Source organism: Scyliorhinus canicula, chromosome 13, assembly GCF_902713615.1.
Source record: "Scyliorhinus canicula chromosome 13, sScyCan1.1, whole genome shotgun sequence".
Lineage (NCBI taxonomy): Eukaryota > Metazoa > Chordata > Chondrichthyes > Carcharhiniformes > Scyliorhinidae > Scyliorhinus > Scyliorhinus canicula.
This window is the reverse complement of record NC_052158.1, coordinates 5,691,691-5,763,089: the sequence shown is the minus strand read 5'-3', so window position 1 is coordinate 5,763,089 and position 71,399 is coordinate 5,691,691. Positions and strand designations below refer to the sequence as shown.

General features: G+C 51.3%; 1 protein-coding gene across 1 annotated transcript; it reads left to right on the top strand.

Moving 5' to 3' along the window:
* The first annotated feature begins 13,632 nt into the window (after positions 1-13,632).
* Positions 13,633-44,333, top strand: LOC119975832 (zinc-binding protein A33-like). Its single transcript, XM_038815711.1, has 6 exons — positions 13,633-14,209; positions 14,301-14,396; positions 14,487-14,720; positions 20,195-20,217; positions 20,315-20,430; positions 43,246-44,333. The coding sequence occupies exons 1-6, from the start codon at positions 13,799-13,801 to the stop codon at positions 43,800-43,802; spliced, it is 1,437 nt and encodes a 478-aa protein (XP_038671639.1). The 5' UTR covers positions 13,633-13,798; the 3' UTR covers positions 43,803-44,333.
* Positions 44,334-71,399: the final 27,066 nt, after the last annotated feature.

Sequence of the window (71,399 nt, the reverse complement as noted above, 5' to 3'; positions counted from 1 at the left end):
CTGACTGTAACACGTATTTTCTTAATGTGGTCGACGAGTATATTCTCGATTCCCCTTCGCCGTCCCATGCTCCGATATGACGTCTGCCACCGTCATCAAAGCCCTCAACACCATCTTCGCTCTGGTCGGTTTCCCCGCCTACGTCCATAGCGACCGGGGATCCTCATTTATGAGCAACGAGCTGCGCCAGTACCCGCTCAACTGGCGCACTGCCTCGAGCAGGACAACCAGCTACAACCCCAGGGGAAATGGGCAGGTGGAGAGGGAGAATGTGACGGTCTGGAAGGCTGTCCAGCTGGCCCTACAGTCCAGAAATCTCCCGGCCTTCCGCTGGCAGGAGGTCCTCCCTGACGCCCTTCACTCCATTTGGTCGCTCCTGTGCACTGCAACTAACGAAACCCCCCCATGAACGTCTCTTTGCCATCTCCAGGAAGTCCACCTCCACGGTTTTGCTCCCAACGTGGCTGGCAGCTCCAGGACCCATTCTCCTCCGCAAGAACATGCGGCTCCACAAGGCGGACCCATTGGTTGAGAGGGTACAGCTACTCCATGCAAACTCGCAGTACACCTGCGTAGCGTGCCCCGATGGCCGCCAAGAAACAGTCTCCCTCAGGGACCTGGCACCAGCTGGGTCCCCACAACCCCCCCCCGCCCTGGCGCCACCCTCCCTCCCCCCAGTGCACCCACCGCAGTCCCCTCTCCAGGACAATCTGTCCTCCCCTTGCTCACACCTGGGGACGAAGAGGATTTCAACACACACCCGGAGTCACTGAAGACCAAGCCGACGCCTGGGTCGCCACTAGCACTGCGGCGCTCTCAACGACAGATCAAGGCACCCGATTGTCTAAATTAGTAACCTTCTCTGTAATTGTAAAACCAATCTGTATGTATATAGTTTTCCATCACCCCCACTGGACTCATTTCTAACAGGGGGTGAATGTGGTAGTCACCACTGTTGTATTATATTGCATATATTGGTATTACGGTAAGGCTCCTGTACTGCAGGCTCAGGGGTAGATCCCTGCCTGCTGGCTCCGCCCAGTAGGCAGAGTATAAATGTGTGGGCTCTCCGAGCTGCAGTCATTTCGGCAGCAGCTGTAGGAGGCCACACATCTCTGCTTAATAAAACTTTGATTACTCTCTTGTCGTAATTGATAGTGCATCAGGGGAGATGGTGGGTATTCCGAGGGGGGGGGGAATGGAAGGTATTCGGGGGGGTGGAGAGAGAGAGCGATGGAGGCTGTTCCTGGGGGGGGGGGTTGCAGAATGGAGGGTATTCCTGGGTGGCGGGTGCAGAATGGAGGGTATTTCTGGGGGGGGGAATGGAGGGTAGATCTCAGAGGGGGGAGGGTTACAGCTGGATTCCTGGGGGACAGATTCATGGGAGCGTGTTTTGGGGGAGAAGTTCGCTGCGGGGTAAGTTGCTGAGGGAGGGGAATTTGTCGGCGAGGGCAGAGAAAACAGGAAAAAGAGAAAAGGTGGAAAGAGAAAGCACAGAAAAAAGAAGGAAAAGAAAGAGAGCGAAAGTGATTGAAACCCTGTAACTGCCTCCCTAACAACATGGTGGGAGAATCCACACCAATACAGACAGCAGAGGGTGCAGAGTCCAGTCCATCAGCCTTGTCAATCTCTCTGCAGTGTGGCTGTGGATTCAGGGCCCTGTCACTCTCCGCCTGCTCCTTGATAACCATGAGGCTCTGTCCACTCCCTGCTCTCCCTGGACATGTGCCAGACCAGTTTGACACTCAGCTCTGGGACACACAAGAGTTTCAGCTGACGATCTCCAGGCTGACCCAACACAGCAGCTCCTCAGAGAAATTCTCAACTTGCTGCCTTGAAGCTGTGTCCACATCGGAAGGAGGAACATTTATTCTCTGTGTGTGTGAGTGGGAAAGAAATGGTGGGGCAAGGGTGAGAGAGAGGAGGGAGGGGTGGGAGAGAGGAGGGAGGGGTGAGAGAGAGGAGGGAGGGGTGAGAGAGGAGGGAGGTGTGAGAAAGGAGGGGGGTGAGAGAGAGGAGGGAGGGGTGAAGGAGAGGGAGGGGTGAGAGAGAGGAGGGAGGGGTGAGAGAGAGGAGGGAGGGGTGAAAGAGAGGAGGGAGGGGTGAGAGAGAGGAGGGAGGGAGAAGCCTCTCTATCTGAATCCACCTAGTGGGTCCACCCCTCTCACCCCAAATAAACCTTCCTGCAGTGAAATTTCCCTGGGGAAAAGGCAGCAGGCAGTCAGATGGAAGTTTCAGAGAAAGTTTCACTCAAATAGACAGTAATTGACATCTTGGGTGGGATTTTCCGGCATCGTTCCGCTCTCGCTCGAGCTAAACAAGGACGGTGAACAGCGGGAGAGGCAGAAAACGAGAACCGCGCCAGGCACCAAACTATTTACGATGCAACCGGCCGCTCCCGTAGGGAAAATTGGGATCTCCCATTTCAGGACAATTAATGGGAGCCAGCCCATATCCAGCGGCCTCCCGTCATTCAGCGGCCTCCCCAGCAAGTGGTCACGCTGGCACCGGGCGGAAGGGCTTCTGTGGGGAGCCGAGGGGCTGAGTGGCCATCTTTGCTCACAGGGAAAGGGTCTGGGGGGTGCTGGGATTGCCCCCTGTGGTCAGTGGGGAGAGGGGGACCCTCGGCTGGGGGTGGGGAACCCTCCGCTGCCATGGGGGGGGGGGACAACTGGTGGGCAACCGCTCACAGCACCACCATGCCAACCCCTGGATCCCAACCCCATTCAGGGGGCAACCCTTGTCCCTGCCCGTCTGCCCCACCGACCACCCATAACCCCCACTTCCCAACAATAACCCCCACCGACCACCCATAACCCCCACCGCCCACCCATAACCCCCACCGCCCACCCATAACCCCCACCGCCCACCCATAACCCCCACCGCCCACCCATAACCCACACCGCCCACCCATAACCCCCACCACCCACCCATAACCCCCACCGACCACCCATAACCCCCCGCCGCCCACCCATAACCCCCACCGACCACCCATAACCCCCACCGACCACCCATAACCCCCACCGCCCACCCATAACCCCCACCGACCACCCATAACCCCCACCGCCCACCCAAAACCCCCACCGACCACCCATAACCCCCACCGCCCACCCATAACCCCCACCGATTGCCGAAGCCTCTGGCCGTGCAGCTGAAGACTATCGCTAATAGGAAATTGGTAATCGTGGCTAAATGAGCATTTCACACAACCCAAAGTGGATTCCCGTGGGTGGGCGGGCATGTAGCATGTGGGAGTCATTGCCGAGCATCCCAATCACACCCTGATGCCTGGCCACTGTGCCTGAGCACTGCGGGAGGCAACACCACACACACAGCAGCCAACACCCGAGGGATGGGACACAGCTCCGGGGACATGACCACGGCCGGAGGGGGGGTGAGTGCCTCGGGGAGGGGAGATGCCTGGAGAGAGGGGCTAAGGGTTCGGAGGTCAGCCCGCATAGTGGAAGAAAGTGACAGAAGCGTCAGAATGGTAGTGCACAAAGATGTTGAATGTGTTTTACAATTCCCCACCCTCTTGATGGTGCCACCCCGTACCTACCAACCCTCCCTCCCTCCCCCTTCCCCAGTGCCCTCACTGATCCTCAACAGGCTTGGCCCTCCCAGCTCTACCACTCCGCCTTGGTGTTTCCCAAAGATGCACATCTGTGTTGGAGGCAGCCAGCTGCTGATCTCATCCTGTGGCCTTCATTGCCCATGGCGGGAGAGCTGGTGGCCTCCATCCCCTCTCCATGGGAAAGGTCTGGGTTGGCACCCAGCACCCCCTCCTCCCCATCGGTGCCCCTCGGGCCCTGGGGTTCACCTTGGGATGGAGTGGCAGCTGGTACCAGCCCCAGCTGCCCCTGCATCGTCTGGCTCTGCCAGCCCTGGCGGTTCCCCATGGTCCGCACGGTCATGTTGATGCCCTCAGTGGTACAGCACTTCAGCAATGCCCACCTGTGACTGGGACAAGCTCTGCAGTGTCTCGGCCATTCCCATTGAGAGCGGGACATGTCCCGCAGAACCTCATCAAGGTCAGCCTGGTACTGTGACATCACCCATCGAATGGGACATTCTGCTGAGACCCTCAGCCATGGCCGTCACTGACTGCACAACGCCTTGGACACCTTCACTGATGGTGCCAACGTCGTGCACCAGGCTCTCCACTGCGGCCGCCACCCTGCCAGTGTTGGCCTCGGTGCCACGCATTGCCGGTGAAAGCTCCTGTGCCCGTAGCCTCTGGGACTCCTCCTTTTGGCTATGGATCTGCTGGAGTGATGCTGACATCTCCCTCTGAATGTCCCGGCTGCTCCCTATCGTCTCAATCAGCTCCGGGTAACTCTGTTCCAGAGGCTCAGCATCAGGCTGGGACCCAGCAGGGTCAGGGATCCAGCAGCCCTCTGACTGCTGTCTTGCCTGAGGGTTCCTGCCTCCACCTGATCTACATCAGCAGCTGTGTAGCACTCACCAGATTGTGCCCCAGAAGCCTGACCACTAACATTTCCCACCGAGGTGGGTGTATCTGTGCTGGTAGAGGGTGGGGGGTGACAGCTGTGCCGCCACCATAACGGTTACGTCCTCGGAGCTCTCCTCCGAGGTGGTCTCCTGGGAGTCAGGAGAGGGTGCCGCCCGGGATGGGCCGGCACCGTCGGCTGGAGGACCTGCGGGACAATGGACATGTGGTCAGTGGGGGGGATGGGTCAGTCGGTATGGCAATAACAACTCACGTTTGACAGGTTCCCCAGGTGGGGCCCGGTGCTTCCTCACCTCTGTCGCATCCTCCAACCTCCGCGTGGGTGACCAATCTGTCCTCGGCCACCCCAGTCACCTCCACGGCCCGCTCCTCGAAGGAGGTGAGGATTCTTAAGTCTGGCCCCCCACCGCCAGTCTGGGCCGTCTCCCGCCGATTGTGGCAGAGCTTTTCCTGAGGAGACACAGAGAGGGCATTGTTAGCCACATGTTTGATTCACAGTGGTGGGAGGGGGGATGTGAAGGGTTGGAGTGGCGGGGTTGAAGGGGGAGGGGGTAGAGAGGTTGGGGGTCACATGGGGAGTTAGGGGGGTGGATGCTCCCTTGGGGTGTGGGGGGTGTTGGTGTCCAGTCACTCGTGCTGCCCAGAGTCGGTCATTGACCTTTTTCCTGCGGTGGAGGCTGGTTTACCTCGCTCAGCTAAAATCGCTGGCTTTTAAAGCAGACCAAGCAGGCCAGCAGCACGGTTCGATTCCCGTACCAGCCTCCCCGAACAGGCGCCGGAATGTGGCGACTAGGGGCTTTTCACAGTAACTTCATTGAAGCGCACTCGTGACAATAAGCGATTTTCATTTCATTTCATTTCATTCCTCCTGGTCACATTCCCGGAGCTCACAGCCACTGCCACCTCATCCCAGGCGGCACTGGCTGCCCTATGGCTCATCCTCCAGGACCCTCGGGAGAACAGGACATCCCTCCTGGCCTCCACTGCGTCTCGCAGCCTCCCCAGATCTGTGCCCCCGAATCTTGGGGCGGGTCTCCTGGGCTCCATTGTTGTGAGCTGGCTGGGGTTAGCTGAGCAAGTGCAGTCTAAATGCTGCTCGACCTTGTTAGCGGGCGGGGCTGGCAAGTGCAGTGCCAGCGAATCAGTTGGCGAGCCGTTATTTGCAGCAACAAGCCCGTGAGGCCTCGTTAAGTGGACCAATTAACGTTGAATTGCGTTCCCGGTCCTCGCTGGGCTGAACGCCGGGAAGCTCGCGGCAATTCCCGCTCACTACCACACTTGGAAATCTTTCCGGAGAATCCTGCCCCTTGTAACTGATCAGCCGGTTGGAGTGACAAATCCATCCAGAAATTTTGGGCGGGATTCTCCGACCTCCCGTCGGGTCAGAGAATCACCAGGGGCTGGCATGAATCCCGCCCCGCCGTCTCCCGAAGTCTCCGGCATCAGCGATTCGGCGGGGATGGGAATCGCGCCGCGCCTGTCGGTGGGCCCCCCCCGGTGATTCTCCAGCCCATGATGGGCCGAAGTCCCGCCCCTGTCATGCCGGTCCCGCCGGCGGGAATCAAACCACTTACCTTACCGGCAGGACCAGGCGGCGCGGGCAGGCTCCGGGCTCCTGGGGGCGATCTGGCCCCGGGGGGTGCCCCCACGGTGGCCTGGCCAGCGATCGGGGCTCACCGATCGGCAGGCGGGCCTGTGCCGTGGGGGTACTCTTGTCCTTCAGCGTTCGCCATAGTCTTCACCATGGCGGAGGCAGAAGTGACCCCCTCCCCTGCGCATGCGCGGGGATGACGTCAGCAGCCGCTGACGCTCCGGCGCATGCGGGACTTCGGCACCGGCTGGCGTGGCACCAAAAGCCGTTCCCGTCGACCGGCGGGGCACCAACCACTCCGGTGCGGACCTTGCCCCTCAAGGTTAGAGTTTGGCCCCTCGAGGTGCGGAAACTTCCGCACCTTTGGGGCAGCCCGACACCGGGGTGGTTCACGCCACTCCATCCCGCCGGGACCCCCCGCCCCGCCGAGTAGGGGAGAATCCCGGACCTTGTTCTTTTCTGTTTAAAGCTGCTGTTATTTACACACACACACTGTTACAAACTGCTGCTCTGGGGGTGGTTTTTGTGTGTTTGTCTTTAATGTTTCTTGATTGAGAAAACTTCTATTTATCAGGGGATGCACACAGCAGCAGGAAAGGGATTTCCTCTCTGGCATTAACCCTTTCCTCTCTGACATTAACCCTTTCCTCTCTGGTATTAACCCTTTCCTCTCTGGTATTAACCCTTTCCTCTCTGGGATTGAGCCTTTCCTATCTGGCATTAACCCTTTCCTCTCTGGCATTAACCCTTTCCTCTCTGGCATTAAGCCTTTCCCTTTGGGTTTCAATGACTGGATCAGAAAAATCAAACTGGGTTGGGTGAGAAACTTGTCGGGGTTCCTGTGTGTGTCTGTGTGTGATTCTGGATATACAATGCCAGTGCAGATTCTGTCTTCACCAGCCCACGGTTTAAAAATACTGATGTCCTTTTTCTTGTTTTTCACTGAGTGTCATTAATCAATCCTAATCCTGACTGGAACAGAATCTCTGAGGAAAGGAGAGACTCCCCATATCCAATTATGGAATCAAAGCCCAGTCTTTTCCCAAAACTTTGTCAAAGAGCCCCCCAGGCTGGAAACGTTAGCTCCCTTCTCTCCCCACAGATACTCTCAGACCTGCTGAGATTGACCAGCACTTTCTGTTTTTGTTTCAGATTCCAGCCTCCGCAGACATTTGCTTTTTTTCCCCAGTCTGGTGAATACTTTGAAACCTTTCCCCTGTAGCCCCTTCGGTGCTGAACAGGACTTGAACTGTGTGTTGGATCCGAAGGCAGATCGGTCTCACCCCAAGTCGGGGGCTAAATCAGGAATGACGAAGGAACTGACCACCTTCATGGATCAGATCGGGCAGAGAGGGGTGGGGGGGTTGTGGTGGGGGGGGGGGGGGGGGGGAGATAGACGCCTGAGGGAGAAGGGATTCTCCTTCTTTCACATCCATAAAGCCTATTCCGGGATAGACTTCTTTGTGGGAGGAAAGTCGATGCTTCCACAATAGTAATCTCAGACCACACACTACACTACGTGGATGTGAGGTTGGTAATCTCAGACCACACACTACACTAAGTGGATGTGACGTTGGAGACAGGCCGGGCCTGCACCCCCCCCCCCCCCCCCCCCATGGAGCCTGGACACGTCCCTCCTTGCTGAAAAGGCTTTTTCAAAATACATTTCGAGGATCCAATTTTTTTTTTTCCAATTAAGAGGCAATTTAACATGGCCAATTCACCTAACCAGCACATCAGTGGGTGAAACCCACGCAGACACGGGGAGAATGTGCAAACTCCACACGGGCAGTGACCCAGGGCCGGGATTCGAACCCAGGTCCTCAGCGCCGTAGTCCCAGTGCTAACCACTGCACTCGCAGCCATGGAGCACTGGGAGTGGACCATCTCCGTCTGGGACTGCACCACATCACCCATTGACTGTGCCACCACCTTCTGGGTCTGGGTCACATCACCCATTGACTGTGCCACCACCTTCTGCGTCTGTGTCACATGAGCCAGTGACTGCGCCATCTCCCTCTGGGATTGAGCCACCTCCCTCTGTGTCTGTGCCACGTTGGCCAGAGCCTGGGCAATGCCACCGATGGTCAAAAGTGCCCCTGCAGCGGGCGCTGATCTCGTTAATTTTAAAGAAGGACAAGGACCCCCAGCAATGTGGTTCATACAGGCCCATATCTCTCCTCAATGTGGATGCCACGGTGCTGGCAAAAATCCTGGCCACCAGGATAGAGGACTGTGTGCCAGGGGTTGTGCACGAGGACCAGACAGGCTTTGTGAAGGGAAGGCAGTTGAACACGAATGTGCGGAGATTGTTGAATGTCATCATGATGCCGCCGATTGAGGGGGAGGCAGAGATAGTGGTGGGGCTGGATGCGGAGAAGGCCTTCGATAGAGTGGAGTGGGGGTACCTATGGGAGGTGTTGGGGAGGTTTGGATTTGGTGAAGGGTTCATTAGATGGGTAAGGCTGCTATATGAGGCCCCGATGGCGTGCGTGGCCACGAATAGGAGGAGGTCGGAGTACTTCCGGCTTTAACGAGGGACCAGGCAGGGTTGCCCCCTGTCCCCCTTGTTGTTTGCACTGGCAATCGAGCCGCTGGCGATGGCGTTGAGGGATTCAGAGAGGTGGAGAGGCTTGGTGCGAGGTGGAGAGGAACATAGGGTGTCGTTGTATGCCGATGACTTGTTACTGTATGTGGCGGACCCGGTGGGAGGGATGCCGGGAGTGATGGAGTTACTAGCCGAGTTTGGGACCTTTTCAGGTTATAAATTAAATTTAGGCAAGAGCGAGGTGTTTGTGGTGCACCCTGGAGACCAGGAGGAAGGAATTGATAGGCTCCCGCTTAGGCGGCAGGGGAGAGCTTTAGGTACCTGGGGATGCAGGTGGCCAGGGACTGGGGGACGCTTCACAAGCTTAACTTCACCAGACTTGTAGATCAGATGGAGGAGGAGTTCAAGAGGTGGGACATGCTGCCATTGTCGTTGGCGGGGAGGGTACAGTCCGTCAAAATGACGGTGCTTCCGAGGTTCTTGTTCCTCTTTCAGTGCCTGCCCATCTTTATCCCCAGGGCCTTCTTTAGGAGAGTGACTAGCAGTATTTTGAGCTTTGTGTGGGCACATGGGACTCCGAGAGTGAGGAGGGTGTTCCTGGAGCGAGGAAGGGATAGAGGCGGGCTGGCGCTGCCCAACCTTCTGGGGTACTATTGGGCAGCCAATGTGTCAATGGTGCGTAAATGGGTGATGGAGGGGGGAGGGGCGGCGTGGAAAAAAATGGAGATGGCGTCATGCAGAGGTACGAGCCTAGGTGCCATGGTAACGGCGCCGTTGCCGCTCCCCCCTAAGAGGTTTACCATGAGCCCGGTGGTGGCGGCGACCCTAAGAATCTGGGGACAATGGAGACGGCATCGGGGGAAACAGGGGGCTCGATGGAGGCTCCACTCGGTGGCAACCATCGGTTCATCCCGGGGAACAAGGATGGGGGATTTAGGGGGTGGCAAAGGGCGGGCATCAGCAAATTGAGGGACCTGTTCATTGGCGGGAGGTTCGCGGGCCTGGGGGAACTGGAAGATAAATTTGGCCTTCCCCAAGGGAACATGTTCAGATACCTGCAGGTAAAGGCGTTTGCTAGGCGACAGGTAGAGGGATTCCCTTTGCTGCCCTCGCAGGGGACAATGGACAGAGTGCTTTCGGGGGTGTGGGTCAGAGAGGGGAAGGTGTCTGAAATCTATAAGGTAATGCAGGAGGTAGAGGAGTCGTCAGTGGAGGAGCTGAAGGCTAAATGGGAGGAGGAACTCGGGGAGCAGATAGAGGACGGGACTTGGGAGGATGCCTTGGAGAGAGTTAACTCTTCCTCCTCATGTGTGAGGCTTAGTCTCATCCAATTTAAGATGCTGCACCGGGCCCATATGTCCAGGACCAGGATGAGTAGGTTCTTTGGGGGTGAGGACAGGTGTACCAGATGTTCGGGGAGTCCATATGTTCTGGGCATGCCCAGCACTGGAAGAATTTTGGAAGGGGGTGGCGGGGACGGTGTCAAGGGTGGTTGGATCCAGGGTCAAACCAGGATGGGGACTCGCGATTTTTGGAGTTGCAGTAGAGCTGGGAGTGCAGGAGGCGAAAGAGGCTGGTGTCCTGGCCTTTGCGTCCCTAGTAGCCCGGCGGAGGATCTTGCTGCAGAGGAAGGATGCGAGGCCCCCAAGTGTGGAGACCTGGATCAGTGACATGGCGGGATTTATAAAATTGGGAAGGGTCAAATTTGCCCTGAGAGGATCAATACAAAGGTTCTATAAACGATGGCAGCCTTTTCTGGACTTCCTGGCTCAAAGATAGGTATCTTGGTCAATAGCAGCAGCAACCCGGGGGGGGGGGGGGGGGGGAGGGGGGGGGGGCGGGGGGTGTTCATTATTGTAGTGTCTATCCTGTAACTTTACAATATGTTAATCTGCGTTGTTGTTAAAATGCTGTGTTGTTCATGGAGGTGGGGCGAATGTATATGATTATTAATATTATTGTTATTTTTGGTCTTTTACTATGGTGCGTTATTGTTGTATAAATTCAAAATTTTTCAATAAAAATTATTTCAAAAAAAAAGTGCCCCTGCAATGAGTGGAAAGGCAGCACAGTGATTAGCACTGTTGCGTCACAGTGCCAAGGACCCGGGTTCAATTCCCGGCTTGGGTCACTATCTGTGCAGAGTCTGCACGTTCTCCCCGTGTCTGTGTGGTTTTCCTCCGGGTGCTCCAGTTTCCTCCCACAAGTCCCGAAAGACGTGCTGTTAGGTAGAAGTAGAAGTAGAAGAACTCAGGGCCTCACGGTAGCATGGTGGTTAGCATCAATGCTTCACAGCTCCAGGGTCCCAGGTTCGATTCCCGGCTGGGTCAATGTCTGTGTGGAGTCTGCACGTCCTCCCCGTGTGTGCGTGGGTTTCCTCCGGGTGCTCCGGTTTCCTCCCACAGTCCAAAGATGTGCGGGTTAGGTGGATTGGCCATGCTAAATTGCCCGTAGTGTAAGGTTAATGGGGGGATTGTTGGGTTACGGCTATACGGGTTACGTGGGTTAAGTAGGGTGAGCATTGCTCGGCACAACATCGAGGGCCGAAGGGCCTGTTCTGTGCTGTACTGTTCTATGTTCTAAGAGTACAGCACAGAACAGGCCCTTCGGCCCTCGATGTTGTGCCGAGCAATAATCACCCTACTCAAGCCCACATATCCACCCTATACCAGTAACCCAACAACCCCCATTAACCTTATTTTTTTAGGACACTAAGGGCAATTTAGCCTGGCCAATCCACCTAACCCGCACATCTTTGGACAGTGGGGGGAAACCGGAGCACCCGGAGGAAACACACGCACACACGGGGAGGACGTGCAGACTCCGCACAGACAGTGACCCAGCCGGGAATCGAACCTGGGACCCTGGAGCTGTGAAGCATTTATGCTAACCACCATGCTACCGTGCTGCCCCTGGAACTGGACTGGTGAACTGGACATTCTGAATTCTCCCTCTGTGACCCGAACAGGTGCCGGAATGTGGTGATTAGGGGATTTTCACAGTAACTTCATTGCAGTGTTAATGTAACCTACTTGTGACAATAAAGATTATTATTATTATTTCCAGGTGGCTCTAGCACATGGCTGCCTGTGAGGCGGTAACCCTGTCCTGGGCCTCGGCCAGCATCTGCAGAGAATGTCCCAGGCCTAGGAAATGCTGATCCATGCCAAAGCCCTCCCCCCCCCCCCCCCCCCCCCCCCCCCCCCCCAATGCCTCCACCGCGGACGCCACCGTGTGGTGTTGGCCTGGGTGGCACGCATGGTCAGCACCCCCTCCTGCACCTGCAAGCGATTGTCCTCCTCCACCTACGCCTGCACCTGAAGGTGTTGTGGGGGTGAGGGTGATGCTGAGGGTGAGGGTCATGGCGTGGGGCTGAGGGTGAGGGTGGTGTGGGCCTGAGAGTGAGGGTGGTGTGTGGCTGAGGGTGAGGGTGGTGTGGGACTGAGGGTTAGGCTAGTGGGGTGAGGGTGAGGGTTGTGTGTGGCTGAGGGTGAGGTTTGGGGTGAGGGTGGTGTGTGGCTGAGGGTGAGGGTGGTGTGGGCTGAGGGTGAGGGTAGTGTGGGGTGAGGGTGAGGGTGGTGTGGGAGTGAGGGTGAGGTTGAGGGTGAGGGTGGTGCGTGGCTGAGGGTCAGGCTGGTGGGGTGAGGGTGAGGTTGGGGGTCAGGGTGGTGTGGGGTTGAGGGTGAGATGGTGGTGTGGGGCTGAGGGTGGTGCGGGGCTGAGGGCGAGGGTGGTGTGGGGTTGAGGGTGAGGGTTGGGGTGGTTTGGGGGGGGGGTTGCGGTTTGACACACATGTCATGGGGAACCGTAACTCCGGGTCTCACCTCCTTGCCCATGGCCGCCCTCCACCCTGGCAACCTCCCATTCTCCAGGCCGCCGACCACGTTCAGGTCACAGTGCCACAGTGAGGGTCCGGTGGTCCTCCTCCAGTTATCTCCCACTCCCGGCGGTTCTGAGCGGACATTTCCTGGCGGGGGTTAACAGAAAACGACAGCGTTAGACAGTCCAATGCATGCGGCCCAGGGGGTGGGTATCTGGTGGCTTCAGTCGCCAGGGCACCCGGCCATGGCGGCCGGCATGTGGTTCAGGGTGGGGGGGATTCGACTGCACGCCGGGTTGGAGGGGAGGGGGTTATGTGTGTGTGGGATAGGGGTGGGTGCCAGGGGCACAGCGCTGCCTACTCACCATGGCCGCCCTGAGGAGGTCGGACAGATTTTTCCGGTACTGCTGACTGGGCCGGATGGTGTTGCTCACGGCACTAACCGCATCTGCCACCTGCGCCCAGGCACGCTGAACGGCGGCGGCTGGCAGCCTCCTTCCCAGGCCGGGGTACAGGGTCGCACGCCTCTCCTCCACCACATCCAGCAGGGTCTCCAGCTCGGTGTCTCCGGGGTTCTGCTCTCCTCGCTGCCGTCTTGTTGGCTGGGATGGTGTGTGTGGGGAGTGAAGTGTGTCTGTGTTGCTGCAGCTTGTCAGCCTCCTGAGTGTCAATCTCAGACCTGGCCAATCCAGCACCGTTTCTCATTGGAATAGATTGTGTTCCACGTGGCGCCGGTGCTAACCCCTCAACAGTAGCCGAATCGGTCCAGGTGTGGCGCCAGCTTTGCTGTTGTGAAACTCGACGAATCCTGCGCCGGCTCCAACACTTAGCCTCACGAACAGAGAATCCCGCCGCATATTTTTATACATTTAAGGGATATTACGGTTGTTGGTTCGGCCAGCATTATTGGGGAATAGTGCATTTAAAGGGACAGGTCAGGAGGAGCTGGACAATATGTTTCAGTTTGTGTTTCCCACAAAGTAAAACACAGTTTGAATATCCATGCCTGGGGCTGCTTTGAGACAGAAGTTAATGAAGGAAAGCAGCAGGCTGCCAGTCACTCACAGGACAAAATCCCCACCTCCTCCCATCCTCTCTCCACCCACCCCCACCACTAACAGACCTTCACTCTCATCGCCTGGGTTCAATTATTCCCTGTCACTCCATCTAACCCGGTTTATTCTTTATTCTGCTCCGGGTTTTATCTCCAGCTCTCAAAGTGGGCGGGACCAAGAGCGGCAAATAACAATAATTCCTTGAGGATTGCAGTGAACGTCATGAGGGAGTTACTGAACTGAATGTGTTCAGCAGCAGAACAGGAACATTGGAACTGAAAGTGGTTTGAATCAGGAAGTGCTGAGTGTGAACATGGCTTCCAGACAACAAGAGGAGAGTTGGACTGAGGAGGCAATTTGTCCCATTTGTCTTGATTTCTTCACTGATCCGGTTTCACTGGAGTGTGGACACAACTTCTGCCGCTCCTGTATCACCCAGCGTTGGGAAAAGAAGGAGAAAAACTCCTGCCCGGAATGTCGACAGGAGTTTCCAGAAAGAAACCTCACGGAAAGTTGGGCCTTAGCGAATCTGGCTGAGAAAGCTCGAAAATTGAAGCTGAATCGGGAAGAGAAGGAAAGTAACCTTCACTGTGAGGAACATCAGGAAGAACTGAAGCTGTTTTGTGAAACTGACAAGAAATTGATCTGTGTGAATTGTGTAGTTTCACAGGAACACAGAGAACACCGCTTCATCCCGATTAAAGAAGCTGTTGAAATCTACAAGGTAAAAGGGAACAGATTTGATCCCCTGGTTATTTGATCTCATTTTCAGGGCCTAACAATATTATTTTCTGATTTTTTTCTCCCAATCCGAGGATGGGGTGAAATCTTCCTTAGATTCTCTCACACAGAAGAAATCGACGGTTCTAGAAATGGAGCAGCAGCAGAAACAGAAGATTTCCCAAATTAGGGTAAAGTCTCCCTGTGCTGAGCTTCCAAATTTAATTCATTATTTTGTTTTTATGACAGAAACATATTATTTTTAATGTTTCTTCTTATAGAAACAGTGGGTCAGTCTGCAGAATCACATCACATCCGAGTTCACTAAAATGCACCAGATTCTCACTGAGAAAGAGCAGCGTTTCATCCAAGATCTCAGGGAAGAAAAGGAAAAAATTCTAAAACCAATGGAGGAAAATCTTTGTGAAATTCAGGAGAATTTAAATTCTATTCAGGAGAAACTCTCAAATTTGGAAAACCAGTTGGATGAAAAAGACGGAGTGAGATTTCTGAAGGTGAGGGATTATATTTCAGTTTAGTTCAGTGAAAGTTCACAGTCACAACACGATCCACACGAGCCTCCTCCCATCCTACTTCATTTCCCTGTCAATATATCCTTCTGTTCCTTTCTCCCTCATGTGTTTATCCAGCTTCTCCTTAAATGTATCCCTGGCTTTCCCTAGGCGGGTTGAATTTAATGCTGTTCCCCCCCAGGGTACATTTAGTCAGGGTGTGGGGTGAGTGGAAGGGGACATGGGGAATGTCACTGTGTGGAGTTTCTGTTGTCTTTCCATCTCTACACAGATTAAGTCAGTGGTGGTAAGTCTTATGGGACAGCCTTCCTGTAACCAATTCAGCCCCTTAACAGGGCAATTAATGTTCTCATCCTGCTGTCACTGGTATTCCCCCAGCAATGAGCAGGGGTCGCACAATACGGGAAGCCTGAAAATCAAACCCTGTTGGGATTACTGGTGGAATCCTGGGAGGGGGTGGGGGGAGAGATGGTGGGATTGAGGATGTTGCGGGAATGCCCTTGTTCAGTTGCACTGTACCTGATTGAGGGACTGTAAGAGGTTCATACTCCTGTTTCCTCTGACTGATGGTTCTTATAAACATTGGGTGGCACAGTGGTTTGCACAGTGGTTTGTACTGTTGCTTCACAGTGCCAGGGTCCCAGGTTAGATTCCTGACTTGGGTCACTGTCTGTCCGGAGTCTGCACGTTCTCCGTGTCTTTGTGGGTTTCCTCCGGGTGCTCCGGTTTCCTCCCACAAGTCCCGATAGATGTGCTGTTAGGTGAATTGGACATTCTGACTTCTCCCTCTGTTTACCCGAACAGGCACCGGAATGTGGCGCCTAGCGGCTTTTCGCAGTAACTTCATTGCAGTGTTAATGTAAGCCTACTTGTGACAATAAATATTATTTTTAAAAAGTTATTTGGGGGGATGGCAGGGAAAACAGTGCAATGTTCCTCCTGCAGAATGTTTGAGGTGAGGGACGCCATCGGTGTCCCTGCGGATTTCACCTGTGGGAAGTGCAGCCATATCCAGCTCCTCAGAAACCGCGTTAGGGAAGTGGAGCTGGATCTGGATGAACTTCAGATCATTTGTGAGGCAGAGGTGGTCATAGATAGTAGCTTCAGGGATGTAGTTACTCCGAAGAATCAAGATAGATAGGTGACGGTGAGAGATGCTGGGAGGAAGCAGTCAGTGCAGGGATCCTCTGTGGTTGTTCCCCTTAGTAACAAGTATACTGTTTTGGATACTGTTGAGGGGTACGACCTACCAGGGGTAAGTCACGGTGAACGGATCTCCAGCACTGAGTCCGTCCCTGTGTCTCAGAAGGGAAGGAGGGAGAGCAGGAGAGCAATAGTTATTGGGGACTCGATAGTTAAAGGGACAGATAAACGGTTCTGTGGCAGCGAAAGAGACTCACGGATGGAATGCTGCCTCCCGGGTGCCAGGGTCCGTGACGTCTCGGACCGTGTTTTCAGAAAGGGGGAGGGGGAACAGTCACAAGTCGTGGTACACATCGGTACCAATGACATAGGTAAGAGAAGGGACGGGGATTTAAAACAGGAATTTAGGGAGCTAGGGTAGAAGCTGAGAGCCAGGACAAACCATGTTGTCATCTCTGGTTTGTTGCCGATGCCATGTGCTGGCGAGGTGAGGAACAGGGAGAGAATGCAGATAAACACGTGGCTGCAGGGATGGTGCAGGAGGGAGGGTTTCAGTTACGTGGATAATTGGAGCACATTCTGGGGAAGGTGGGATCTGTACAGACAGGATTACTTGCACCTGAACCAATATCCTGGGAGGAAAATTTGCTGCGGTTCTTCGGGGGGGGTTTAAACTAATTTGTCAGGGGGGTGGGAAAATGAGCCGTTGTCCAGAAGCCAGTGTTGAGAGTAGTGAGGCACTGAGGGTATCAATGTTGCAGGCAGACAAGGTGTACCGGCAGACAGAAAGGTGGGTTGAAGTGTGTCTACTTCAATGCAAGGAGCATCCGGAATAAGGTAGGTGAACTTGGAGCGTGGATTGGTACTTGGGACTACGATGTTGTGGTCATTACAGAGACATGGCTAGATCAGGGACAGGAATGGTTGTTGGAAGTTCCGGGGTATAGATGTTTCAGTAAGAGTAGGGAAGGTGGTAAAAGAGGTGGAGGAGTTGCATTGTTAATCAAGGATAGTTTATCGGCTGCAGAAAGGCAGTTCGAAGGGGATCTGCCTCCTGAGGTCATATGGGCCGAAGTTAGAAATAGGAAAGGAGCGGTCACATTGTTAGGAGTTTTCTATAGGCCCCCAAATAGTAATAGAGATGTGGAGGAAGAAATTGCAAAACAGATTATGGATAGGTGTGGAGGTCTCAGGGTAGTTGTCATGGGTGACTTTAACTTTCCAAATATTGATTGGAACCTCTATAGGTCGAATAGTTCAGATGGGGCAGTTTTTATGCAGTGTGTGCAGGAGGGTTTCCTGACACAATATGTGAATAGGCCAACAAGAGGGGAGGGCACATTGGATTTGGTACTGGGTAATGAACCAGGCCAAGTGTTAGATTTGTTTGTGGGAGAGCACTTTGGAGATAGTGACCACAATTCAGTGACTTTCACTATTACAATGGAGAGTGATAGGGCCAGATGGCAGGGCAAGGTTTATAATTGGGGGAGGGGTAATTATGATGCAATAAGACAAGGATTAGGGAGCATAAGATGGGAACAGAAACTGTCTGGGAAAGGCACAAATGAAAAGTGGAGCTTTTCAAGGAACAAATACTGCGTGTCCTTAACAGGTATGTCCCTGTCAGGCAGGGAGGAAATGGCCGTGTGAGGGAATCATGGTTCACAAAAGAGGTTGAATGTCTTGTCAAGAGGAAAAAGGAAGCGTATGTAAGGATGAGTGATGCACTATAAATTACGACGAGACGGGAGTAGAGAGTAATTGAGGCTTTATTACACAGAGATGTGTGACCTCCTACAGCAGCTGGCGAAATGGCTGCTGTTCGGAGAGCCCACACATTTATACTCCGCCTACTGGGCAGAGCCAGCAGGCAGGGATCTACCCCCGTACCTGTAGTACAGGGGCCTAACCGTAATACCAGGATATGCAATATAATACAACAGTAGTGACTACCACAATGAGAAAACAAGGTTCAGTTGGGTCGCTTGAGAGTTACAAGGTAGCAAGGAATGAGCTAAAAAAAAGGGGCTAAGGAGAGCTAGGAGGGGGAATGAGAAGTCCTTGGCGGGTTGGATCAAGGAAGACTCCAAGGCTTTTTACTCTATGTGAGAAATAAAGAATGGCCAAGCTGAGGTTAAGGCCGGTCAAGGACAGTAGTGGGAACTTGTGCATGGAGTCAGAAGAAATAGGAGAGGCATTGAATGAATACTTTTCTTCAGTGTTCACCAAGGAGAGGGGCCATGTTTTTGAGGAAGAGAGTGCGATACAGGCGGGTACGCTGGAGGAGGTAGATGTTCTGAGGAAGGATGTATTAGCAATTTTGAAAAATCTTAGGGTCAACAAGTCCCCTGGGGCAGATGGGATATAGCCAAGGATTCTTTGAGAGGCAAGGGATGAGATTGCAGAGCCTTTGGCTTTGATCTTGGTTGCCACTCAAGTGGATAGAGCCGTGAAGAAGGCCTATGGTGTGTTAGCGTTTATTAACAGGGGGCTTGAGTTTAAGAGCCATGAGGTTATGCTGCAACTGTACATGACCCTGGTGAGACCACATTTGGAGTATTGTGTGCAGTTCTGGTCACCTCACTATAGGAAGGATGTGGAAGCATTGGAAAGGGTGCAAAGGAGATTTACCAGGATGCTGCCTGGTTTGCAGGATAGGTCTTATGAGGAAAGGTTGAGGGAGCGAGGGATTTTCTCTTTGGTGCGGAGGAGGATGAGAGGCGACTAAATAGAGGTTTATAAGATGATGAGGGGGATAGATAGAGTGGACGTTCAGAGACAATTTCCTCGGGTGGATGTAGTTGTTACAAGGGGGCATAACTATAAGATTCTGGGTGGGAGATACAGGAGGGATGTCCGAGGTAGGTTCTTTACTCAGAGAGTGGTTAGGCTGTGGAATGGACTGCCTGCTGTGATAGTGGAGTCGGACACTTTAGGAACTTTCAAGCGGTTATTGGATCGGCACATGGAGCACACCAGAATGACAGGGAGTGGGATAGCTTGATCTTGGTTTCGGACAATGCTCGGTACAACATTGAGGGCCGAAGGGCCTGTTCTGTGCTGTACTGTTCTATGTTAATTGCGCAGACTCAACCACAAACTGGTTTTTTTAGAAAAACACTCCCAATACCTGAATACAAAGAGCTCTAAACTCGTGTAAATAACATTACACAGCATTTAATTGTTTTTCCAATTTAAATCCCTCCACAATTTAACCTCGGCTTCCATATAAACACACAAATCACCACAACTTATTAAAAAGCCTCTCCTGAAAATCCACAGACAAAACCCCACATTTCAGCCCAAACCTTCCTCAATTCAAACCCAAATCCCCCCAGGATTTGGTTGTTACCCTGAAGTTATTTTAAAAACCTCAGCCCCACTCTCCCTGGGATTTGGCTGATAAATTCCAATTCCCCACCCGGCTGCTCCTTCTGGTGTGAATTGTAGGCCCGGGAGCCAGGTTGACCGTTCTTGACCCTCCTTCTTGACTGCAGTGCCAGACCCTTGGATCTTGCCACTTCACAGTCAGCGGGGGGGGGGGGGGGGGGGGGGGGGAGAGATTCCGCTGGCAGAGGGAGCTTCGGCGGGGTGGGGGTGGTCAGGGGGTGGTGAAGCTGATTACAGGGGAGCAGTTTTTGGCAGGGTGTGTCTGCGGGCGGGCGGCGCCATGTTTCACAGCGTGGCTGCCGCAGGCCGCCGCCGTGCACATACGCGGCCACGGACTCAACCATTCCCTGGCCCGATCCGCAGGTAAAGCTGGGGGCTTCACCCTGCGCAGCTGTGAGCCCCCCCCACCGGGCAGAGGATCGGTGTGGGGGTGGCGCCGACGTTTTGGTCGTAAGACCAGCTGGATCCTGCAGACACAGCCGCAGGGTCGGAGAATCCTGCCCCCTATGTCCGGACACCATGCTCGCTGCTGTGACAGACTGGAGTAAATTCCAACCCCTGTGATAGTGAGTTCCACATTCTCATCACTCTCTCGGGAAAGAAGTTTCTCCTGAACTCCCGATTGGATGTATTTGTAACTATATTATGTTTCTATCCCTATTTCTGGATTCTCCACAAGTGGAAACATCTTCACTGAATCTATCAAATCCGACCCCTTTCATTATTTGAAAGATCTCTGTCAGGTCTTCTCTTTTCTGCAGTAAAGTTAATCAATCTTTGCTGTTAGTTGAAGCCTCTCAGTTGCTGTCAATGGGAATTGACAATTCTCAGCAGCTTGTAACAATGTGAGGGTCATTTCTGCTTTCTGGATATAGACAGTCCGTCTCTGTCAACTCAGATTTGTGTTTTGTTTATTTCAGGAGGAAGCATCTGGGGAGAGGAGGTAGGACATGAACTTTACTGAAACTCAGGGCAAGTTGGTAAAATTACTCAGCAAAGTGTTTATGGTCAATTTATAATCAACTCTTTAATATTTACAGGATTAGAGATGAGGGTAAAAAGCTGTCACTAGCAGATGGTGTCCTGTCCATCGGAAAATTCAACAGCCCTTTACCGTTCCTCATGTGGAGAGAAATGCTGGATGTCATTAACCCTGGTAAAACTCAGATAAGTTCCTCTGTCCTGATTTTTAAAGAATATTTAATGTATTTGAAAATTTTTATAATAATAACATTAACAATGACATCAACATGGTATAATAAACATTTACCCCCCCCCCCCCAGCCCAATCTTCACACACCCCAACCATAAAACAGCAATCCGGACCTCTCCCCCACCTCCCGCTTGGAATTCTGCATCTGCTGACATTTTAATTTTCCCCGAGAAAGTCGACGAACGGCTGCCACTTCCGGGTGAACCTGACCATTGACCCTCTAAAGGCGAACTTTATTTTCTCGAGACTGAGAAACCCAGCCATGTCACTAACCCAGGTCTCTATACTCGGGGGCTTCGAGTCCCTCCACATTAACACGATCCATCTCCGGGCTACCAGGGAGGCAAAGGCCAAGACGTCGGCCTCTTTTGTCCCCTGAACTACTGTCTCTTCCGACACTCCAAAGATCGCTACCTCCGGACTCGGCACCACCCATGTTTTTAGTACCGTGGACATTGCCTTAGCGAAACCCTGCCAAAACCCTCCAAGCTTCAGGCCCAAAACATGTGGACATGATTTGCTGGGCTTCCCGCGTACCTCGCACACCTATCCTCTACCCCGAAAAACGTACTCATCCTAGCCACTGTCATGTGTGCCCGGTGGACTACCTTGAACTGTGTCAGACTGAGCCTGGCACATGATGAGGAGGTATTAACCCTGCTTAGGGCATCCGCCCATAGACTCGCTTCTATCTCTCCTCCTAGCTCGTCCTCCCACTTCCCCTTAAGCTACTCCACCGGAATTTCCTCCGCCTCCCAAAATCCTGGTAAATATCCATTACCTTCCCCTCTCCCACCCAGGTACTGAAAACTACTCTATCCCCCGTGGCGGCAGCAACAGAAAGGCCCGTGATGCACAATCAATGACTACTAAAGCGAGGTTGTAGTACAACTGAAGGCTTTAATAAGCTAGATGTTTCCCCCAGCAGCTCAGGTACAGAATGGAAGCTGCTGGGGCGGCACGGGCTCTTATACCCCGCCTTGCAGGGCGGAGCTACCCTACAGGCTCGACCAATAGACAATATGCATTATCCACCAATGGTGTTCCAGCATTGCTAGGTACCGTAATACCTCTAACCAGGCTACCACATTCACCCCCTGTTAAAAAAAAGAGTCCGGCGGGGGTGGTGGCTTGGTATTACAACTTTGTAACATGGTAGGATTTATGGTTATGGAGGTACCGTAATACCTCCGTACAGCGTTTTGACTTATAATCATAACTATTTACAAAATATTTTACAATTTCACAATTAACTATATCCATGTTATAGTGAAGCAATCAGTCAATCGGGGGCCCTGGTCGCCCTCTGTGATTGTCAAAGCTTCGGTGGTGACGCCGGTGGAGGTTCGGGCGCCTATGACTCCGGGAGCGTGGTTTTGATCTGTGGCAGCTTCAACACCCCTAGACAGCGTTGGTGGGGAAGCTGATTGACCTTTGAAGGGAGCGTCTGCAGGGTACGTCGGTGGGCGGGGGGGGGGGGCCTAGATGGGGCCAGCAGAAGAACTGATCCTCCTGGGAAGGGGGCAGCTGTAAGATGCCCCGGTGGGATGGTGGGTGGGATTGGTGGTGGGGGTGTGCGTGGGGACCCGGCGGGTGCCAGGTCTCGTAGGGAGACCGTGTCTTGTTGGCCGTCGGAGTACTCCACGTAGGCGTACTGGGGGTTAGCATGAAGAAGATGGACCCTCTCGACCAACGGGTCCGACTTGTGCTCCCGCACGTTTTTTCGGAGCAGGATGGGTTCGGGGGCTGCCAGCCAGGTCGGGAGCGAGGTCCCAGTGGAGGACTTCCTGGGGAAAACAAGGAGACATTCGTGAGGTGTTTGGTTGGTTGTGTGCAGAGCAGGGACCAGATGGAGTGGAGGGCATCCGGGAGGATTTCCTGCCAGCGGGAGACTGGGAGATTTCAGACCGAAGGGCCAGTAGGACGGTCTTCTAGACCGTTCCTTTCTCCCTCTCTACCTGTCCATTACCCGGGGTTTGTAACTGGTCGTCCTGCTCGAGGCAATGCCCTTGCTGAGCAGGAATTGGCGCAGTTCATCGCTCATAAAGGAGGACCCCCTATCACTATGTATATAAGCGGGGAACCCGAACAGTGTAAAGATGCTATGGAGGGCTTTGATGATTGTGGTTGCGGTCATGTTGGGGCAGGGGATGACGAATGGGAATCATGAGTACTCATCAGTCACGTTCAGGAAGTACGTGTTGCGGTCGGTGGAGGGAGGGGACCTTTGAAGTCCATGCTGAGGCGTTCAAAGGGACGGGAAGCCTTTATCAGGTGCGCTTTCTCTGGCCGGTAGAAGTGCGGCTTGCACTCCACGCCGATTTGCCAATTCCTGGTGACTGTCCTGACCTCCTCGATGGAATAGGGCAGGTTGCGGGTCTTGACAAAATGGAAGAAGCGAGTGACCCCCCGGGTGGCAGAGGTCCTCGTGGAGGGCTCGGAGGCGGTCCACTTGTGCGTTGGTACATGTGCCGCGGGACAGGGCATCAGGAGGCTCATTTAGCTTCCCGGGACGATACAAGGTCTCATAGTTATAGGTGGAGAGTTCGATCCTCCACCGCAAGATCTTATCGTTCTTTATCTTGCCCCACTGTGCATTATCGAACAGAAAGGCGACCGACCGTTGATCAGTGAGGAGAGTGAATCTGCTGCCGGCCAGGTAATGCCTCCAATGTCACACAGCTTCTACTATGGCTTGGGCCTCCTTTTCGACTGAGGAGTGGTGGATTTCGGAAGAATGGAGGGTACATGAGAAGAAGGCCACGGGTCTGCCTGCTTAGCCAGAGCTGTCAGACGCATCGCTCTCGACCTGGAAGGGGAGGGACTCATCGATGGCGTGCATCGTGGCCTTTGCAATATCTGTTTTGATGCAGCTGAAGGCCTGGCGGGCCTCTATCGACAGGGGAAAAACTGTGCATTGGATCAGAGGATGGGCCTTATCTGCATAGTTGGGGACCCACTGGGCGTAATAAGAGAAAAAATCTAGGCAACGCTTCAGGGCCTTGGAGCAGTGAGGAAGGGGGAACTCCATAAGGAGGCGCATGCGTTCAGGGTCGGGGCCTATCACTCCATTTTGCACTATGTAGCTGAGGATGGCTAGTGGTCGGTGCTAAACACGCATTTATCCTTGTTATACGTAAGGTTAAGGATTTTCGTGGTAAGGAGGAATTTTCGGAGGTTGGTGTCGTGGCCGCAGATGGTGACATTATCGAGATACGGGAATGTTGCCTGTAAACAGTATTGGTCAACTATTCGGTCCATCTCTCGCTGGAAGACCGAGACCCCATTAGTGACACCGAAAGGAACCCTTAAAAAGTGGGAGAGCCGCCCATCTGCCTCAAAGGCAGTGTACTTGCGGTCACTCGTGCGGATGGGGAGCTGGTGGTAGGCGGACTTAAGGTCCACCATGGAGAAGACCTTGTATTGCGCGATCCTGTTTACCAGGTCGGATATGCGGGGGAGAGGGTACGTGTCCACCTGCGTAAACCTGTCGATGGTCTGACCGTAGTCTATGACCATCCTATTCTTCTCCCCGGTCTTTACCACCACTACTTGAGCTCTCCAGGGCCTGTTGCTAGCTTCAATGACTCCTTCCCTCAGTAGCCATTGGACCTCTGACCTAATAAAGATCTAGTCCTGGACACTGTACCATCTGCTCCTGTTGGCGACAGGTTTGCAATCCAGGGTGAGATTCGCAAACAGGGAAGGCAGATCGACCTTGAGGGTCGTGAGGCTACAGACAGTGAGAATGCGTATAGGGGCGCCAAATTTGAATGTTAGACTTTGAAGGTTGCACTGGAAGTCTAACCCGAGGAGTGTGGCTGCGCAGAGGTAGGGAAGGCCGTAGAGCCGGTAATTTTTGAACTCCCTTCCCTGGACTGTGAGATTTGCTACACAGAACCCCTTTATCTCTACTGAGTGGGAACCGGAGGCCAGGGAGATTTTTTGATTAATAGGGTGCACGAGGAGAGAACAGCGCTTTACCCTGTCGGGGTGTATGAAGCTCTCCGTGCTCCCAGAGTCGATTAAGCAGGACGTCTCATGTCCGTTGATTAGCACCATTGTAGTAGCAGTTCAGAGTGTTCGAGACGGAGACTGGTCCAGGGTCTCGAGGCTAAACGTGGCAGCAGCTGTGGTATCTGCACCGGGACCCTGGGAGTCCATCCAAGATGGCGGCCCCCACTGGTCGCACGTGGCTGTGGGTGCACAAAATAGCGGCGCCCATCCATCGCACGCGGCGTCCGTGGAACAAGATGGCGGCGCCCGGAGGCCACACGTGGCCCTGGAGGAGGAAGATAGCAGCGCACGCTGACCGCACGTGGCCCGCGGAGAGGGCTGTAGTGGCAGTCCGCATTCTCTTCCGGAGACCGCAGCGACCGACCGGGCCTGACATGCCACCACAAAATGGCCCTTTTTGCCGCACCCTTTCCAGGTGGACGAACGGGCTGGGCAGCGCTGTCGGGGGTGTTTGGCTTGTCCGCAGAAATAGCAGCGGGGCCCCCCTGGGTTGCTGGGCCATCGTGCAGCGCAAGCTTGTGAGGGAGTGTGGGGCATTGCCTCAGAGTCGGCTGCAGAGGGATTCCACGCCGCCCAGGGGGCTGCCGCATGGCCGGGAGCGTAGGCGCGGGCGTTTCGGGAGGCCACATCCAGGGAGCTGGCAAGGGCCCGAGCCTCCTTGAGGCTTAGAGTTTCTTTCTCCAGCAAACGCTGGCGGATTTGAGAAGACAGCATACCCGCAATGAAAGCGTCCCGAATTAACAGTTCAGTGTGGTCATTTGCTGAAACATGCGAACAGCTGCAGTTTCTCCCCAACATTAGGAGTGCATGGTAGCATTCTGCGAGTGACTCACCAGGAATTTGTCGCCTCAATGCCTGCAGATGCCGGGTGTAGACTGATTCACAGGGCGAATGTAATGTCCGATCAGCAACTCCATCACAGCATCGAAGTCGTCCACGTCCTCGATGAGGGTGTAGACTTCTGGGCTCACCCTCGAGTGCAGGATCTGCAGTTTCTGTTCTCTTGTGGGTGTGTTTTCTGCCGTTCCGAGGTAGCCGTTGAAGCACGCTAGCCAGTGCTTGAAAGTCGCTGCCAAGTTTACTGCGTGGGGGCTGAATTGCAGACACTCTGGCTTGATTCGGAGCTCCATTCTTTAAATCTAGCTTATTAAATTGATGCACAATCAATGACTACTAAAGCGAGGTTGTAGTACAACTGAAGGCTTTAGTAAGCCTTGCTGGGCGGAGCTACTATACAGTCTCAACCAATAGACAACATGCATTATCCATCAGTGGTGTTCCAGCATTGATAGGTACTGTAATACATCTAACTAGACTACCACAGCCGGCACCTGTTTTCTCAGGAAGTCTCGCACCTGCAAATACCTAAAACCATTCCTGCTGGCAATTTAAATTTATCCTCAAAGGCTTTCAAGCTGGGAAAGCTCCCATCTATAAATAGATTCCCCATCCTTCTAATTCCTGCCCTTTGCCATCTCCGGAACCCACCATCCAGCCTACCCGGTACAAACCGATGATTATTATAAATTAGGGTCCAAGCCGATGCTCCCTCCACTCTCTTATATCTCCTCCATTACCCCCAGATTCTCAGAGCCGCCACCATCACCGGACTTGTGGAGTATCAGGCTGGCGAGAATGGAAGAGGTGCCGTTATCAGTGCTCCCAAACTGGTATCTTCACATGACGCCGCCTCCATCCACTCCTGTGCCGACCCCCCCCCCCACCTCACTACCCACTTCCTAATCATGGCTATATTAGCCGCCCAGTAGTAATTGCAGGTTTGGCAGCGCCAACCCACCCTCCCTCCGACTGCTCTCCAGCAACACTTTCTTCATTCACGGGGTTTTACCCATCCACACAAAGCCTAAAATAACCTTATTCACCCGCTTGAAAAAGGCCTTTGGGATGAAGATGGGGAGGCACTGAAAGACAAACAGAAATCTGGGGAGGACCGTCATTTTCATGGTCTGTACCCTCCCCGCCAGTGATAGCGGGACCATGTCCCATCTCTTACAGTTCCCTTCCATTTGTTCTACCAGCCGGGATAGGTTTAACTTGTGGCGTGCCTCCCATTCCCGGGCCGTCATGATTCCCAGATATCAAAAGCTCTTTCCTACCATTCTAAGCAGCAGCTCTCCCAGTCTCTTCTCCTGTCCTCTTGCCTGGATCATGAACATCTCGCTTTTCCCCCATGTTCAATTTAAACCCCGAAAAATTGCCAAATTCACCCAGGATTCGCATTACTTCCCCCATCCCCTCCCAACGGGTCTGAAATATACATGAGCAGGTCATCTGTGTAAAGTGAGACCCCCTCGCAACAACAGTAGCATCCCAACCCCCCAAGTCAACCTCCAGCTTAACACCTGCTCACCCCCCCCCCCCCACTGTGCTTCCGAGAGTCAGCTGACCCATGCTGACTTGATAGCGCCTGCCCCTGGCACCAAGCAGTCTGTCTCCCCATTGTTCTCTCCCCTCTCCCCCCACTTGGACAAAGTGGGGCCTCATGGTAGCATGGTGGTTAGCATCAATGCTTCACAGCTCCAGGGTCCCAGGTTCGATTCCCGGCTGGGTCACTGTCTGTGTGGAGTCTGCACGTCCTCCCTGTGTGTGCGTGGGTTTCCTCCGGGTGCTCCGGTTTCCTCCCACAGTCCAAAGATGTGCGGGTTAGGTGGATTGGCCATGCTAAATTGCCCGTAGTGTAAGGTTAATGGGGGGATTGTTGGGTTACGGGTATACGGGTTACGTGGGTTTAAGTAGGGTGATCATTGCTCGGCACAACATCGAGGGCCGAAGGGCCTGTTCTGTGCTGTACTGTTCTATGTTCTATGTTCTATATTAAAAGCATCACATTCCCCAGGAAACAAACATCAGAACAAACAATGAAGAAACAGCCACTTTAGAAAAAAAACACCCAAAAAACAGAACCAACCCCAAAGACCACCCCTCCCCCCTAACTAGCTCCCTGCAAGACAAAGTTACCTTCAGCCATCCAAACAGCCCCTTATTACACACAGCACTACTGATACTGAAACAGCCCAGCACAACAAATCGCCACCACAGTAATCTCCAAGGCTTCAGTGTTTTTTAATTCACCTCCAGCCTCTTTTCTTTAATAAAAGTCCATACTTTGTCTGGTGTTTCAAAGTAGAAGTCCCGATCCTCATATGTGACCCACAGACGGGCTGGGTACAGTATCCCAAACTTCACCCCCTTCTTAAAGACGGCCGTTTTTGCCCGATTGAATCCAGCTCGCCTCTTGGCCAAATCCGCGCCCAGGTCCTGATAAACGCGCAGCTCACAATTCTCCCACTTGCTGCTCCGTTCCTTCTTGGCCCACTGCAGAACGTGTTCCTTGTCCAGGAATCGGTGAAAGCGTACCACCATCGCCCTCGGTGGCTCGTTCGCTCGGGGCTTCTTCGCGAGGGTTCTGTGCGCTATGTCCACTTCCTGGGGCCCAGGGAACGCCTCAGCCCCCATCAACATCTCCCAACATGTCCGTCACATAAGTCCTCACATCCAATCCCTCACTGCCGTCAGCGAGTCCGACAATTCTAAGATTCTGCCTCTGGACCTGTTCTCCAGGTCCTCCAGCTTCTCCTGCATTCTTCTCTGGCGGTCGTTCATCATCCCCACCTTGGTCTCCAGCACGGTTATGTATTCCTCGTGCTCGGACACCTTTTTCTCCACCTCCTGGATCGCTCTCCCGTGAGTCTTGATTCTGCACGACTTGATCAATCGGAGCATTAATCGGGTCCAGCGTGTCCTTCTTCAGCTTGGTGATGCAATCTTCAAAAAACTCCACCAGCTGCCCCGTTGACCACTGTGCCGTCTCCCCGCGGCCCTGCTGCTCTGCTATGTTTTCCCGCGTTGCCGGCTCTGCTCGCGTCTTCCTTATAGGACTTTGTCTTCTCACACGGCCACTTCTGGTCCAATTCTCCGTACACCGGAGGGAGATTTCTCCTTACTGTCTCACTCTTCACTGATTTATCTAATAAAATCCAGAAAAAAACGGGGGAAAGGGTCCAAATGTCCGTCACAGGCGGGAGCTGTCAAATGTGCGACCTACTCCTCCATGGTCGCCACCGGAAGTCCCTCTGTCCTGATTTATATCTTATATTTGAATCATTGTCCATATAAATATCACAGACACCGGGCGGGATTCTCCGGTCCACCAGCCCCCTTTTCCTGGGCGGCGGCCCTCACCGGCAGCGGGATTCTCCGTCTCTGCCACCTACCAATGGGATTGCCCATTGTGGCCACCCCACACCGCCGGGAAACCCGCGGGCGTGGGAGCGCTGCCGGCGCAACGGAGAATCCATCGGCAGAGAGTATGTTTAAGGGCTTTGTTATAAAGAAATGAGGATAAAAGTGGTCCTGATTGGAATTAAAGTCTGATTCATGCACCTCATCCACTTTCTAAAAGTCATTCTCAACTTGGTCAGCTGAAACTGTCAGCTCCCTAAACATCACCAATACAGGAACTCTCAGATGAAGCTCTGTCTCCAGAACCCATCGATACTTTACAAACTTCAGCAAGTGGAAACTCCGCCATTCCCAGCTGAACCTTTCCTCCTCTACAATCCTCATCCTCCTGATACATCTCCACCTTGTGGACTAGACTCATGTCCATGGCCAAGGTTAGGACAGGAAGCCTGGGAATGAGGCTTTGTCTGCCTGTTGAGGGAGGAGGAGTGGTGAGGGGGATGGAGTCAGCTGGTCTTCACTGTGGACCTGGGGAACAAGCCCTGGATTGCAATCCATTTCCTGAAAGTGTCAGCAAAGCCCATTTTCTCAATTGTCTTGAGGAAACATTGCACTCACTCTGGATGAATATCTTTTATACATCCAAGGAGAGGATTAAGGTAGAGGTTTGTCTGTGGAGGATCAGGTTGGCCGTGCCACCTGGGCACCTTGGCAATGCCAGGCTGGCAGTGGTAGGGTGCTTGGGTGGCACCAGCAGTGTCAGGGCACTGATGTGTTATGTATTCTGGGATAACACAGGCTGCAACTGGATGCAGCTTTCACTAAATGATACTCCAGACCTTGAAGTTAGTTCAATCTGATTTATTGAACCAGTAGCACAGTTAGCACAGGTCTCTATGAGTTTGACTCTCTGCGAACCTAAGTGTGGTTACTCTGTCTGACTGAACCAGACTAGCTCTCAGCCACGTGCTGGAGGTGTGATACTGTACATACACCCTGACTCACTCTGCAGATGTTCATCAGTGGAAAGAGGTGGAGTGTGAGTGCCTCGTGCCTTTTACAGTGAGATACCACCCCTCAGCGTCCTGCCTGCTGATTGGTCATGTCCTGTTCACTGTGTTCATTAGCTGCCTGTCTGTATATCATTATCTGCATACTGCATATCGCAACATCTCCCCTTTTTTATGTTTTGTTGGCATTTTTTAACGTACTTACATGTGGTGGCATGTATTAACATATTTATAAGCGGTGGCATATGTGAACGTATTTACATGTGAAGACAACTGTCTAATGTGATAAAACAGAATAGAGCAAACAAAACAAATGTTCATAAGTCCAGTCTCTGGGGCTTGTGTCGACCACCGGAGAGGTGGTGGTGGGGACGACGGCGCCTTGACAGGCGGGATAGAAGCCTGACTGCTGGCCTCGTAGTTCGAGGTATCAGGAGGTGGCAAAACAACAGACGGAAATGGAGAAGAAAGCGGTTGCAGGCAGGCAACTTTGCACAGTGCCCGTCTGTTTCATCTCACAACAGAACCAACAGCCATACGTACAACATACGAGCGGGGCGCTGCCTGTCGAATAACGACAGCTGGAGCTGACCAGCCACCATCCGGTATCTTGATCCTGACAGCGTCTGCCGGCGATAACACGGGCAAATCAGTGGCATGAGCATAATAGCCCTGCTTTTGCTGGTTTCGGAGCTGCTGCACCTTCTGCAGCACCGGGAGGTGAGCCAGGTTGGGCAAGTGTATGGCTGGAAGTGTCGTCCGCAGGTCCCTGTTCATTGGGAGTTGAGCCGGCGACATGCCCTGTACGCAAGCAGCGCAATGATGTCAGAAGCAGAATCCGCGGCCTTGCAGATGAGCTGTTTCACAATGTGCACCCCATTTTCAACCTTCTCATTGGACTGCGGATAGTGTGGGCTGGAAGTTACATGTTTGAAATGGTATGACTTGGTAACATAGACCACTCATGGCTGCTGAAGCACGGGCCATTGTCACTCATTTTTTTTTTTTTCTTTTTTTTATAAATTTAGATTACCCAATTATTTTTTTCCAATTAAGGGGCAATTTAGCGTGGCCAATCCACCTACACTGCACATTTTTGGGTTGTGGGGGCGAAACCCACGCAGACACGGGGAGGATGTGCAAACTCCACACAGACAGTGACCCAGAGCCGGGATCGAACCTGGGACCTCGCCATTGTCACTCATGACAGTGTGGGATACCATGCCTGGAAAACGTCTCCTTACAGGCCTTGATGATGGTCCGAGATGTGAGGTCTGAGAGCTTCACGACTTCAGGGTAGTTCGAGAAATAGTCAATAATCAAAACGTAGTCGTGACCATCCGCACAAAATGCCAACCTTGGACCACAGGGAGGTCTAGATTTCATGCTGCTGGAGCGTCTCCTTGCTCTGTGCTGGCTGGAAGTGTTGACAGGTTGCACAGTTAAGGACCATGTTCGAGATGTCCTGGCTAATACCGGGCCAGTAGACAGCCTGCCCGGCTCTGCATCTGCACTTCTCGACGCCCAGGTGTCCCTCATGGATTTGGCGGAGCACCAAGCTCTGGAGACTGAGTGGAATGACAATCCGGTCCAGCTTGAGGAGGATACCATCACTCACCGTCAGGTCGTCCTTTACATTGTAAAATTGAAGACACTGCCCTTTCTGCCAGCCATTGGCGAGGTGGTGCATGACACGCTTCAAGAGGGGGTCTTTGGCTGTCTCCTCGCGGATACATAGAACATAGAACATAGAACGATACAGCGCAGTACAGGCCCTTTGGCCCTCAATGTTGCACCGACATGGACACCGACATGAGGTCCCAGATACGAACCACCTTCTCATAAGATGCCGGGAGGGTGCTAGCACACAGCTGCACCTGTGATTCAATCTGCCGGAGGATTTCCAGCGGTTCACTAGGCAATGTGAGGGAGGGGGACAATGCATCAGCGATGATGAGCTCCTTGCCAGGCGTGTACACTAAGTCAAAGTCGTACCTTCTGAATTTAAGGAGGATGCGCTGCAACCGAGGCATCATGTCGTCATGGCCCTCGATGCACAGGCTACCGGTGCCCAGGATGAAGTGTCGTCGTGTTGAAGCAGCACCGTACCGATGTCATCCTGGCTCGCATCTGTCGAGATCTTCGTCTCCCTGTCTGGGTCGAAAAATGCCAAGACGGGTGCAGTGGTGAGCTTGGCTTTCAGCTCCAACCACTCTGCCTGATGTGCTGCCTTCCACTCAAAGGCAGTGGACTTTTTCACCAGGTTTCGTAGGGCCATGGTGTGTGAGGCCATGTTTGGGATGAACTTACCCAGAAAATTGACCATGCCCAGGAAGTGCAACACCGCCTTCTTGTCTTCAGGGACCTTCATGGCTTCGATGGCCTTGACCTTGTCTGCGTCTGGGCGCACACCCTGCTGAGAGATCTGGTCACCTCGGAACTTGAGTGTCGACATGTCAAAGCAACATTTGGACCTGTTCAGCTTCAGGCCATTGGCATGGACACGGCGGAATACCTGCTGAAGACGGGAAACATACTGTTCAGGGGTCGTGGACCAGATGATGATGTCGTCCACGTACACACAAACCCCTTCAATACCCTCCACCATCTGCTCCATGATGCGATGGAAGATCTCTGATGCCGAGACAATGCCAAACGGCATGCGGTTATAGCAGTGTCTGCCAAACGGTGTGTTGAAGGTGCAGAGACTTCTGCTGGACTCATCCAGCTGAATTTGCCAAAATCCATGTGACTTTTTCACCAAGTTAGACGCATCTAACTTGGTGAAAAAACGTGCGTGTGCCATCTCACTGGTAAGTTCCTCCCGCTTCGGGATGGGGTAATGTTCACGCATTATATTCTTATTGAGATCCTTGGGATCAAGGCAGATGTGCAGGTCTCCCGAAGGCTTTCCAACACATACCATTGAGCTGACCCAGTCAGTCGGTTCGGTTACCTTGGAAATGATGCCCTGTTGCTGAAGATCCTTGAGTTGTGCCTTCAGTTGCTCCCTCAGCGGAGCCGGACTGGTGTGATGCGTGGACTACTGGTTTGGCATCAGGTCATAGCAGAATCTTGTATTGATATGGCAGCATGCACATCCCGTCGAATACATCTGGATACTGAGCGAGGATGTCATCAATGCCGGCCTGAAGATCCACATTGGAGGATATCATTGTGTAAACCCGCTGCACGAGGTTCAGCTCTTTGCAGGCATGACCGCCAAGTAGGGATGCCCTGTCTGGCTTGACAATTTCAAAATGTAACCATGCATGGGTGCTCCGGTTGGAGACGAGTAGATGGCAAGATCCCAGTGCCCTGATAGCATTTCCATTGTAGTCCAGGAGCCTGCAGGGGGCGCTTCTTGATGCGTTTGAAATCTGCCTGTGAGAGGAGGTTGGCAGAAGCACCTGTGTCCAGCTTAAACTGGATGGAGCAGTGGTTGACCTGCATCACCGCACGACATTCGTCCGCAGAATCCACAGTGAGGATGGATTGAATTTGTGATGAGTTGGATGTGGCATATTCACATTTGGTAATGATGCCCACACAGTAGGTGGAGTCCAGTCAGTCTACCTCTAGATCCGTTCCGCTGCCAGGATCAGAATCCTGTAATCGTTGTTACACACTCTGAACGCGCCGTCGTCGGTATTGGGAGCGCTGGCCCCTGACTGGCGGTGCAAACCTGCACAAGGCTACATTGTGTCCAGGCTTCCCGCAGTTTAAACATCGCCTGCCTCTTGCAGGGCAGTGTTTCTTTAAATGGGCGTTGCCGCAGTTCGAGCAAGTCATGACGTCGGCGTCCTGACGTTCCGTGCATCGTCGCACATACGCAGTGCGGGTGTCGGCCGCTTCGTTATCCCATTTGCATTGCGCATGTGTGGGGCCCTGGAAAAAGAGTACGAAATGGACGCTTTCATCAATGCTGAGGCGCTGCATCCGGGAGATGGCCTGCACACTCTCTGCCTCGTGGGAGGCAAGTTTCTCATTTTCAGCCAATTCGTACTGGGCATAGCGATTTGTGGCGTGCTCATTCACTGTGCATGTTTCAATCGCGACTGGCAGGGTCATACGCTTGATTTTCAGTAGCTGCTCTCTCAGAGGATCAAAGTGAACTCCAAAACACGATTTGGTCTCTGATCATGGAGTCAGCAATATCACCAAAGTTGCAGGACAGCTCTAGCAGGCGGAGGTCAGTTAAGACCTCCTATGAAAGCTATAAAGAAGAGTAAGATAGAGTATGAGAGTAAACTTGCTCAGAATATAAAAACAGACAGTAAAAGTTTTTACAAATATATAAGACATAAAAGAGTGGCTAAGGTAAATATTGGTCCTTTAGAGGATGAGAAGGGAGTTTTAATAATGGGAAATGAGGAAATGGCTGAGGAACTGAACAGGTTTTTTGGGTCGGTCTTCACAGTGGAAGACACAAATAACATGCCAGCGACTGATAGAAATGAGGCTATGACAGGTGAGGACCTTGAGAGGATTGTTATCACTAAGGAGGGAGTGATGGGCAAGCTAATGGGGCTAACGGTAGACAAGTCTCCTGGCCCTGATGGAATGCATCCCAGAGTGCTAAAAGAGATGGCTAGGGAAATTGCAGATGCACTAGTGATAATTTACCGAAATTCACTAGACTCTGGGATGGTCCCGGTGGATTGGAAATTAGCAAACGTGATGCCACTGTTTAAAAAAGGAGGTAGGCAGAAAGCAGGAAATTATAGGCCAGTGAGCTTAACTTCGGTAGTAGGGAAGATGCTGGAATCTATCATCAAGGAAGAAATAGCGAGGCATCTGGATAGAAATTGTCCCATTGGGCAGACGCAGCATGGGTTTGTAAAGGGCAGGTCATGCCTAACTAATTTAGTGGAATTTTTTGAGGACATTACCAGTGCAGTAGATAACGGGGAACCGATGGATGTGGTATATCTGGATTTCCAGAAAGCCTTTGACAAGGTGCCACACAAAAGGTTGCTGCATAAGATAAAGATGCATGGCATTAAGGGTAAAGTAGTAGCATGGATAGAGGATTGGTTAATTAATAGAAAGCAAAGAGTTGGGATAAATGGGTGTTTCTCTGGTTGGCAATCAGTAGCTAGTGGTGTCCCTCAGGGATCCGTGTTGGGCCCACAATTGTTCACAATTTACATAGATGATTTGGAGTTGGGGACCAAGGGCAATGTGTCCAAGTTTGCAGATGACACTAAGGTGAGTGGTAAAGCGAAAAGTGCAGAGGATACTGGAAGTCTGCAGAGGGATTTGGATAGGTTAAGTGAATGGGCTAGGGTCTGGCAGATGGAATACAATGTTGACAAATGTGAGGTTATCCATTTTGGTAGGAATAACAGCAAACGGGATTATTATTTAAACGATAAAATATTAAAGCATGCCGCTGTTCAGAGAGACTTGGGTGTGCTACTGCATGAGTCACAGAAGGTTGGTTTACAAGTGCAACAGGTGATTAAGAAGGCAAATGGAATTTTGTCCTTCATTGCTAGAGGGATGGAGTTTTAGACTAGGGAGGTTATGTTGCAATTGTATAAGGTGTTAGTGCGGCCACACCTGGAGTATTGTGTTTAGTTTTGGTCTCCTTACTTGAGAAAGGATGTACTGGCGCTGGAGGGTGTGCAGAGGAGATTCACTAGGTTAATCCCAGAGCTGAAGGGGTTGGATTATGACGAGAGGTTGAGTAGACTGGGACTGTACTCGTTGGAATTTAGAAGGATGAGGGGGAATCTTATAGAAACATTTAAAATTATGAAGGGAATAGATAGGATAGATGCGGGCAGGTTGTTTCCACTGGCGGGTGACAGCAGAACTAGGGGACATAGCCTCAAAATAAGGGGAAGTCGATTTAGGACTGAGTTTAGGAGGAACTTCTTCACCCAAAGGGTTGTGAATCTATGGAATTCCTTGCCCAGTGAAGCAGTTGAGGCTCCTTCATTACATGTTTTTAAGGTGTTCGTGCTGGAAAGTGGAGCTGAGTCCACAAAAGATCAGCCATGATCTAATTGAATGGCGGAGCAGGCTCGAGGGGCCAGATGGCCTACTCCTGCTCCTAGTTCTTATGTTCTTATGTTCTTAAGAAGGACTTGAATGATTCATCTTTACCTTGTAGATGCTGTTTGACTATGTAGCGCTCGAAGATTTCATTGGTGTCCACTTTACAGTGACTATCAAACTTGTCCAGGATGGTCTGAAACTTTGTCTTGTCCTGGCCTTCGGTGAAGTGAAAAGAGTTGAAGAATTCAAGAATTGAAGAAGCGGCTTGATCACCCGCTGTTGAGAGGAGAAGTGCGATCTTTCTTACATCAGACGCACCCACGAGGTCTGAAGCATCGATGTACAGCAGAAACTTTTGCCAGGCTGGGAGGGCCGAAGGGCCTGTTCCTGTGCTGTAATTTTCTTTGTTCTTTGTTCTTTGAATGTCCGCCAGTTAGCACTGGGTTTGTCAGAGGTCTTGAGCTGGTGAGGAGCCTGAATCTTCTCCATGGTGCCGGGATACATTCGTTGGTCATCGCAGAATGACTGAGGTAAACCACCTAGATTAAGCAGTCTCCTGATGGCATGATGTATTATGTAATCTGTGATAACACAGGCTGCAACTGGATGCAGCTTTAACCAAAAGATAGCCTCGTGCTGGAGGTATGATACTGTACATACGCCCTGACTCACTCTGTAGATGTTCATCAGTGGAAAGAGGCGGAGTGTGAGTGCCTCGTGCCTTTTACAGTGAGATACCACACCTCAGTGTCCTGCCTGCTCATTGGTCATGTCCTGTTCTCTGTGTTCATTAGCTGCCTGTCTGAAAATGAAATGAAAATGAAAATCGCTTATTGTCACGAGTAGGCTTCAATGAATTTAGAATTTAGAACAGTACAGCACAGAACAGGCCCTTCGGCCCTCGATGTTGTGCCGAGCAATGATCACCCTACTCAAACCCACGTATCCACCCTATACCAGTAACCCAACAACCCCAATTAACCTTATTTTTTCGGACACTAAGGGCAATTTAGCCTGGTCAATCCACCTAACCCACACATCTTTGGACTGTGGGAGGAAACCGGAGCACCCGGAGGAAACCCACGCACACACGGGGAGGACGTGCAGACTCCGCACAGACAGTGACCCAGCCGGGAAACGAACCTGGGACCCTGGAGCTGTGAAGCATTTATGCTAACCACCATGCTACCGTGCTGCCCTTGAAGTCACTATGAAAAGCCCCTAGTCGCCACATTCCGGCGCCTGTCCAGGGAGGCTGGTACGGGAATCGAACCGTGCTGCTGGCCTGCTTTAAAAGCCAGGGATTTAGCCCAGTGAGCTAAACCAGCCCCAGCCTCTGTATATCATTATCTGTATATCGTGACCGGTACCCTGCCCAGTGGGCGTGCCCCTGGCTGTCTCGGATCCCCTTGGAGAACCCCACGATGCCGTTCTGTCTGGTCCCTGCTTGTGGAAATCAGTACCGAACGGTGCCCGCCCGAGGTCTCCGAGTTGAAGGGAGATTGATCCCACACCTCGGGAAACTGAGGAATCTGCATATTAAAGTGAGACCAGCTGTCTCGCTTTAATATGTCAATTTCTGCAAAGTGACCCCGCCCACAATGGGCAGGATTCACATCACAACGTCTCGAGAGATCACGTTAGATGTCACGGGACGTTGTGAGCCGGGTAGATCCCGAGAGCGGGGTCTCCTGGCTTTTATCGCCCACGCTGAGCCGTGGCGAGCTGCTTTTCGGGCACAGCGTAGCCATTGGATCGCGTCCTAAGTGTTTCCATGGGGACTGAAATGCGGCTCTTCCCGTTCCCTTGGGGGCGCTATTCGGAAAGTGAGTCAGGACATGCAAATGGGCCAGTGCTCTTCCTACGGGAATCAGAGCAATTCCCATTCCCGCTGGTGTCTGATTCACTGGGGCCTGAATTAGCGCTGGAGAGCCTGACAAGCTGGAGCTGTTTATAAACGCTCCACTCCCCAAACACCCATTCCAGCCAAGAAGGTGGCTCCACGGAGACCTGCCCCCAGACTTTCTGAGTCAGTGGCCAATCGCATGCTGGACGTGGTGGAGCAGAGGCAGGACACCCTCTTCCCCAGGGTGGGCAGGAGACCCAAGCCCACCATCATCAACAGGGCCTGGGAGGAGGTGGCAGAGATGGTCAGTGCTGCCAACCTCACCAGGAGGACTGGGGCCCAGTGCCGAAAAACGATGAACGATCTCCTGAGGGCAGCTCGGGTGAGTCACCACCTCTGTGTCCCTGGCATCACTCCTGTCCCTCACTCCTCACAACCCACCTGCCTGCATCTCCCTCACACCCCACCCTGCACCAAACCCCAACACCTGTATTGTCCTCTTTGGCCTGGTGCCTGGCACGCTCATGCCATCAGCTGCAGACCTTCCGTACAACTCACCATGCGTCTCACCATGTCCTTTATATGTTCCCCAGGACAAGGCGACCCACAATCACCGGGAGCGGCAGAAAACCGGCGGGGGCATCCCAGACCTGAGAGTGCCAACACCCGGGGAACAGAAGGCGATGGAGCTCGCGGGCGAGGCAGAGGAAAGGGCCGTCTCAGAAACAGAGGTTGGCATGTGGTAACCAAGTGAGAGCCCAATGCAAAGCTGATGTCCCAACAGCAACTGAGTGACCCCCTCTCCCACAGACCTCTCCTTCCCAAGATCTCACCGTGTCTCTTGTCTTTTGTCTTGCGGGATCACCATCAGACGAGGCCGGGCCGTCCGGGATCGCTGACCCCCAGCCACATCCCCAGAACTCCCCGGAGCACCAGTCCGGGGAAGACACCGACTTCTCGTCACTGCTGTCACCTGCACCCTCCACCATCGCAGAGACTATCACCTCGGGGGGCATTTTAGTGAAGAGGCTCCTGGGTCACCTTCTGGTGCTCACTTCACACAGGCTGCAGCACATCAGGTGGAGGCAGGGACTCCCGAGGGAGCGGGCGGTCGGAGGGCTGCCCGATCCCAGGAAGCAGCTGTAGTCCAGACAGGTATCGAGCTTCTGGAATGCATGGCGGGGACAGGGCCCCAGGACACTTAAACCTGGGGTCACCCTCAGTGAGAGGTGGCAGGAAACGGGGCCAGAAGTGTGAGGCCGCTGTGTATGTCAGCTTACCCAGTGAATCAGCCGTTACCACTCACTATCTCCTGAAACCCCCTCCCCACAAGCTATATGGGCCTGTGAGATGGATTGGCCGGCACACATGCAGGGATGACCCGGGCGGACAGTGGAATGTGATCCTAAAGGCAGGAGTCAGACTTTGTCAAATGATGAGGAGATTCTGAGCTCATCTCCCAGCGAGTCGTCATCATCCTCCGTCCCGTGTACAAGACCCGCTGATACTGCCAACCCAGCGCCAACATCCTGTGGGGATACTGGTAGGACCCTCGGAGGGAGGGAGGGGGAGCTGGGGTAGTGGGATGGAGTGAAGGGAGGAGGGACAGGGAAGGTGGAGTGAAGGGAGGAGGGACGGGGAAGGTGGAGTGAAGAGAGGAGGGACTGGGAAAGTGGAGTGAAGGGAGATGGGATGGGGAAGGTGGAGTGAAGGGAGGAGGGACGGGGAAGGTGGAGGTAAGGGAGGACTGACAGAGGAGGGTGGAGTGAAGGGAGGAGGGAAGGGGAAGGGAGGAAGGACAGGGAAGGTGAAGGGAGGAGGGACGGGGAAAGTGTCTGCGGCTCTGTCGAAGGGGCACCACAGGGACGTTGGGGGGGGTGGTATGGGAGGTGGGACAGGGCTCAATGACGCTCCAGGTTTCTGCATGGGCCTCGTTATAACGGGCCTCCGTGTCGGTCTGGGGCCTCTGGACAGATGTCATTAACCATGACCTCAGCGGTTAACCCTTGTCACCAAAGAGTCAACCCCTCACCTGAGGGAGCACCTCGAAGGTGGCGGGAACCGACGGGTGGGCCAGGATGTAAGCGTCGTGCCCGCTGCCTGGGTATCGGGGGCAGACGTGTGTGATGTGCAGCTGGTGGTCACACACCAACTGCACATTCAGGGAGTGGAAGCCCTTCCTATTGATGAAGGGCCCCCCTGATGATCCGGTACTTGTAGGGGGACATGCGTGCCATCAATCACCCCCTGGACCTGGGGCATGCCAGCGATGGAGGGAAATCCTGCTGCCCAGGCATCCTGGTGTGCCTGGTCCAGACTGAAGGTTATATAGTCCGCTGCCCGGGTGCATAGGGCATCCGTCACCGCGCGGATGTACCTGTGAGCCGATGTCTGCGAGATTCCAGACAGGTCCCCGCTCGGCCCCTGGAAAGTCCCAGAGACAAGAGGTTCAGGGCGACCGTCACCGTGACGACCACCGGGAGCGGGTGACCTCCTCCAAACCCCAGCAGTGCCAGCTGCACCACTGCCTGGCACAGGTGGCGCCTGGTCTCACTGGTTAGCCGATGTCTTCGGTGGCACAGGCGGTCCGGCAACTCCTCGAAGGGCAGGCGCCGATGGTAAACACGTGCCCTGATGCGGCGCCTCCTCTTTGGCCTGTTGGACGGCCGGCACTCGAGTATCACCGGCTGGGCCCTGCTCTTCTGGGGCAGGCTCCTCTTGTGCAGGGTCCTCCCTGAGCAGGCCCTGTGTCTCCAGCCTCCGTAACGGCAGCTGTGCCCAGGTAGATAGCGAGAATTCCTGGCTGGACTCCAAAACTCATTCTCGGCAGCGGGGGGGGAATAGAGAAGACATGTTAGCACGGTATGTTTTGGTCCGCACTGCACCCCTGTGCCCATCAGTAAGTGGGACCGGGACTGTGATGTGGGGAGGCTCTATCCTCACCGACCATCCCTGTCGACAGGGGTACCGGTGGGTGACAAAACCCGTGTCAGCGACAGGCTCTCTGGCCCGTGTCCTGTTTCCTCCAGTGGGGTTTACTGTGGGTCTCCTCACTGGGTGGGCCGTGTGTTATCCCACCAGCAGGGTGGCACCTGGTTGTGGGTGGAGAGGGTCACCGTGTGCCACCAATCGCCTCCATGCTTAGAGGCTTGTGTGTGGGCAGGTCCTACAGATGGGGGTGAGGCAGGGAAGTGTGTGTCTGCTGGGAGCTTAGCCTCAGTGTGATGTGGGTCCTGGGTGTGACACAGGTTGTTACAACCTGTCCGGGGGCAGGGTGGATAGGAGCAGGGGCGCGGTGGGCAGGCAGCTGGTGTGAGAAGGTCCCTCCCTGTCAGATTCTTCATGTACACCCGAAGGCTCAGCATCAATGCACGCTGCCCTCGGAATGGATGTGGGGGAAATGAGACAGCCACACACCTCCTTGTGGAATGTGCCTTTGCAAAGCAGGTCTGGAGTGAGATGCAGTGGTATCTGTTAAGGTTCATCCCGAGCAGCTCTGTAACACAGGACTCTGTGCTCTATGGACTGTTTCCAGGGACACACACCGAAACAAATATCAACTGCTGCTGGAAGGTCATCAACTCAGTGAAAGACGCTCTTTGGTCTGCCCGAAACTTGCTGATCTTCCAGTGCAAAGAACTGTCCTCGACCGAGTGTTGCAGACTGGCACATTCCAAGGTCCAGGACGACGTGCTGAGGGACGCACTCAAGCTTGGGGCAGCTGCCCCCAAGGCGCAATGGGGAAAGACCACAGTGTAAGGTCTTACCAACAAATGTACACCGAGGGGTTGGTAACAGTGTAAAACCCCTCGGCCCGGGTCTTCAATGCCACAATGTATGAAAGAAGCAAAACAATGTAAATATTTAAGAAAGAACTGTAACTTATTGTAGGATAAGTGTGTAACGTTATCCCAATTGAATTGAAGAAAGACAAATGAATGTAACTCAGATGGAAATGCACAGTCAAGACAATTTGAAATGTTCTGTAAAGTTTATGATAAATTTTATGAATAAAGTTTATTTTTTTTGAAAAAAAAAAGCTGGTGTGTCACTGATTGAGCTTGGCTACGCCCATCCCGGTGATGGCTCAGCCGGGGTCTGAGGCTTTCCAGAGGGGCGGCCTGGGTGGGCTCCCAAATGACCAGAGGCTCTGTGAACATTTCCAGGACACAGTGAGCAGTCAGCAGAGTGAGCAGCCAGGGGCCTGTGAGAAGCAGCAAAGGGGTGTGTTTAAAACCCAGACTGCAGCAATGGGCGTCTGAGCCAGGCCACCCCGATCCCGAGGGGGACACCCCGAGTGCACAGACCTGTCACCAAGTTGCTCCCCGTTACTCCCCACGGCCCAGGCAGCCCCCCCCCCCCCCCCCCCAGCAAGTCCGACAATTACAGTATTGAGGCTTTTTGAGAGTTTTTTACCCTCTCTCTTCCCCTCAGCAGCCCTGGAGCCCAGTCCCCGTTTGGAAATATTTGCACTAATTCACACCCGCGTGACTTCTGCCTGAGAGGAGCGGAGCATCGTGGAAGGGCGGAGCATACTGTGTCCAATCCGCTGATTAGATTTAAATCTATGTAAATGAGGGTTTTACATGGGCCCGCTGCAGGGCACAAACTTTGATTTCACTGCCAGGGAGGGACTGGAGCCTGGTGTCGGAATCAGTGGCGGGCACAAACCTCGATTTGTGCATTACGCCCGATTCTCCGCCCATTTGCACTTCCGGTGTCGTGAAGCGGAGAATCCCGCCATATTTGTTTCCACGGAGCAGAACGGAAATATGTCGGTGTTGAGATCTTCATCTAAATTTGAGAAGGGAATTGGTTTTTTTTGAAGATGTCACCCCACACCCACAGACACACACACAGTTAAACAGGCACACAGTCACACACACACACACACACATCAGGTCGGCTTATTTTGATGTTGAGGAACAGGAAATCAAATCAGAAATGGTGAAATCTTCCCCAATCCTCAGTGAGTCTCTCCCCCCGATCCCCAGTGAGTCTCTCCCCCGATCCCCAGTGAGTCTCTCCCCGATCCCCAGTGAGTCTCCCCTGATCCCCAGTGAGTCACTCCCCCGATCCCCAGTGAGTCCCCCCCGATCCCCAGTGAGTTCCCCCGATCCCCTGTGAGTCTCTCCCCCTGATCCCCAGTGAGTATCCCCCGATCCCCAGTGAGTTCCCCTGATCCGCAGTGAGTCTCTCCCCCCCGATCCCCAGTGAGTCTCTCCCCCCGACCCCCAGTGAGTCTCTCCCCCCGATCCCCAGTGAGTCTCTCCCCCCCACCTCCAGTGAGTCTCTCCCCCGATCCCCAGCGAGTCTCTCCTCCGATCCCCAGTGAGTCTCTCCCTGATCCCCAGTAAGTCTCTCCCCCCGATCCCCAGTGAGTCTCCCCCCGATTCCCAGTGAGTCTCTCCCCCCCGATCTCCAGTGAGTCTCCCCCGATCCCCAATGAGTCGCTCCCCCAATCCCCAGTGAGTCTCTCCCCCCGATCCCCAGTGAGTCACTCCCTAAATCCCAGTGAGTCTCTCCCCCCGATCCCCAGTGAGTCTCTCCCCAAATCCCAGTGAGTCAATCTCCCCGATCCCCAGTGAGTCTCTCCCCCCCGATCACCAGTGAGTCTCTTCCCCCCCCCCCCCCCCGATCCCCAGTGAGTCTCTAATTTTCTGCTTTTTCTCCCAGTCTCTGTGACCCTGGATGTGGAAACAGCGAATCCCTGGCTCGAGGTGTCTGAGGATCTGAAGAGTTTGAGATGGACCCGGACCCAGAGGAGTCTCCCTGATACCAGGAAGAGGTTTACACACTGGCCCTGTGTGCTGGGATCAGAGGGATTCACATCAGGGAGACATTACTGGGAGGTGGAGGTGACGGGGAATCGGGGCTGGAGTCTGGGAGTAGCCGCAGAGTCTGTGGAGAGGAAGGACTGGGTCAGACTGAGCCCAGAGACTGGATTCTGGACCATTGAGCGGGATGAGGATCAGTTTAATATAAACTCCTCTCCTCGATCCCGTCTCCCTGTCGGTCAGATCCCCGGGAAGGTGGGAGTTTATCTCAGTTATGAGTCTGGGACAGTTTCATTTTACAACGTGGACACCATATCTCATCTCCACTCCTTCACTGAGAATAAATGCACTGAGAAACTTTATCCGTTCTTCTGGACTTGGGACGTAAACCAGTTTCTGAGAATCTGCTCCGGTTCATATCCGGAGCCGAAAAGGGCCGGGGCCTCAGAGTGGTGACACCATCACTGACATCACAAGGTCAGGGGTCGGGGGTCATAAATCAATGTTGACAACAGGTTTTACTAAATGAGTCATTTAATTTCCAAATAGTAAAATCTCAATAAGACTGTAAGTAAAAACAACACAAATAGAAATGTCAGAGAATTAAAATGAAAAGGAAATTAAATATCTTGAACTTTCCCTTGCAGTTCTTTGTAGTGCCAATTTCAGCCACACGATGGTGATGTTGAGCTGTACAAAGATCAGGAACGTTTACAGCGCAGTATTGCCACCTGCACTGGCAGGAATACCAAAAACACAAAACGCTCAAACACTCGCTGATCAGACAATTCAGGCAGGACCTTTCTTCACAATTGAAAGAGAATTGGATCAGAAACAAAGGAAGGAAAATAAACATCAGCCTGGACTTTTTAAAAAAAATCTTTATTGTCACAAGTAAATGAAGCTACTGTGAAAACAGGGGCTGTTTAGCACAGGGCTAAATTGCTGGCTTTGAAAGCAGACCAAGCAGGCCAGCAGCACGGTTCGATTCCTGTAACAACCTCCCCGAACAGGTGCTGAAATGTGGTGACTCGGGGCTTTACACAGTAACTTCATTGAAGCCTACTCGTGACAATAAGCAATTTTCATTTCATTTACAAAATCTTCTCGTGGCCATATTTCAGCACCTGTTCGGGTAGACAGAGGGAGGATTCAGAATGTCCAAATTTCCTAACAAGCATGTCTTTCCAGACTTGTGGGAGGAAACCGGAGCACCCAGAGGAAACCCATGCAGACACGTAGAGAATGTGCAGAATCCGCACAGACAGTGACCCAAGCCTGGAATCGAACCTTGCACCCTGGCACTGTGAAACAACAGTGCTAGCCAGTGTGCTACCCTGCTGCCCACTCCACTTCCATATCCCTGTCACATCCAAGTCTGTATCGGGAAATTCCACACTGACGGTCCGGATAATATTTAAAACAGCCCAGGTTGGGACAGTGAAATTTCCCAGTTTGGGATTTTGCTGTGTGTCAGGAGCTGAATTCACAAATCTGGGCCTGTATTCCGAGTACAGAGAGGATAAGGATGTCCTCCTGGTTTAGTAACTGGGTCATTGGTGGATAGTTAGAATGTGAGTATGAAAGTGAAATTAGACAGAGCAACACCACCTCCCCCTGGCTGAGAATGGTATTACAGCAATAAAATTAGATTTTTAAAAACCAGTGCAGCAGCTCCTTGTGAGACTGGAACATGTTTCCCTGTTCAATTAACCAGCTGATCAAATTAATAATAAAAACAGAAAGTTCTGGAAAAATGTTCAGCAGGTCCGGTCTGTGGAGAGAGAAACAGAGTTGACGTCTCGTGTCGAATATGAATCTTTTTCAGATGATTTCCAGCATTCGCAGTATTTTGTTTTTATTACAAAGATCAAATTGTTAGATTGCATAAATATAGTTTACTTGATACAACAACATTACTTGTCAACAAAACAGTAAACCTAAAACCACAAACTGTCTATGGATTTATTTTTAACCCAGTGATAGAAATCTACTTTTCTTACAGGTAATAAAAGTTTAAAGGAAAAAAATGATTTAATGACATTATACTATTAAAAATCATATATTAGCCATGACAGCAGAAAAGGCTGAGAGCATGGGAAAGGATCAGATAAGAAAGTCAGTTTTCAAACTGACTATATACATGCAAGGCCACAATGCAGAATAAACCCATTGTTATCATTATTGGGCAAAGATCCCAGTTCTAGAAAACATGGTGGGGGGCAGCACGGTGGCGCAGTGGGTTAGCCCTGCAGCCTCACGGCGCTGAGGTCCCAGGTTCGTTCATGGCTCTGGGTCACTGTCCGTGCGGAGTTTGCCCATTCTCCTCGTGTTTGTGTGGGTTTCGCCCCCACATTTCCAAAGATGTGCAGGGTAGGTGGTTTGGCCACTCTAAATTGCCCCTTAATTGGAAAAAATGAATTGGGTATTTTAAATTTTTTTAAAAAGAAAATATGGTGGGAAACAGGTGGTTTGATCACACCATATTATGGAAACACGCAGAAATTCTCTCATGCCACATTATCTCCTAAAACGTGATAGACAGACATTTTGGTCGAATTAAATGAATTATAGTTAGTTAAAACCCAATCATAGCCAGAAAGGGGACAGAACCTTAAAAGATTCTGATCTCTTTAAGAGACTGGGAGAGAACCTTCTTCTTCTCTCTGAAATCATCTTTAACCTAACCTTTGAAACCTATTCTTATTTTGCTTTGCAAATCGCTATTTCCTTTTGTTTCATTTTTGTATTGTGCATTTTGATCTAAAGAAATTACCACAAACTGAATTGTATTTTGAATTCAACACAACCATCTGTATTTATGTTGGACAAACGAACCTTCTAAATTCTGTATTCGCATAAAATTTGACTTGATCAGTCAACTTTAAAACAGACACAAATAAAGCAATACTTTACTTCACCCAAGAAGCTCAGTCTCAAGTTCTGTCGATTAATACATAGTGCGGGAGACACATAAATATATTAACAAAGTACAGATCCAACAATTGGCGTAGTCGGCAAACGGCAGAGGAGAGAATTGACGGAGTCAGACAAACGGAGGAAGAACCGAGTGGCCCGAAGGTAGACCGTGCCGGAGAGGCCCCCAAATAACGGTGCGGCCCGAAGGCAGAATAGCAGACCGGACGACCGGAAGACTTTGATCCGAAAATCGGCTAGACTGAGGTGAGACATCAACTCTGCCTCAATTAAAGTCTCAAGTCACAATGGCTCGCGGAACTTCCTCGACCGACAAAAGAACCTTAAAAGAAAAGGCTGAGATATTGTGTGTTCCAAATACTAGAGTCAGTTATTTATCGGAAGAGTTAAAAGGGACAAAAAAAAGTCCCCATTGCTTCTAAGTTGTACGGAAGAATTATGGGGGACATTAGTCTGAAAAAAACTCCCATTGCTTCCAAGGGTGCAGCAGAGCTTCCCTCGGTCTTGAGGGGCAGCCGACCTCCACCAGGTCTGTCCACTGAAAATTTATTCAGAAATCTCATATCTCCTTTTAATCGTCAATTCGATTTATCCAAAGCAAATGTGGAAATTGAATTAAAAAACATTACCAAGAGCAAATGGTCCCCTTGAAATATACAGAGAATTTGGGGGAAAACTAGACGAATATTCCTTCAGCGTATGAAAGGTCATAAATAATTACAGAGAGGAAATTTGGTGAAGCCGTCAAATCTGATTTTGAAAACTCAGCCATATCTCAATTCTCCAAAGCAAACAACTCCGCCACAGACGGAAGCAGAAATAATTCTAACCAAGGCTGTACCGGTATCAGCTGCTGCATTGGTGCAATCTGCTGCTGACATGACAACTATGAATAATCTGATAGAGACTCCACAAGTGGGGTCTGCCCAACAAGGCTCTCACTCTGAGGCTGACCAAAATATTCGGCTAACCCCACTTCAAAAGCCTCCCGCGACAGCTTCAGCAGGCTCTGAGATTGTTATCACTACACGAGGCTCTGAACAAAGGAATCTAGTTAACTTGAACAATGACAGTGACATAAAAGACAAACATAGTGGCAGGACTGGAGCATTATGATTTACCCCACTAAGCAGCAAACAGTTTAAATTTGAAGTGAACGAAACAACTGAATATATTCAGATTCAACCCACCTAAAACTGACTGAAAAAATAACATCCTGCGTTCAAAAGCACTTGGAGGATCTCACAGGCTATGAGGAAAGGTTTGAATCAGTTTGGAAGGAGCTTTCAGGGACGGAATTCCAGGAGCAGAGAGGATTTGGGATACAAGTAACCTAGAACCATTTAAAACTGCTTTTGGGGCAGCACGGTGGCTCAGTGGATAGCATTGCTGCCTCACGGTGCCAAGGTTCCTGGTTTGATCCCGGCTCTGGGTCACTGTCCGTGTGGAGTTTGCACATTCTCCCCGTGTTTGCGTGGGTTTCGCCCCCACAATCCAAAGATGTGCAGGTTAGGTGGATTAGCCACGTTAAATTGTCCCTTAATTGGAAAAAAATGAATTGGGCACTCTAAATTTAAAAAAATAAAAATAAAAATAAAGCTGCTTTTGTTGCTGGTTTGAGACCTGAACAGTGTCTCATGCCCGAAACATGGTTTTTCCTGAATGTGAGCTGGAGGGTACGACCTTCAGGACCTTCGTAGAACAATGCATTCAACTGGACCGTAGCTTGGAAGTTAAAAACTGTAACAGCCCTCAGCCCCAGTCCGAAGCAGCAGCCGCTGCCAGTAACGCAGCAACCCCAGCAGAAATTACTCCTCCTCCTCCTCCTCCTCCGGTAACACCAACCCCGACCACTGTTCTTATTCCGCTAAACAATTCCAGAAAAGGGCAACACGATGGCACAGTGGTTAGTATTGCTTCCTACGGCGCTGAGGACCCGGGTTCGAATCCCGGCCCTGGGTCACCGTCCTAATGGAGTTTGCACGTTCTCCCCGTGTCTGCGTGGGTTTCACCCCCACAACCCAAAGACGTGCAGGTTAGGTGGATTGGCCATGCTAAATTGCCCATTAATTGAAAAAAATAATTGACTACCCTAAATTTAAAAAGAAAAAAGAGGAAATGTCCTTTTTGTGGTGATTTGCAGATTCATGCCCTTTCAGATTATAGGGGTTCAACTTACATGACTACAAAATGGATTCCTACGATCGAGACCCGCCCCCGACTCATTCAGGGATCCGCCCCAAAGGGGCGCAGCACGACGCAAAAAAAAACGTACTGATCCCAATCTCAGTGCCTTAAACGATTTAATTGAAAACAATAAGGGTGGACTGTATTTATCATTGAGAGTGGGAGGCCAACAAATTGAATTTCTTATTGATACTGGAACTGTATACACCTGTCGTCCCCAAAATTTTGCTCACTTGTTTCCCTTAAAAAGACAGGTGATTGTAGCTTATGCAGCAAAAAGGTGAACCAGAAGGTGAACCCTTCAACAAACAGAACCCATGTTGCTTGAATTTGCCATGGATATACTGGCCCAAGTACATTTTTCTCTTCATTTGGAGAATGGAAAAGTCACATGGTTCATCAGACACCTCAAAAAGCGCCAGCTGGAGCCCCATACATTTTGAGCAAAAGACAAAAATAAATGTGGCCTATGAAACATGAAACCAACATCAGCAGTTTTGGAAATACCTAATCTTTACTTCCACTGTGCAAACACAGTAAATCCATCAGCTTTGCTCCTTGAGAAAGAGCAAAAGGGGGGTGAAGATGAAAAACATGATTATGTGGAAGTAATAGAAGCAACTTCAGCCAGGAAGGCGACAGCCACCCAACACAATAGTTGATCCCCAGTGAGTCTCTCCCCCGATCCCTAGTGAGTCTCTCCCTGATCCGCAGTGAATCTCTCCCCCGATCCCCAGTCAGTCTCTCCCCCCGATCCCCAGTGAGTCTACCCGATCCCCAGTGAGTCTCCCCACCGATCCTCAGTCTCTCCTCCCGATTCCCAGTGAGTCTCCCCCCGATCCCCAGTGAGTCTCCCCTGATCCCTAGTGAGTCTCTTCCTGATCCCCAGTGAGTCTCTCCCCCGATCCCCAGTGAGTCTCTCCCCCGATCCCTAGTGAGCCTCCCCACCGATCCCCAGTCCCCCCCCCGATTCCCAGTGAGTCTCTCCCCCCCGATCCCCAGTGAGTCTCCCCCCCGATCCCCAGTGAGTCTCTAATTTTCTGTTATTTCTCCTAGTCTCTGTGACCCTGGATGTGGAAACAGCGAATCCCTGGCTCGAGGTGTCTGAGGATCTGAAGAGTTTGAGATGCACCGGGACCCAGAGGAGTCTCCATGACACTAGGAAGAGGTTTACATATTGGCCCTGTGTGCTGTGATCAGAGGGATTCACATCGAGGAGACATTACTGGGAGGTGGAGGTGACGGGGAATCGGGGCTGGAGTCTGGGAGTAGCCGCAGAGTCTGTGGAGAGGAAGGACTGGGTCAGTCTGAGCCCAGAGACTGGATTCTGGACCATTGGGCTGTATCAGGATCAGTTTTATATAAAATCCTCTCCTGAATCCCTCTCCCTGTTGGTCAGATCCCCAGGAAGGTGGGAGTTTATCTCAGTTATGAGTCTGGGACAGTTTCATTTTACAACGTGGACACCAAGTCCCATCTCCACACCTTCACTGGGAATAAATTCACTGAGAAACTTTATCCTTTATTCTGGACTGTGAATGAAAACCAGTTTCTGAGAATCTGCTCCGGTTCGAATCCGGATCTGGAAAGGGGCGGGGCCTCAGGTGGTGACATCTTCGCTGACATCACAAGGTCAGGGGTCAGAAATCACTATTGACAAAAGGCTGTACTAAATGAGTCATTTAATTGTCAAATTGTAAAATCTCAATCAGACAGTAAATAAGAACAACACAGCTAGAAATGTCAGAGGATTAAAACAAAAAGGAAATTAAATATCCTGAACTTTCGCTTGCAGTTCATTGTAATGCTAATTTCAGCCACACGATGGTGATGTCGAGCTGCACAAAGATCAGTAAAGTTTCACAGCGCAGTACCGCCACCTGCTGCTGGATACCTGGTACTGGCAGGAATACCTGATGTGACCATCAATTCACAAGACACGTGGATGGAAGTGAACAGTGGTTTTAATAGTCTTACAACAGAGCCTACCGGCGACGAGATGAACTGGCAGGCAGGCTCACGACTGCCAAGATTTATACTTCTGGTTAGTGGGAGGAGCCATGGGCAGAGCCAAGGGTGGAGCCCAGTACAAACTCCTCATCTCCCCCTATGGGCAGAGCCGTGCAACTGCTCGTACACCGAGCTTACAGAGACACAATACATCGTATATAAGTGTGAATTATGCGGACTGTGATTCACTACTTTCAACCCCTGTAAAAAATTTAGTCCAGCGTGTGTGACTTGTCTACAAATTTCAAATTACGAGTTACAGATTACAAATGACAAATTAAGTCGATCCGGCGGCCGATTCATCCTCTGGGATCGATGAAGTACCGGGGTTGCAGCCTCTTCTGGTGGCTGGGGGGTGGCGGTCGGCGAGGGAACCATGGCGGACTCTGGGGGTGATTCGGTCAGAGCTTCATATCCGACTGGTTTGACTGATGACGGGGAGCGCCGGAAACCCAAGGGCGCAGGGGCGCGGAGCACGGGCAGCGAACCTGCAGGCGTGGGGGCGCCGGGGGTTGGGAGGGGTATAGTGCGAGGGGTATCTCAGCGGAGGTAGTGTCGGAGTTGGATCCTGCAGGCGCCACGTCCCGGAGGGAAACAGTGTCCTGACGGCCGTCAGGGTACTCAATGAATGCGTAGTGTGGGTTTGAATGGAGTAGGAGCACTCTCTCTCCGAGTGGGTCAGTTTTGTGGGTCCGGACGTGCTTCCGGAGGAGAACCGGGCCCGGTGTCTTCAACCATGCTGGGAGCGAAACCCCCGTGGTATTGCCCCTGGAAAAAACAAATAGCCGCTCGTGAGGGGTCTGGTTGGTGGCCATACATAGGAGGGACCTAATAGCATGGAGCGCATCGGGGAGGACCACCTGCCAATGGGAGGTTGGGAGCTTTCTGGGCCGGAGCGTCAGTAGGACGGTCTTCCAGACCGTCGTGTTTCCCTAGACACCTGCCCGTTCTCCCTGGGGTTGTATCTGGTAGTCCTGCTCGAGGCGATGCCCTTTTCGAGCAGGTACTGACGCAGCTCGTCGCTCATAAAGGACGAACCCCTGTCGCTGTGTACATAGCTGGGGAAACCAAACAGGGTGAAGACACTATGCAAGGCCCTAATGACTGTGTGGGAGGTCATGTCGGGGCACCGGATAGCAAAGGGGAAGCGGGAGAACTCGTCGATGACGTTCAGGAAGTACACATTCGTATTGGTCGAGGGGAGTGGCCCTTTGAAATCAATGCTTAGGCGTTCAAAGGGCCAGGATGCCTTGACCAGTTGGCCCTGTCTGGTCTATAGAAGTGCGGTTTGCACTCCGCACAGATCGGGCAGTCCCTGGTGATGGCTTTTACCTCCTCGGTGGAGAAAGGCAGATTTTGGGCTTTAACATCATGGGCGAGCCGGGTGATCCCCGGGTGGCAGAGGTCATTGTGGATAGCTTTCAGGTGGTCGTCTTGCGCGCTGGTGCACGTGCCGCGGGACAGGGCACCTGGGGGCTCGTTGAGCTTCCCCGGTCGGTACATGATGCCGTACTTGTAGCTGGAGAGTTCGATCTTCCACAGTAGGATCTTATCATTTTTGATTTTGCCCCTTAGTGAGTTGCCAAACATAAAGGCAACCAATCTTTGGTTGGTGATGAGAATGAACCTCCTACCTGCGAGGTAGTGCCTCCAGTGACGTACAGCTTCCACGATGGCTTGTTCTTCCTTTTCGACCGAGCAGTGTTGAAGTTCCGAAGCGGAGAGGGTTCGGGAGAAAAAGGGGATTGGTCTCACTGCCTGATTTAGTGTGGCTGCGAGGGCGACCTCTGAGGCATCGCACTCTACCTGAAAAGGGACGGATTCATCCACCGCCTGCATGGCCGCTTTGGCGATGTCCTCCTTGATACGAGTGAAGGCCTGACAAGCCTCATCCGATAGAGGAAAGAGTGAGGCCTTAAATAGTGGGCGGGCTTTGTCTGCATACTGAGGGACCCACTGGGCATAATATGAGAAAAACCACAGGCACCTTCTGAGGGCCCTGGGACAATGAGGGAGAGGGAGTTGTAAGAGTAAGAGTTGCATACGGTCCGGGTCGGGGCTCAGGACTCCGTTTTCCACGACATAGCCGAGGATGGCTAGCCTGGTCATGCGAAAAACGTGTTATAGATAAGATTAAGGAGAAATCGATGGAGGTTAGCGTCGTGGTCCTGCTGATCATGGCCGCAGATGGTAACGTTAACCAAGTACGGAAACGTGGCCCACAGCCCGTACTGGTCCACCATTCGGTCCATTGCTCATTGGAACACCGAGACCCCATTCATGACACCAAAGGGAACCCGGAGGAAGTGGAAGAGGCGGCCGTCTTCCCCACTCCACTTCCATATTCCTGTCACACACCGAGACTCTATCGGGAAATTCCACACTGCCGGTCTGGATCATATTCAAAACAGTCCAGGTTGGGAAGTGAAATTTCCCAGTTTGGGATCTTGCTGTGTGTCAGGAGCTGAATTCACAAATCTGGGCCTGTATTCCGAGTACAGAGAGGATAAGAAAGACCTCCTGGTTTAATAACTGGGACATTGGTGGGTAGTTGCAATGTGAGAATGAAAGTGAAATTAGACAGAGCAACACCACCTCCCCCTGGCTGAGAATGGTATGACAGCAATAAAATTAGATTTTTAAAAACCAGTGCAGCAGCTCCTGGTGAGACTGGAACAACATGTTTCCCTGTTCAATTAACCAGCAGATCAAATTAATAATAAAAACAGAAAGTTCTGGAAAAATATTCAGCAAGTCCGGTCTGTGGAGAGAGAAATAGAGTTGACGTCTCGAGTGGAATATGAATCTTGTTCAGATGATTTCCAGCATTTGTAGCGTTTTGTTTTTATTACAACAGAACAAATTGTTAGATTGTATAAATATAATTTACTTGATGCAACAATATTACACGTCAGCAAAACAGTAAACCTAAAACCACCAACTGTCAATGGATTTATTTTTAACCCAGTAATTTCTCTGAATCTTTGTTATTCACGCCCTCAAATTTATTTCAATGTTCAATTAGTTCACTGTCTGTGCGGAGTCTGCACGTCCTCCCCGTGTGTGCGTGGGTTTCCTCCGGGTGCTCCGGTTTCCTCCCACAGTCCAAAGATGTGCGGGTTAGGTGGATTGGCCATGCTAAATTGCCCGTAGTGTCCTAAAAAGTAAGGTTAAGGGGGAGGGGTTGTTGGGTTACGGGTATAGGGTGGATACGTGGGTTTGAGTAGGGTGATCATGGCTCGGCACAACATCGAGGGCCGAAGGGCCTGTTCTGTGCTGTACTGTTCTATGTTCTATGTTCGAGTTCACACAACTTCAATTCTTGCCTCAAAGGTGAGATCAGGATTTCAGTCACTAATAGCTGATGATATCTCTCCAGGGTTCCTGTGTTTTGATCTTTATTCAGGTAAATGAATAAAAACATGTTTAACACAAAAATCCTATTTTCAATGGAGTAACACCGCCACCCGCTGGCTGAGATCGGGACTCCTCAGCTTTATTGTTCCTGCATTACTGATGTCTGCCACCTGGTGGTGCTAGACACAGTTGTTTCTTGTTTTCGAGACCATTCAGTTGCCTGTTTCCTCACAATAACTAGCAAAGGGAGCATTAATGTTTGTGTCAGTGAATTGCTCCATTGTTCTGTGTAGATATTAGGGATGGATAACAAATGCTGGTTTTGCCATTGACACCCACCTGTTCTAAGCTGCCACCATGTTCTCAGATTGGGTTCTTTGTCTTGGACTCTGGATCTGGGACGTGGTTCTCAGACAGACTGCAGATAGACTTTATCAGAGAATCATATAAATCATGGAATCATTGCTACAGGGCAGAAAGAGACCATTCGGCCCATAAAATTTGCACTGGCACACTCCCCCACCCTATCCTTGTAACCCCACCTAACCCACACACCTTTGAACACGAAGGGGCGATTTAGCACAGCCAAACTCGCTTAGCAGCTGCTTCAACACTTGTGCTCTTCCCACATTCCCAGGGATAATTCCCGTCGTCCTGCCCCGTGACCTCTTCTGTAGCTGCATCATCACATCGTTCTCACGTGACCACTCGGTCTACATAGTCCCCAATTGGTTGGAACACCCGGAGACACGAGATGTGAGAGTGTGAGCAATAGGGAACCATGTAGGAACCATTGTGTAATATCCTCTCAAAACAGATACTCGTCCGCGCTCCCGTCATATGTTCCCTCTGGACCACTTTCAACTGAATGAAGCTTAGCCTCGCACATGACGAGGACGCATTCACTCACCGCAGGCCTCAGCCCACATCCCGGCCCCACCTCCCCACCCGGCTCCCCCCCCCCCCCCCCTACTTTATATCCCCCACCGGGGCACCTTCCCAATCCATCCTTGTAGACCAGACACCTTCCCCTCCCCTATCTTCCCCTTCTTGTCGGGGAACAAGCTTATGGGCACTGTTACCAGCACCTCCACTGCGGTGAGTGAATGCGTCCTCGTCATGTGCGAGGCTAAGCTTCATTCAGTTGAAAGTGGTCCAGAGGGAACATATGACGGGAGCGCGGACGAGTATCTGTTTTGAGAGGGTAGAGGCAGCTAATCACACCCACATGTTCTGGACATGTCCGATGCTAAGGAGGTTCTGGCAGGGGTTTGTGGATGTAATGTCCGAGGTGTTTTGGGGGGGAGGGGTAGGTGGCTCCGAGCCCAGAGGTAGCAATATTCGGGGTGTCAGAAGATCTGAGAGTCCAGGGGTGAGAGAGGCCGAGGTCTTGGCCTCTTGGCCCCCCTCCAAACCACAGCAGCACTCCTTTATCATCAGCAACATGGCAGCTGTTTGATTCTCTAGGGGTAGGAGCATCAATAAGGTGAATGAACTGGAGCTCAATCAAAGCAGTGAAGCTATATAGAGAGCTCCACTGCTTTAGTTGAACCCATTGAATAACAAAAGGATGATGGTGCAAAATAAAAGGTTGTGAAATGGAACAAGTAAAGATTCAACTTACTGGAAGCATGAGACAAGGGAGGGAGTTGAGCCGGAATGAAGAACATTTCACGAATGCAACAAAATACAGATATCATCAGGGCCCTTACCAGTTCCCAGAGCAACAACTTTTATTGAGAAGACGTGAGCGGAGTTAAAGGAGTTGTTTGATGTAAGAACAAGTTCAGCCAGGTGGAGATGGAGAGTGGTGGATGGGGATTGGTTGGGCCTCATTCAAGAAAGAAACAGAGAATCGTCAGACTGTCTTGGTGGGGGATGGGGGGTGGAGAGGGTCTGGGCGTCCAGGGTGAAAAGGAGGCAGTTAGGGCCTGGAAAGTGGAAACAGTTAAAGTGATGGAGGGTGTTGGAGGAATGTAGGTGGGAAGAGGCTAAATAAGGACAGAAAAAGAATGGAATTGAGACAGAAATAAATGAGTTATGCGGAGGCAGAACAAGTTGAACTGATGGGTGTCGGGCAGTCCTAACATAGAACATAGAACAGTACAGCACAGAACAGGCCCTTCGGCCCTCGATGTTGTGCCGAGCATTGTGCGTAACCAAGATCAAGCTATTCCACTCCCTGTCATTCTGGTGTGCTCCATGTGCCTATCCAATAACCGCTTCAAAGTTCCTAAAGTGTCCAACTCCACTATCACAGCAGGCAGTCCATTCCACACCCTAACCACTCTCTGAGTAAAGAACCTACCTCGGACATCGCTCGGCATGGGAGCATAGTGGTTAGCACAATTGCTTCACAGCTCCAGGGTCCCAGGTTCGATTCCCGGCTTGGGTCACTGTCTGTGTGGAGTCTGCACATCCTCTCCGTGTGTGCGTGGGTTTCCTCCGGGTGCTCCGGTTTCCTCCCACAGTCCAAAGACGTGCAGGTTAGGTGAATTGGCCGTACTAAATTGCCCTTTAGTGTCCAAAATTGCCCTTAGTGTTGGGTGGGGTTACTGGGTTATGGGAATAGGGTGGTGTTGACCTCCCAAGAGCTGGTGCAGACTCGATGGGCCGAATGGCCTTCTTCTGCACTGCAAATTCTATGATCCCTGGAATTGGTCTCTTGATTTAAGTGATCCTTGGATTTTATTTCTCATTGTACTTGAGTCCAGGATTTGTTGCTCAGGAATCTCTGGATTTCATCTCTCGGTGTTAGCGATCCCTGGATTCAGTCTCCTGGGGTAAGTAATCCCTGAATTTGGTCTCTACAAGTGAACACTGGATTTGATCCCTCAGTGTCAGTGATCACTGAATTTGATCTCTCGGTGACAGTGATCACTGGATTTGATCCCTCGGTGTCAGTGATCACGAGGTTTGATCGCTCGGTGACAGTGATCCCTGGATTTGATCTCTCGGTGTCAGTGATCCCTGGATTTGATCTCTCGGTGTCCGTGATCCCTGGATTTGATCTCTCGGTGTCAGTGATCACTGGATTTGATCTCTCGGTGTCCGTGATCCCTGGATCTGATCTCTCGGTGTCAGTGAACACTGGATTTGATCCCTCGGTATCAGTGAACACTGGATTTGATCCCTCGGTGTCAGTGATCACTGGATTTGATCTCCCGGTGTCAGTGATCACTGGATTTGATCCCTCGGTGTCAGTGATCCCTGGATTTGATCTCTCGGTGTCAGTGATCACTGGATTTGATCTCTTGGTGTCAGTGATCACTGAATTTATCTCTCAGTGTCAGTGATCACTGGATTTGTTCTCTCGGTGTCAGTGATCCCTGGATTTGATCTCTCGGTGTCAGTGATCACTGGATTTGATCTCTAGGTGTCAGTGATCACTGGATTTGATCTCTCGGTGTCAGTGATTACTGGATTTGATCTCTCGGTGTCAGTGATCCCTGGATTTGATCTCTCGGTGTCAGTGATCACTGGATTTGATCTCTCGGTGTCCGTGATCCCTGGATCTGATCTCTCGGTGTCAGTGAACACTGGATCTGATCCCTCGGTGTCAGTGATCACTGGATTTGATCTCCCGGTGTCAGTGATCACTGGATTTGATCCCTCGGTGTCAGTGATCCCTGGATTTGATCTCTCGGTGTCAGTGATCACTGGATTTGATCTCTAGGTGTCAGTGATCACTGGATTTGATCTCTCGGTGTCAGTGATCACTGAACTTGTTCTCTCGGTGTCAGTGATCCCTGGATTTAATCTCTCGGTGTTAGTGATCACTGGATTTGGGGAATATCCGTCCTCACCTTCTCATCCAATCCCCTTCATTTAACCAGATTCTCATCTTTTTTCTCAGCTGTCTTTTGTCACCTTTTTGTTTTACTCCTTTCACTGAGGGTGAAGCTGCAGCTGTCCCTGTGCAGCCCCCCCGCTGCGCTTCTCCATTCCCCTGCTGCCCCTTTTCTGATCAGGTGGCTCTGATTTTAAACGGTGTTTAACTGCCGAGCAGAGGAGCGCGCGCGCGGCCCCGCTGCAGACTGAGTGAAGGCGGCTGGAGAGCGGCCGCGAGCGAGCGCGCGTGCGCTCAAAGCCCAGCTCGAGCGAATGGCTGGAGAGGGTGGGAGAGACAGAGGCTGTGATTGGAGAAACAGTCAGCTGCCGGGCGACAGAGACTGTGATTGGAGGATCAATCAAAGGCCCGGTGAGACAGAGGCTGTGATTGGAGGATCAATCAGAGGCCCGGTGAGACAGAGGCTGTGATTGGAGGATCAATCAGCGGCCCGGAGAGACAGAGGCTGTGATTGGAGGATCAGTCAGCGGCCCGGAGAGACAGAGGCTGTGATTGGAGGATGTTTCAGTGTCTCTGTGAACTGCCTCTGGAGGCAGCAGCTGACCTGATGCATTTGGAAGCTGCCACTTGCTCGTGGGGCTGCTGACTGCTGCTAACATTGGAGGAATTGATCAGCTTTCCTCACTTTTTAATTCCTTATTTAAGATCAAGAATCTCATTGTGAAGATAATCCCTCAAGTGAAGCAATTATTCTCAATGTGAAAGTTGAGCTCTGACAATTACCATATTCACAGACTCCAGGGAAATGCTCCATTTTCCCCCTTTACAGAATTAAACTGAGACCCCGTCCCTTTTACAGATCCGGATTTGAACCGGATCAGACTCTTAGTCCCTTCACTATCCCCAGAATTTCAGTGAAATGAACATCTTGCTCACAATTTCTTCCTTTTCCCTCAACCGAGGATTCTCCCTTGTAAACCCCCACATCGTGACCATCAGCTAACTACACCTTTTCCTGCATTTCAGCTCCACCCTTCCCCTCCCAGAACGGTAACAGGAATTTCCTTGTCCTTATATTCCAACTCACCAGCCTCTGTACTTAAATCGGGCCGCCATCTTCTGCCACTTCCAGTGCGATGCCGCCATCAAAGACGGCATCTCCCCTTTCAGCTTTCAGAAGGGATAATTTCCTTGGTGACAAACTGGCCCACTCCTCAGTCACCCCAACTCCTCAGTCACCCCAACTCCTCAATCACCCCCAACTCCTCAATCACCCCCAACTCCTCCTCAATCACCCCCAACTCCTCAATCACCCCCTACTCCTCAATCACCCCAACTCCTCAATCACCCCCAACTCCTTAATCATCCCCAACTCCTTAATCATCCCCAGCTCCTCAATCACCCCCCAACTACTCAATCACCCCCAACTCCTCAATCACCCCCAACTCCTCCTCAATTACCCCCAACTCCTCAATCACCCCCAACTCCTCAATCACCCCCAACTCCTCAATCACCCCCAACTCCTCATCCCCTTCCTTAGGCGGCTCCCATCTGCCAAGGGGCTGGTTTAGCTCACTCAGCTAAAATCGCTGGCTTTTAAAGCAGGCCAGCAGCACGGTTCGATTCCCGTACCAGCTTCCCCGGACAGGCGCCGGAATGTGGCGACTAGGGGCTTTTCACAGTAACTTCATTGAAGCCTACGTGTGACAATAAGCGATTTTCATTTCATTTCATTTTGATCTGCCCTTTTACCTTCTCTCTCCTCACCATCCAAGGCCCTAAACACACCTTCCAGTTGAAGCAATGATTTACTGAGACCTCTTTCACTTGATCACCCCTTGTGTCTCCTTTACTTTCCCTGTGTCTGTCATAACCTATTTTTCTGATTTTACTATCAGACGGCAGTGGTTGATTATCCTGCCATTCACACCTCCTCTGGAAACATCTCTTGTTTCTTTACTTGTCCCATTACTGTTGCCTTTGGCCCTGACGCACCAACTGTTTTGTCATTTAATGTCTCCCTATTCTGTCCTATCACAGATCTTCCTTTTTACTCTCTCCCATTTCACACTCTTTAAATCTATTATATTTCTTACCTTTCCCAGTTCTGACGAAAGGTCGCGACCTGAAGCATTAACTCTGTTTCTCTCTCCACAGCTGATTCCTGACCTGTTGGGTATTCCCAGAATTTTCAGTTCATGTACTCACCCTTCCCTATCGCTGGAACATTCCCCAACCCCTACAAACCTACCAGATTTCTGCTCTCCTCTATTTTTCGCCTCTTGTACATCCCAGATTTTCCTTGTTCTACCTCTGCCAGCGATGTATTCAGCTAACTGGACACAAAGCTTCTGAATTCCCTCCCTAACCCTCTCCACCTCTCTCCCTCACTGTCCTCCTTTCACACTCTGTCACCAAGCTTTCCATGACCTGTCCTAATATCTCCTTCTGTGGCTGAGGATCAAATTCAGTTTGATAATGTTCTTGTGAAGGACTTTGGGACATTTTACTGCACAAAAGGTTCTGTATAAATATAAATTGTTGCTGTTTGGTGCAGCACAGTAGCACAGTGGTTAGCACAGTTGCTTCATAGGCTCCAGGGTCCCAGATTTGATTCTGGCTTGCGTGACTGTGTGGAGTCTGCTGTTGCACGTTTTGCTATGGGCGCAAAACGCGTTTATTGGGGTGTATTAACTTGCCTGTGTTAAAGGCCGTGTGCTTAACACCACTAGGCTCTGTCTTATGTATTTTTCAGCTCAGGAGTCGCCAGTTGCCATATAGACAACTCACATATATTCCAAGGTCAAGTTCAAAGTAATAAAACGATACACCGATTAGTAAGTTCCAAACGATCAATATTTATTATACAATTATAATAAATACGCATGCACACACTAAGGGACTAAGCTATGACTAGACTAAGCAAACAGAATACTTAACTACACAGGAACAGGCAAGGTCAGGGAGCGAGGCCTTCGTCCCGGTCTTGGGCTGCAACCTTCATAAAGCGTGCTGGTCACTGGGGGTCTAGCGGGCTTGGTTCGCGTAGCGAGCGTCGTACTGGCACTTACGGTTCGGCGGCTGGTGCTCAACGGCTGGAGTCAGGATACAGCTTCAAATTCTTGGTCAGGGCCGGAGCACGAAACAACAGACAAGACCATGTGTGGGGGTCTATATTTATAGGTGTCCCCAATGTCCTTCCCTCTTCTTGGGCGGGCTTTACCTTTGGTTATCTATTGGGTCAATTCCTCATCGATACTGTTTGAATTCCCCAATGCGAGGGGGTCTCCATGATGGGGGGGGGCGTTTCTTATGCCCTCTTGTTTGGAGGTTTCTGGTGCCTCGATGTCTGGGCCTTGGTTCAAATGTGTCCATTCAGAGTCAAATGTTTCTATTGTGTGGGTGTTCAGGTCTGATTGCCTCATTAGTATGCAAAGCGTTTTGCCATTTGCACCTAACTAAGGTCTTCTCACCTGAGCCCAAACTGGTTTCTGCTACTTGCAGAATGCAAAATGCTCTCTTTGCAGACTGCTGTTTTGGCTAAACTGCCTTTTTCCCTGCAGTCTTAGCGCTTGGCTTACTTTGTAGCTCAGCGTCCATTTTAGGTGGCTACATCTATATAGCCACAATCCAAACAATCCAAATATTGTGAAGGATCACCTATGTACGTTGCCTTGAGTGCATCTGGGTTGCCTTCTTTGTGTTCCCTGACCTCGGCAAGCTCCTGAGCGTCTACTCTGTCCTTAAACTATGGGAAGAAAATTTTTTTAACTGCCATCTCTACTTGGCGCTATGTCAAAGGGGACATGCATTACCACAAACTGGGAACCTCTACCTATCACAATTATCCTTAACTTAACTTAAACATTTCCTTACAGACTAAACCTCATCCATTCATACCACATCACATAACATTTCCTGACTCGGCAGTCGAGTTCAGGACAATATAATACATGGGTATAATTTTTCATTTTATTACACAGTACTTTATTCATCATGGGGCAAAGGGGATTGATGAAATCGGAAAATAGGAGATCGAACTCCATAGACGGAGGGGCAGGAACGGGAGGCTCTCCTCTTCCACTTCCTCAACCTGAGGGTCTGTACAAGTATGGCGAGGATCGCAATCACTAGCAGTGATTCAATCACGTATGACATGGAGTACCATGTCATAAATTTTGTGCACCAGGTCTGAACCTCACTGATCAGAGCTGAGCACTGGGGAGTTGCTGTAAGGGAAACATTTACGGTGGGGGTTGTGGGGGAAACGTGTCTTGCTTCCACACATACAAATATAACATTTAAAAGCAATAGGTGAGCTTCCATCATCTTCAACTTGTTCTTCCTTCTTTCTTCCTCCTGTATGGACAATCCTTGCTTCGATCCCTGTCTCGTCCTTCGAAAGCTATGGGATCAAGCACAGTATCTGTCAATACACAGTTTAAGATCTTTACCTGTTAGTGCATCTGTCTTTTAAATTCCAATTGACCCTTTAAAAATGACTGGCCAAGTCACACCCTGTGACTCCCCTCATTTTTTTTCATTTTTTTTTCAAAAGCGAATTTGAAGACCAGAATACACCTAACAATCCTTCTCCTGCGAGCCGTCTCGCAGGCTTAGCTAGTTTACCATCCGAATGTTCCCGGATGTAAATAGCATGTGGGATGGCGACCTAAGGGCTGCCTAACGAAAAATGAAAACAAAATTTTGAAAGAAACGTCCGAATGAGTTGCGTATGGGCCGCGACGGGTACGAGTTGGATGGGATCCCCGGGTAGGGCGTGCTGTGCCATACCCGAGCTTGGCTGACCGAAGTGGGTTCTCAGACAGGGCGGGTCCTCAGTGCCGTTTGTCCACTGCCTGAGTAACCTGGAGTAAACGGGTAAGAATGTGTTTATCATGGATTGGCAGCCTCTATTCGCCGAATAGAGGGGCACCTAAAAACAATGGAGGAGCCAAGATGCTCCGTCTGAAAATTGAGCTGGGCTTCAGATATTTCAGACGATAAGGTGAGCTGCTCACCATAGAAGTTCTCAGACGTATCTGCAGATAAACTATTGTGTGTGTAAGGCGGTCACAAGCCTTACAACTTGAAAAGATCTCCAATCAAACGGGTTTGGGAACTGAAGTTCTCAAAGGTATCGGCGGACAAGCTAACGTGTGTGTGAGGTGGTCACAATCTTTTCAGCTGAAAAGAAGATGTCCATCCTCCAACTGAACCATTTACATTCCTGAAAGACAAACAAACATAAAACGATAGACAAACGTACGTGCAGGTTCCATCAGAAAGGACATCGCTTCCCTCAAACGATTCCTATTTTACATCATCTGGACACCTCACTTTTCCTCTGTCTCTGTGAACAGGGTCACAAAGGGGTTGCCGTGTCGGGATTCAGACACCGTGTCGTCCTGCTCTCCCGGATCCCACACCCTTGTGTGGATCAGGCATGATATTTTGAATTGTGTGACCGGGGGTCACTTTCATCGTTGTGGACAAGTCGGTACGAATTGTCCCTGTGCCAGAGTGTTGGGTCCAAAAGTGAATGGGTATTGTCGGGGTCGTCGGGGTCGGGTGGTGAGTCTGGGTTTTTAATGTAAGTGACTTCCATTGGGTCACTGTAGTCGGGGTCATAGTCGCTGCTATGTGGGCTGTAGTGTGGTGTGCTGTGGCTGTCCTCAGAGTCAGTGTCTGCATCGCTGTCTCTGCCGCGGCAGCTTGTGGGCGTTTCGGGGCGTGGTCTGTCGTGGTCAGTGGGCGGAGTCGTGGGCGAGTCCGATGAAGAACTGGTCTGTGAGGGGGATGGTGGAAACGTGTCTCTAGTGGGTGGGGTGAGGTGTTCTGCTGCGTCTAGCAGGACATGGTGTGCATGGTTGGCCTGTGTTCCATATTCCTTTAACTGGTTGATATGGAACCACGCGGTCTTACCATTAGGATATTTTATCCTATAAACTGAGGGGCTAATTTTATCCGAAATTGAGTATGGTCCGGAATATTTTGGTGCCAAAAAACTGCTGGGGTTGTATACAGATAACATTACCTGTTGCCCAACCTGGAATTCTGTGGGGTGTACGGTCTTATTAAAACAAGCTGTGCGTTGTTTACGGCGTTTCCCTAGCTGAACTGCGGCTGCAATCTGTGCAGACCTCACAGTCTCAACCAAGTCTTTAACCGTCTTTTCGTGTGTGAGGGCCGTCACTTCGGGGCTGGTCATGTCCAGTCCTAAAAGGAATTCTGAACCTTTCATAGGGCGTCCGGTCATGAGCGTGTGTGGTGTGTATCCTGTGGAAGTGGAAACAGTGTTCCTTATGAACATGAGTGCAAATGGGAGCACTGAATCCCATGTCGAATTGTTCTCCTGTACCATTTTCCTAAGGGTAGTTTTTAGGGTCCGATTCATGCGCTCCACAATCCCGCTGGACTGTGGATGATACGCAATGTGGAAATTTTGTTTTATGCCGAATATTGTCAGGACGTTCTTCATGACCCGTCCTGTGAAGTGAGATCCCTGGTCCGAATCAATACTTCGGGGTAAACCCCATCTCGTGAAGATGTGGTGGGTCAGGATCTTTGCAGCTGTCTTAGCTGTATTTGTTCTAGAGGGGAATGCCTCTACCCATTTGGTAAAGGTATCGATGACCACCAGAACGTATTTATAGCCATTCCTACAAGGGGGCAATGGTCCTATGAAATCGATCTGGAGGTTTGTCCAGGGGCCGTTTACTGGGCGAGTATGCCGAAGTTGTGCCTTTTTAGAATACCTCTCCGGGTTATTCTGAGCACAAATAAGGCAATTCTCAATATAATGCGTTACATCAGTCCTGAGATTAGGCCACCAACAGAGCTGCCTGAGGTGCCTCGTGGTTGCATCAATTCCCTGGTGCCCGTGGTTATCATGAAATAAAGCAATCATTGCATTCCTGTCCTGCTGCGGGACCACATAAAGTTGTTCCTTTATGATCACACCCTCATGTGTGGTCAGTGCGTGTTTAAATCTCTCGTACTCTGGCACAAAGTTGCCTTTGAAAACCTCCCTGAGATCCTCATCCTGCTTCTGTGCTGCTGCAAGATCTTTAATATCTGTCTGTGAGATTTGGACTGCGCTCATAGGGGCGCTAGCTGGTGCGCTAGCTGGGGGGGTCCATAAGTGTCCTCGCCTGGAACCTGCCTTAGCCAGTGCGTCGGCTTTTACATTCCCAGGGGGGGATGACCTATGGTGACTTCGTACCTTTATTATTCCGAAGGTCCTGTCCTTCGCTTTTTCTAAAATATGCTGGAGTAGAGGGGCTGATGGAAGGGGTTTCCCATCTGCGGAGACAAAACCTCGTGTCCTCCACAGGGGCAGAAAATCGGTTAAACTGTTACAGACATATAAGCTGTCTGAATATATGTCTGCTGGGCTGGGGAAAGAAGCGGGGTGGTCCACTATATAAGCTATGGCCGCGAGCTCTGCTGCCTGCGCGCCTAAGTGACCTGGTAGTTTTAGTGCGATTTCTTCGAGAGCGCGACCCTGCGCGTCCTCGACATAGATGCCGCATCCTGTGATACGCTCACCTTCTAAAACTGTGGATGAACCGTCTACGTATATCCTCAGGGGTCCACACGCGTCTGTGTGTGGGGTGCTTTGGGTTGGGTTCCCTAGCTTCCTGGGGGGTGTTTTTGCGATAAAGGGTCCTGTGTTATGCAGGGGAGCTACAATTTCACAGTCATGGGGCTGTCCTGGGTATTGGAGGTTGTCTGCTAAATATGTGTGTGTGCGGGTCCGTTTTACTGTAATGTCCCGTCCTTGTAAAAGTAATGTCCATCTAGCTGCCCTAATCTGGCTAACTGAACCGTCCTTCAGTCGACCGTCTAGGAGTAACTGTGTGGGTGTGTGTTCGGTCAGAATAGTAATGAGGTTGAGTCCGGTAATGTATGAGAAGTATTGTACTGCCCAGAAGACAGCAAGGAGGTGCCTCTCACAGGCAGAGAATCCTTGTTCTACCGGGTCTAACAGTCGGGAGGCATAAGCCACTGGTCTTAGCTGCTCGTGCCGTTCCTGAAGCAACACGGCCGAGAGGGTCAGATCGGTGCTCGCTACCTCTATTGCATAGGGGGAAAGTTGGTCTGGGACTAGCAGCGCGGGTGCTGCGCTAAGGGCTCTTTTTAACTCTTCCACAGCCTCTGTATGCTGCGGAAGCCATTCCCAGGGGGCTCCTTTCTTAAGGAGGTCTGAGAGTGGGGCGGCTTTTGTCGCGAATCCATCGATGTGGTTCCGACAATAGCCAACCAGTCCTAAAAACGACCGGAGGGCCGAAACATTTTGGGGAAGGGGCAATTTGACAATCGAATCAATTCTTTTGAATTCGATCTCGCGTTTGCCGTTTGTGATGACTGTTCTTTATTTTCCAAAATCTGGGCCTTTCTTGGGTTAACTTTACATCCAATTGAAGTCAACAGTTCCAGGAGTTCGGCCAGAAGCGTAATGTGCTCTGCCTTTGTGTCTGTCTGCAGTAGTAGGTCGTCTACATACTGTACCAGACATTCGGGGCGGGAGAATTTCTCTAAACCACTTGCCAGCTGTCGGTGGAAAATGGAGGGGGAATTGTGGAATCCTTGTGGGAGGCATGTCCACGTATACTGCTGTGATTTGAAGGTGAAGGCAAATTTGTACTGGCACGCTTTTGCCAATGGTATTGACCAGAATCCGTTACTGATGTCCAATACCGTGAAGTATTTGGAGTTGAGTCCCTGCTTGAGCATGGTCTCGGGACTAGTAGCTACCGTTGGGGCTACTGCGGGGGTTACTTTGTTGAGTTCCCGATAATCGATGGTCAGACGCCATGATCCATCGGGCTTCCTCACTGGCCAAATAGGGGCATTATTGGTCGAGGCTACCGTTCTGAGTACACCTTGCTCCAATAAGCTTCCTATCACCTTTTCTATTTCCACCTCTGCTTCCAGGGGAAATCTATACTGTTTCTGTGGTCGGGGGTCCTGTCCGGTAACGTGAACTGGTCCAGTCATTCTGCCACAGTCATGACGGTGACTGGCAAATGCTGTCCTGTGTTTGTTCAGTAGGGCTTTTATTTGTCTGTCGGTGTGGAGTGTAGTCAGGTCAAATGAGTACTCTCCCACTGCGCTAATCCGATTAGCGTAGTCTCCTACTGTGAGGGTGGCGGGTGCTCTGTCTGATCTAGCCATTCGCCAGACACACTGGTTCACTGGGTCGAATGACAAGCTATGAGCGTTCATAAAATCTATCCCCAGGATGTGTTCTGCTGTCCGGGGAAGATTTACTAAAACTACGGGGTGTCTTGTGGAAATGTTCCCTAGCTGGATTGCTACGGGTGCCGTAATGTGTCCCTGCTGCGAGTGTCCTGTGAACCCGCTAAGTGTAATGGTGGATGTGGTCGGCCACGTGTCTGCGTGTGCCGTGGTCGTAGAGTTAATGGTGGTGCGGGACCCTCCTGTGTCCCAAAGTAACTCTATGGGCTTCCCTTTTACTCTCGCTGTGACTACGGGTCTCCCTGATGGATCCCATAGTGTGTCACAGACCCAAGTGGGGAAGCCCGAACACCGACAGTTCGTCTCGTCCACATTGGTGGGTCCTGACTGTACTGCTATATTGTGGATGGGTTTTGCCTTACTGCGGTTCAGAGTGCCTGTCTGCTGGCCTCTCTGAGATCGCTGGGGTGCATTGCATTCCTTTGCCCAATGCCCTAACTGTCCACAGTTATAGCATTCCTGTCCTTTCTGCTGTGGGCTGCTCTTCCCTTCATTTACCCATGCGGGTTTCTGGTGCTCTCTCACTGCCTGAATATCTGCTGCAGCCTGAGCCTCTTCTGGGGATTGAACCTTACTCTTTCCCTGAATTGATTGCTCCCAAGCGCGGGACAACCTTTTCAGGACCCATTTCTCATTATGGGCCTCTTCTGAGGGGTCATAACTGTTGCAAGCGCTCTGTCCTGCCTCTGTCGCGTGTGAGATTATGGTGCGCGTCCATTTGACCATATTTTCCCGGTTCAAATGCGCTCTATTTAAATCGCCGAAAACTGCGTTGAAATGAATCCACAGCCTTCCTGCGAATGCTGTGGGGTGTTCGGATCTTTTCTGTCGGCACTTATTAAGTCCTTCTACGGGGTCACCTCGATTATACCCTATGGCATCTAAAATGGAGGTGTGCATCTCCTCTAGGGTGCCTCCTGCAACGTTCTGTGGGTCGGGGAGGGCTGCTACCACGGACTGGTCTAAGCTCAGCACGGTGAGCTTAACCTGCTCTCTCTCATCCAGGCCGTACATGGTCGCCTGCTGTTTCACTTTAGAAAAGAACTGGTGGGGGTCTGCGGTGGGGAGGAACGGAGTGATCTTCTCACATGCGTCCCTGAGCTGGGTTACAGTTAAGGGGGTGGTGTAGGTTATATCTGGTGCACCTTCTGTTGTAGCTTTTCTCTGCGTGGTTACGGGATTCATGGGTGCGGTTATGATCTGATCTGTGGGGGGTTGGGGTGCTTGCCTTTTCTGCTGCGCTGCTGGCGCACATGCTCCCTGAACATAACGCTGCGCTGTCTCACTTAATTCTTGCCAATCTGGGGCATTTTCTCCATCTAGCTGTGTTCCAAAGGTGCTTTGAAACCCATTTTGCACCGAAAGCAGCGATTGCAGCTCTGCAATCTGTTTCCTGCATTTCGCGTGATCTACTGTACTCTGTCTTTGTTCTGTGGTTGCAGCATGGAGTGCTCTCAAAGCTGCTTTAAGGTCAGAGCATTGCCTCTGCAAAGCCTCTACCTGCTTGTCAGATTCTTCTCTTATCAGGACGGCACGTTGCACGTCCTGATAAGCCTTTTCGTACTGGGTCTGGGAACTGCTGAGATGGGCTAGACAAGACTGATGTGCCCTCTTGGCATCATCCACCTCTCTACATTTCTCTGCCAACTTCCCTCTTAGATCCATATTTTCCTTTTCAATGTCCCTGACATCGACCTTACTCATTCGGTTCCTTTCTTCTAATTCTGCCCGGAGCGTCCTGACGACCTCCTCTGCGCCTCGCAATTGTGCCAAACAGGACACGATTGCCATCGGCTTGCGTGCTTTACTAAGGTTTTTCTTATGAATTTGAGAGAGGTTCTCCCACCAAGTATGACCTATACTTCCGGGACCTGTCTCCTCATTTGAACAAAACTCTTTCCAAAGGGGCCATCCCTTTCCTTGCAGATACTTGCGGAGTTCCAGCTCCCACGTGGGACACTGACCTACTCTGCTACTGCTGCTGGTCGCTGCGACCACAAACCTTTCTGGATCCATCAGACGTTCCATTGCCTGCATGGCCATTTCCTCTGACTCTCTTTTAGTTAATTTGGAACAGGGGGTTGCTGGGGTTGTGTTTCAAGAAACGGGTACGGCTTACGCTATGTTCCGTTCACAAAACTACCGAAAGTTTGTCGCAACAAAAAAAATGCTTTCAGTTTTACCTTACAGCCCTATTAGTACGCATGCACTAAAACACACTTCCGAATTACGCTTATTAGTTTGAACACCTTGAATACTTGTGATTTTCTTTCCGTTTTCTTTACCAGATTTCTAATTCAAATTTCAGGGTCCTCGACGGAGTGGGAGTACCACTTGTAACCGTGTCCCGTCAGGAAGTCGCCACTAAATGTTGCACGTTTTGCTATGGGCGCAAAACGCGTTTATTGGGGTGTATTAACTTGCCTGTGTTAAAGGCCGTGTGCTTAACACCACTAGGCTCTGTCTTATGTATTTTTCAGCTCAGGAGTCGCCAGTTGCCATATAGACAACTCACATATATTCCAAGGTCAAGTTCAAAGTAATAAAACGATACACCGATTAGTAAGTTCCAAACGATCAATATTTATTATACAATTATAATAAATACGCATGCACACACTAAGGGACTAAGCTATGACTAGACTAAGCAAACAGAATACTTAACTACACAGGAACAGGCAAGGTCAGGGAGCGAGGCCTTCGTCCCAGTCTTGGGCTGCAACCTTCAGAAAGCGTGCTGGTCACTGGGGGTCTAGCGGGCTTGGTTCGCGTAGCGAGCGTCGTACTGGCACTTACGGTTCGGCGGCTGGTGCTCAACGGCTGGAGTCAGGATACAGCTTCAAATTCTTGGTCAGGGCCGGAGCACGAAACAACAGACAAGACCATGTGTGGGGGTCTATATTTATAGGTGTCCCCAATGTCCTTCCCTCTTCTTGGGCGGGCTTTACCTTTGGTTATCTATTGGGTCAATTCCTCATCGATACTGTTTGAATTCCCCAATGCGAGGGGGTCTCCGTGATGGGGGGGGCGTTTCTTATGCCCTTTTGTTTGGAGGTTTCTGGTGCCTCGATGTCTGGGCCTTGGTTCAAATGTGTCCATTCAGAGTCAAATGTTTCTATTGTGTGGGTGTTCAGGTCTGATTGCCTCATTAGTATGCAAAGCGTTTTGCCATTTGCACCTAACTAAGGTCTTCTCACCTGAGCCCAAACTGGTTTCTGCTACTTGCAGAATGCAAAATGCTCTCTTTGCAGACTGCTGTTTTGGCTAAACTGCCTTTTTCCCTGCAGTCTTAGCGCTTGGCTTACTTTGTAGCTCAGCGTCCATTTTAGGTGGCTACACTGCACGTTCTCCCCATGTTTGTGTGGGTTTCCTCCGGGTGCTCCGGTTTCCTCCCACAGTTCAGGTTAGGTGGATTGGCTATGCTAAATTGCCATTAGTGTCCAAAAAGGTTGGGTTAGGTGGGGTTGCGGGACAGGGTGGAGGTGTGGGTGCAGGGTGGAGGTGTGGGCTTAGGTGGGGTGCTCTTTTCACAGGCCTGTGCAGACTTGATGGGCTGAATGGCCTCCTTCTGCACTGTAAATTCTATGATGCTGTGATTCAAATCCAAGACCAAGGGCTGAAGGAACGGCTTGACACAAACCTCGGGCACTGCCCAGGATAATCCAGTAACAACGTCTCCACTCACTTTAGACCAGGGGTGGGCAAACTACGGCCCGCGGGCCGCATGCGGCCCGCCAAAGGTCTTTATGTGGCCCACCAAGTCATTAAAAAAAATGTTTTAAAAAATTTTTTTTTTTAATGTTTTATTATTTGTTTTAAGGTTAATGGGGGAGCTGTTGGGTTACGGGTATAGGGTGGATACGTTGACTTGAGTAGGGTGATCATTGCTCGGCACAACGTCGAGGGCCGAAGGGCCTGTTCTGTGCTGTACTGTTCTATGTTCTATATGAGGCGCCCAGAATCATAACCGGGTGAAGTAATTATTTTACTTAATATACTATGCGGCCCTTTAAAATTGTGAATTTCTGAATGTGGCCCTTGCACGGAAATGTTTGCCCACCCCTGCTTTAGACCAAAGTATCTCCCAGACAAGCCCCAAAAATACATTTCATGTCTACACACCCACTTCAGTGATTTTAAAATCTTTTCGACCAATTAATATCCTCTCTGTACTCGGAATCCAGATTTGTGAATTCAGCTCCTGAGACACAGCAAGATCCCAAACTGGGAAATTTCACTCTCCCAACCTGGGATGTTTTGAACATTGTCCAAGCCGGCAGTGTGGAATTTCCCGATAGGGACTCGGTATGTGACAGGAACATGGAAGTGGGAAATCCAGGCTCATGTTTGGCACTGCTGCATCACAGCGGCAGGGGTATGGGTGCAATTCCAGCCTTGGGTCACTGTCTGTGCGGAGTTTGTACATTCTCCCATATCTGGGTGTGTTTCTACCGGATGTTCCGGGGCCCTCCCACAGCCCAAAGATGCGCACATTCAGTGGATCGTCA

Excerpts from the sequence above, each read along its gene's own strand:
- LOC119975832 (XM_038815711.1), top strand. The coding sequence starts at position 13,799 with ATGGCTTCCAGACAACAAGAGGAGAGTTGGACTGAGGAGGCAATTTGT. Across the intron at positions 14,721-20,194 it reads ACGGAGTGAGATTTCTGAAG|GAGGAAGCATCTGGGGAGAG; the intron begins GTGAGGGATTAT and ends TGTTTATTTCAG. Across the intron at positions 20,431-43,245 it reads GCTGGATGTCATTAACCCTG|TCTCTGTGACCCTGGATGTG; the intron begins GTAAAACTCAGA and ends TTTTTCTCCCAG.